The sequence below is a fragment of the Musca autumnalis genome, unplaced genomic scaffold, assembly GCF_047663935.1.
Source record: "Musca autumnalis isolate F117 unplaced genomic scaffold, ASM4766393v1 scaffold_3, whole genome shotgun sequence".
NCBI lineage: Eukaryota > Metazoa > Arthropoda > Insecta > Diptera > Muscidae > Musca > Musca autumnalis.
The window spans coordinates 9,462,913-9,530,884 of record NW_027411866.1 but is presented as its reverse complement, the minus strand read 5'-3'; the positions used below and the strand labels follow the sequence as shown (position 1 = coordinate 9,530,884).

The window sequence follows — 67,972 nt, the reverse complement described above, 5'->3', positions numbered from 1 at the left end:
TCCATGCAAATAGCCGCAAAATCCATACTTGGATACCAGAGACCTCCACAAAGGAATTCATGGTATGACCAGGAGTGTCGTGCTGTTACCGAAGAGAAAAATGCGGCATATAGAGCTACTTTACAATCAGTAGCAACAAGTAGCGCGCGAGAGAGATATCGGGAGAAAAGGTAAGAAGAGAAACGTCTTTTCCGCAAGAAATAGAGAGAAATGGAAAAGCGGGAGTGTGAAAAAATCGAGATGTACAGGAGCCAGAATGAAGTCCGAAAATTCTACCAAAGAGTGAAACATCAAACAGATGGCTTTGGTACAGGCACATCCTCCTGTAGAGACAAGCAAGGTAATCTGGTAACAGATACAGATAACGTGTTCAGGATATGGAAGGAACATTTCTCCAAACTGTTGGTATCCAATAGTAGCTAAGTCGACGATGATACCCCAGATCCAATCCCAGAAGATGGTATTGAATGTATACCGCCCGGCCAAGATGAGGTAAAAACAGCAATCAACCGGCTGAAGAATATTAAAGCAGTAGGAGCCGATGGCTTACCAGACGAGCTGTGTAAAACCGGAGGCGACACGCTGATAAGGTGTATTCAGCAGCTGGTTAGCACCATCTGGCAGGAAGAACGAGTACCCGACGATTGGAACCTGAGTATGCTATGCCCCGTCCAGAAGAAAGGAGATAAGACTTTATGCTCCAACTATAGGGACATAAGTCTTCTCCCTATCGCCTACAAGATAGTGTCAGGGATATTGTGCGAACGAATAAAGCCCATGGTCAACGAAATAATTGGACCATACCAATGCGGCTTTAGACCTGGCAAGTCCACCATTGATCTGATATTTACCCTGCGACAAATTCTGGAGAAGACCCAAGATATGCAGATCGGCACCTACCACCTTTTTGTCGATTATAAAGCAGCCTTCGACAGCCCGCTACGTTCAAAGGTATTCCAAGCAATGTCTGAATTTGGTATCCCCGCAAAGCTCATTCGGTTTTGTAAAATGACTCTAACTGACACAAGATCTTCAGTTAAAATAGGAAAGAACCTCTCCGAAGAGTTTTGTACCAAAAGAGGTTTCCGGCAAGGATACAGCCTTTCATGTGATCTTTTTAACATGCTGCTAGAAAAGGTTATACGAGAGGCAAACGTCAAAAGAAGTGGTACAATCTACACCAATAACCACATGCTACATGCTTATGCTGATGATATAGACATCATGGGACGATCAGCAAAAGAAGTAACCGATACCTTTATGAAGGTCGAAGGAGAATCTGCTAAAGTGGGTCTGACGGTAAACGGCGAGAAGACCAAGCTGATGGTTTCGACGCGCAATGCGTCCATTGAGATAGGACCAACTGTTAAAGTTGGTTCCTATAAATTTAGGGTAGTAAAAGACTTCGTATACCTCGGCAACGCCGTAAACACAACAAACGACATCAGTTGTGAAATAAAAAGAAGAATTGTGTTTGTCAACAGATGCTACTTTGGCATAAGTAAGCAGTTTAAAAGCAAGGCCACATCTCGTCAAACAAAAACAACGCTTTACAAAACACTGATACTACCTGTGTTAATGTATGGTTCCGAAGCCTGGGTACTTGCGCAAGCAGATAAGGCAGTGCTTGGCGTGTTTGAGAAAATTTCTTCGAAAGATCTACGGACCGATCTGCGTTGACGGTGAATATCGACGTCGTATGAACCACGAGCTGTATCTGCTATACAACGACATCAATATAGTTAAACGTATCGGGATGCAACGATTGCGTTGGCTAGGCCATATCTTGAGAACGAGCGATGATGAACCCGCTAAAAAGGCGTATGAATACATGCCACATGGCGGTGCACGCAGAATCGGCAGGCCTAAGCTTCGATGGAGCATACAAGTGGATGAAGAAATGAAAAGGCGCGGTAAGTAAGTAAGTAAGTAAGTAAGTAATATTTATCTAAAGCACCCCACAGTCTTCGTGTATTTTTACAAATATTTTTCAAGCATCTACAGCGGCTACAGATCTCTTGGATTTTTCCAAGCGCTTATAGGTCTCGTGTAATCTTACAAATATTGTTTTCGAGCATCTACAACTCTTGAGTATTTTTATAATATTTTCAAGAAAATTTTTTCAAGCCTACAAGTCTCATATAGTTTTAAGAATATTTTTTGTAAAGCACCTACAGGCCTCGTGGATTTTTGCAAATATTTTTTTTAAGCATATACAGAATTTTATATATTTTTTAAACCCTCTTTGAGTCCTGGTAAAGTTTTATCAATAGTTTTTCAGGCACTACAGGTCTCGTGGAGTTTAGGGAATATAATTCTAAAGCGGCTACAAGTCACATTGATTTTTCAAAGAATCTATAGGCCTCGTGGATTTTTAAAATTTTTGTTGAAGCATCTACAGACTTTGAGGAATTTTACTAATATTGTTTAAGCACTATAGATCTCATGGAATTTTCCATGCATCTGCAGGTCTCGTAGATTTTTACAAATATATCTTAAAGCTCTTTCAGGCTTTGTGAGTATTAAAAATAGTTTGTGAGTTTAAAAAATAGTTTTAAAATATTTTCCAAGGACCTGCAGAGGAATTTTAATGACATTTTTCTAGCTGTTTCAGGCCTCTTGAAGTTTTAAGAATATTTTTTCAGAACCCACAGGCCTCGTGAATTTTTCACACATTATTTCATACATCTACTGATCTTGAGAAATTTTAATGATATTTTTCAAGCTCTTTCAGGCGTCGAATATTTTTTCAGGCACTAAAGGCCTCGTGGATTTTTAAAACATAATTTAGAGTAATCTATTGCCCAAAAGAAAATTAAAACATTTTCTACTATGAACTACTCGTCTCGGGGCTTTTTATGAATATTTTTTCCTAGCACCAAAAGACCATGAAGAATTTTAATAATATTTGCAGGCACCTTCAGGCCTCGTGGAGTTTTAAATATATTTTTTAGCAATCAATTATTTTTTTTAGACAACTTCTGTTCTTGTGAAAGTTTAGGTATTTTTGGAATATTTTTTCTCTCGTTGATTTTTAAGAATATATTTTCAGTTCTCGAGCCCTCGAGACAGTTCTAAACAAATAAATATGATTCTAATTTGTAAACTTTTATTTATAAATTGATTTAGTTGGTAGCTCCTAAAAATATGCTCTAAAAGTGAAACACTGTGCATTCAATATGTGAATGATCAATAATAGGCCTGTTCGATAACCCAAAAATTGTACAAACTTTTACAAATGCTGTTCGATAATCAACTTGTTCAATAAATGAGAACTAAGTCCACATTTATATTAGGCAATTTTCCTTGCGGCAATTGTCAGTTTGAAAGTGAGAGAGGTGAGGCATATGGTAACCCTTTGCCTCTCGACACCCTCTCTCACCTACAAACTGACAATTGCCGCAAGGAAAATTGCCGAATGTAAATATGGACTAAGAGAACTTGCAAGAACTTTTTACTTTCGAAGTTATCGAACAGTCCTAACGACATCTCCAAAGTTCATGTTGTGAATTATAGAACATCTGATTATTTTAGTTAAAATGTGTGTGGTCCTTCGATATAAATCAATATTTTTGAGACGCCAGCGGCCCCGTATAAGAGCCCTCACAACCGAGTTGGTATCACCACAATTTACCATAAGCTATATCATAAAAAGCTTTGGGCCCACACTGAATGCTTAAGTAACTGTATGAACCCGCAATTGAGTATTAGACAAGTGTCCTCATGCTATCGTTTGCCACCCATATTGTAGTAGAAGCCTAGGAAGTTGCCAGTGTGGTCCCGCTACTGGAGCCAGGCAAGGATGTCAGCAGATGAGAATCGTATGCTGATCTCTCTCCTGTCGCTAATAGCGAATATTCTGGAGCAGGACCGATCTACTTTGCAAAGACAGCATATTGCCGTATCCCACTGTCTCCTTTTTGGCATCTGCTTCTCTCCCTCACGTACATTGTACGTGAACAAAACAAATGATAACATTATCTATTTGTTGTTATTCACCAACGCATACACACATGATTTAGAAATACTACTCCTCCCCCTGATGAGAAGCAGTTTTTCAGTTGCACATCATCAGCATGGATTCTGGAAAATACACAGTAACACTACAGCTATATACATACCTATCAGACGTATCAGGTCTGAACAAGAACAGGCCGCGCGACCTAACGGTCATGGTGGCTCATGACCTACGGAAGTCTTTCGATACCATCAACAATGTCAAGCTGTTCGAGGACATAGAGAGGACTTGCCTCCAACCGTGTTTGAAAGGTTGTTTAATCAACTGTGTGGACGTTTGTGGAATTCACAAATAAGAAGTCTAAGACGCGTAGAGTTAAACAGGGAGTTCCCCAAGATGTTTTGCTAGCTTAGGAAATGTTTAATCTCCAACATTCTGAAATTCCATAGGAATAGAGATCGTAATCATACGATCTTGGCATCGGATTCTATCTTCGATGACATAAGTGATAGGTTAAATGAAAATCCCCGCCGCTATATCCACTGCCACACCATTCACCACCTGCACGGCTGAAATGAGATTCCCCTTGAACATACTGGTCGATGTTGACCTAATTCCGACAACTAACTTCCCCTATATATACCTATATATAAGGTGTAAAGTCCGACAGCATGTTCAAGTCGTTTCCGCAAGCCACAGCTATTAGCGACAAGATTAGAAGCAGGCCGACAGCACTTTGGGTTTCTGAGAAAGAAATCTTTTTGACCTCTTACAAAGCAATAGGCGAGTGGTGGTAAGTCATACGGAAATGATATCGCTACTCAGTGGATGAATATTTAAAACTGCCACAATGCCGTCCTGAGGACTGCAACATCGTGCTTTCTCATGACACCATTACGCCATCTTCATGAGGAGACGAAGATTTGCCGGTGTATCAGCACAACCAGATGTTGTCGATGCTGTACCTGCTTGGATGTTACCGCAGCATCCCTGCCACAATCTTGTGAAAATGCTTTCCCCTCCCAGGCAAGTCAGGATAGTGTGGTATGCAAATATTAGCGCTATGCAGTGGGCGAATAGTTAAACCTGCCAGAATGACGCCCTGAGGACTGCAACAGGGTGTCTCCTCATGACACCAGTGTACCTTCGTCATGATGAGACAAAGACATTCGAGCACCTCTAGATCAACAAGCATATCAGGCAGGCTTGAATATCATTCACACCGATGCAGATGCTCTGGCAGTACAAAGGTACCGTGTAAATGCCGTACTCCAGAAGAACGCCAGCTGTCAAAAACGAGTGGTTTTAGATCAGTGAAAATCAGAATGATGCAGCGGCCTCAATTCATATTGGACCCGAAATGATGAGGGGTCATAGCCCATTTAAGCTCCGTCATCTCCGGTGAACTTTTGTATAGGAAAAGTCATCTCCGGTGAACTTTTGTATAGGAAAAGTCATCTCCGGTGAACTTTTGTATAGGAAAAGTCATCTCCCGCAAACTTTTGTATTGAAAAAGTCATCTCCGGCAAACTTTTGTATAGGAAAAGTCATCTGCAGTGATCTTTTGTATAGTTAAAGTCATCTGTGGTGATCTTTTGTATAGGAAAAGTCATCTCCAGTGAACTTTTGTATAGGAAAAGTCATCTCCGTTGAACTTTTGTATAGGAAACGTCATCTCCGGTGATCTTTTATATAGGAAAAGTCATCTTCGGTGAACTTTTGTATAGGAAAAGTCAACTCCGGTGAACTTTTGTATAGGAAAAGTCATCTCCGGTGAACTTTTGTATTGGAAAAGTCATCTGTGGTGATCTTTTGTATTGGAAAAGTCATCTCCGGTGAACTTTTGTATTGGAAAAGTCATCTCCGGTGATCTTTTGTATAGGAAAAGTCATCTCCGGTGAACTTTTGTATTGGAAAAGTCATCTGCGGTGATCCTTTGTATTGGAAAATTCATCTCCGGTGAACTTTTGTATTGGAAAAGTCATCTCCGGTGATCTTTTGTATAGGAAAAGTCATCTCCGGTGAACTTTTGTATAGAAAAAGCTATCGCCGGTGAACTTTTGTATAGGAAAAATCATCTCCGGTGAACTTTTGTATTGGAAAAGTCATCTCCGGTGAACTTTTGTATAGGAAAAGTCATCTCCGGTGAACTTTTGTATTGGACAATTCATCTCCGGTGAGCTTTTGTATTGGAAAAGTCATCTCCGGTAAATTAGTGTAGGAAAAGTCATCTCCGGTGAACTTTTGTATACGAAAAATCATCTCCGGTGAGCTTTTGTATTGGAAAAGTCATTTCCGGTGAACTTATGTATTGGAAAAGTCATCTCTGGTGAAATTTGTGTAGGAAAAGTCATCGCCGGTGATCTTTTGTATAGGAAAAGTCATTTCCGGTGAACTTTTGTATAGGAAAAGTCATCTCCGGTGAACTTTTGTATAGGAAAAGTCATCTCCGGTAAACTTTTGTATTGGAAAAGTCATCTCCGGTGAACGGTTTGTATAGAAAAAGTTATCGCCGGTGAACTTTTGTATAGGAAAAATCATCTCCGTTGAACTTTTGTATTGGAAAAGTCATCTCCGGTGAACTTTTGTATAGGAAAAGTCATCTCTGGGGAACTTTTGTATAGGAAAAGTCATCCCCGGTGAACTTTTGTATTGGAAAAGTCATCTGCGGTGGCCTTTTGTATAGGAAAAGTCATCTCCGTTGAACTTTGTGGAGGAAAAGTCATCTGCGGTGATCTTTTGTATAGGAAAAGTCATCTCCGGTGAACTTTTGTATAGGAAAAGTCATCTCCGGTGAAATTTGTGTAGGAGAACTTTTGTATACGAAAAATCATCTCCGGTGAGCTTTTGTATTGGAAAAGTCATCTCCGGTGAACTTTTGTATTGGAAAAGTCATCTCCGGTGAACTTTGTGGAGGAAAAGTCATCTGCGGTGATCTTTTGTATAGGAAAAGTCATCTCCGGTGAACTTTTGTATAGGAAAAGTCATCTCCGGTGAACTTTTGTATAGGAAAAGTCTTCTCCGGTGAACTTTTGTATAGGAAAAGTCATCTGCGGTAATCTTTTGTATAGGAAAAGTCATCTCCGGTGAACTTTTGTATAGGAAAAGTCATCTTCGGTGAACTTTTGTATAGGAAAAGTCATCTCCGGTGAACTTTTGTATAGGAAAAGTCATCTCCGGTAATCTTTTGTATAGGAAAAGTCATCTCCGGTGAACTTTTGTATAGGAAAAGTCATCTGCGGTGATCTTTTGTATAGTTAAAGTCATCTGTGGTGATCTTTTGTATAGGAAAAGTCATCTCCGGTGAACTTTTGTATAGGAAAAGTCATCTCTGGCGGTGTGGTCACTGTGAACTTTTGTATTGGAAAAGTCATCTCCGTTGAACTTTTGTATAGGAAAAGTCATCTCCGGTGAATTTTTGTATAGGAAAAGTCATCTGCGGTGACCATTTGTATAGTTAAAGTCATCTGTGGTGATCTTTTGTATAGGAAAAGTCATCTCCGGTGATCTTTTGTATAGGAAAAGTCATCTCTGGCGGTGTGGTCACTGTGAACTTTTGTATTGGAAAAGTCATCTCCGTTGAACTTTTGTATAGGAAAAGTCATCTCCGGTGAATTTTTGTATAGGAAAAGTCATCTGCGGTGACCATTTGTATAGTTAAAGTCATCTGTGGTGATCTTTTGTATAGGAAAAGTCATCTCCGGTGAACTTTTGTATAGGAAAAGTCATCTCCGGTGATCTTTTGTATAGGAAAAGTCATCTCCGGTGAACTTTTGTATAGGAAAAGTCATCTCCGGTGATCTTTTGTATAGGAAAAGTCATCTCTGGCGGTGTGGTCACTAAGACGAAAATATTAATCTACTAAATAAAGACTCCTTTTCGTCTAAAAGACTCCCTTCAGTTCGTCTAAAAAGACTCCTTTCGACTTTAAATACTCCCTGTAGCTCGTCTAAAAGGAATGCCTTCAGTCGCCTGTAAAGACTCCCTTCAGCTCGTCCATAAGGACCCACTGTAGCTCGTCCATAACGACTCCCTTCAGCTCATCTAAATAGAATTCCTTCGCTCGTCTTAAAAGACTCACTACAGCTCTTCTATAAAGATTCACTTTAGTAGTCTGACAGTATTCCTAATCCAAAAAATAGTAGTAAAATTTAATTTTATTTCTATTCTTCTTCATCCATTTTCATATCATATTTTTCACATTAAATACTTCCCCTTCCTATTCCCCCTTCGAAGGACCATTTAACTTTTAACCGTTGCTAACGGCAATAATCAGCTGTTCAATCTCAATTATAATTCACAATAACAAGATTGTGAATGCTATTGTTGATCATTCGCAAACACCATTTTGGTTGACTACACTTTCAAAGCCTACTTCCAGGCGTTAACAATCAAATTAAATTAAATTTAAAAGTCGTATTTATATTTAAAAAAATTAATAAATAAGAAATAGGACAATTACAAATGAAATACATATAAAATAATAACAAATAAAACTTAACAACAAATTCGTCAATGTTTTATATATTTAATAAAATCAAATAAAATATATAAATAATGTAAAAAAAGAAACAATAAATAATTTAAAATGAAAATCTTCCTACAAATTACAAATAAATTTCACTTCTTTTTGGCTAAAATTGGAATTGAATTTCCTCCTTCTGCTGCTGCTGCTTCAGAAGACGTCAGACTTTAAACTTTTGGTGGTGGACGCAGGGCAATATTGGCTTCAAACTCTTTCATGTTCGAGTTGCGGTGAGATTTTTTGTTTTGTCCAGGATGTGGGGCACCGCCACGTTTACCACGCTTGCCGGGGGCATGACTTCTTGTCAGATGGGTTTTATAGGTCTGCTGATAACCATAACTTTCTGGATTATTGTTGTATTTGGGATTGTAGCTATCAAAGTCCAGTCCCTTGTATTTATGATTGCGTGGCTGTTCATAACTTGAGGCTGCTTCCTCATATTTTCCGGAAGGTTCCTTTTTTAATATAAATTGTTGATAGGGTGCCATAATGCTGGGATAACCATCTTCGGACATTCCCGAACTGGGTATGTCACCATCACCCTCTGCCGTGGGAGGTTCCGCATAATAACCACTTGTGGCAGTACTGTAACCCTTGTAGTCGGGATGAGGTTCTTGCTGGCTGGCCGACTTTTTGCGATATTCAGGACGATATTCACCTTCCCCTCGTTGTTGTTTTTGTTGTTTGTAAGGCATGGAATTGATGTCATGATAGATTTCTGAATTAAAATATAATTTACTGGGTTTATTCGATGAGGCACTGGAAATGGATTGATGCTCTTCGGGATCAGGTGTGGTCACAACATGTGTTAAATCAAAATCTTCAAGATTCTTTAAGGCAGTGGAATGATCAAATTGCTCAAAGCTGGGTTTAAGGTTCAAACTATACGGCTTGGAGACAGTTTTCACTGTGGCCGTGTGCAGTGGAGCCTTGGTTTTGATTTTGTAAATAAATTCCACATTTGGCGTCAATACATCGGTGACCTCATGACCCTGATTTTGATAGGTACTTTCATTTTCCAGAACATAGGCGTTATTGTTTTCCGCTTTTTTGTTATATTTTCCTGGACCTGCTGAATGGGAAGAGGGGCCGGAAGATGAGCCACTTGATGATGGAGCATGGACAATCGAATGTTTATAGTTCTCACCATAGTTATTGGACGAAGATGAGTACTTCGACTTGGATCCTGAGGCAATACGTTTCTCTTCGCTGCCGGGTACAGTTACAACTTTGAAATAAGTTTTGGGTTCTTGATTTTTGGGAGAGGCTATAATTTTACCCTCTGCCTCCAGCTCTTTCATGTAACGTATAACGGATTTCTCGATTTGTTTCATTATCTCAGCTTTGGGAATTTCTGTGGAGGCTGAGACTCTTATCTTCTCCTCGTTTTCATTCATGGCCGTGTGATAGGAAGAGGATACCGGTTTATATAAATATTTGGTGCGATAGTTTCTTTCCACGTGGGAGGGGGCTCCTTCATAGGCTTCGGTGTGATCTTCGTAAATGTTATAAGACCTGGTAACGGGATCTTTATCATAAACAGCTGCAGCAGCATTACTTTCCGCTTCAGCATTTCCTTGCTCTGCTTGGGGTTGAGATTGTTGCTGCTGTTCCTGTTCCTGTTGTTCTGCTGCTGCTCCATATTGGGCTTGTTGTAATTGTTCTTGGTACTGAGCTTGTATTTGAGCTTCTAGCATAACTTTGGCTGCCTCATTTTCTGCTGCCTGGGCTTGACTTATATACTGATATTGTTCTGAGGGTCCTTGGGGTTCCGGTTCTTCGGCTGGACTGTGGGCCTGAGGTCTTTGGGCATCCTTGTGTGAAAAGGAGTAGTATTCATAGTGTTCGGGTTTTTCAACGTGTTCGTGTATGTTCTGTAAATTGTGATCTTGTTCTTGTTGATGTTGTTGTAATGATGCATGCGAATGTTGTTGTTGTTGTATATGTTCATGTTGTAATTGTTGCTGTTGTTGTTGTTGTTGCTGGTGTTGTATTTGTTCATGTTGCTGCTGTGAGGTGGCGGCATAATGTCTGGTGTGATGATGACTTTGTGTTTGTTGTAGTGCTGCCTGTGCCTGTAGTTCTGGTGCCGCTGGTGTCACCTCCGATTCACTGGGAATGCGTATGGGTTCCCTCAAACGAGAACCATACATACCCATGGCCTTTTGTACATACTCCTCTGCAGTTTCAGTATCCTCCAGGGAATCTGCCGGTATACTGATGCTACTCGTGTACTTAGCAGTGATTTTCGTATGCAAAGGTTTACTTTCGGGTCGTATTAAATTGATATCGGCATTATTGTAGGAGTAATCTACAAAAAAACTAGTTTTGGAATGAATGTCTTCGAAAGAGTTCTTTATCTTACCTCCTGCATCTGTCGAATAGGCACCACCTCTACGATATTCGCTGGCCTCTGTGTGGCTGCTGGCCGCCACCGCCTGATCGGCTTTCGATTTTTCCGTAACATCACTTACAGCAGTCTTGCTACTACTGGCGGCTGTGGCCGGTCCATAACGGCGTCGGGTTTTACCGTTTGCTATGGCCTCATTGAAATCAAGGATTGTTAACTGAAAATGAAGGGGAAAAGTCTCTGAATCGACACATTCTTCCTTTTTCTCTAAAAAAAGTTTACAGAATTGATTTTTCAATAGAAAAAGGTCGCCGCATTGAGTTTTTCTATAGAAAACACTTGCTGAATGCTGTTTTCTGCAGAAAATATTTGCAGAATTATCTCTTTCTGCAGAAAACATGTCAAAAAAGTTTGTTAAATTTAGTTTTCAAAGAAAAAAAGTTTGCTGAATTTCGTTTTTCTATAGAAGAACTCGCAGAATTGATTTTTCTGTAGGAAAAGTTAGCTGAATTGATTTTTTTTATAGAAAATGTTTGCTGAATTAATTTTTCCATATACAAATTTCGCTGAATTGACTTTTTCTATAGAAAAAAATGCTGAATTTCTATAGAAAGTTTGCTGAATTGACTTTTTCTATAGAAACGGATTGGTGAGTTGATTTTTCCCACAGAAACAGTTTGCTGAATTGACTTTTTAATATAAAAGGATTGCTGAATTGAGTTGTTCTTTGGAGAAAGCTTGCTGGATTGAGTTTTTCTACAGAAAAATTTTGCTGAATTTAAATTTCAATAGAAAAATGTTGCTGAATTAACTGTTTCTATAGAAAAAAGTTTGCTGAATTGACTTTTTCAAAGAAAAAGTTTGCTGAATTGAATTTTTATATAGAAAAGGTAGATTGAATGGACATTTTTACAGGAAAAGTTTACTGAATTGACTTCTTTTACACGAAAAGTTAGCTGAATTGACTTTTTCCGTGGAAAAAGTTAGCTGCATTGATATTTTTATGGAAAGAGTATGCTGAATTGACTTTTTCTATAAAAAAAGTTTGGTGAATTGAATTTTTAACATAAAAGGATTGCTGAATTGAGTTGTTCTTTGGAGAAAGCTTGCTGGATTGAGTTTTTCTACAGAAAAATCTTGTTGAATTTAATTTCTCAATAGAAAAGGGTTGTTGAATTAATATTTTCAATAGAAAAAGTTTGCTGAATTGATTTTCCCTAAAGAAAAATTTAGCTGAATTGACATTTTCTAAGAAAAATTTTGCTGAATTGATTTTTCTATAGAAAAATGTTTGCTGAATTGACTTTTTCTACAGGAAAAGTTTGCTGAATTGAATTTTTTATGAAAAAATATGCTGAATTGACTTTTTCTATAAAAAAAATTTGTTGAATTGGAGGATTGCTGAATTGTGTTGATCTTTGGAGAAAGCTTGCTGGATTGAGTTTTTCTATAGAATTTGCTGAATTTAATTTTTCAGTAGAAAAAGGTAGCTGAATTAACTTTTTCTATAGAAAAAGTTTGCTGAATTGATTTTCCCTAAAGAAAAATTAAGCTGAATTGACACTTTCAAAGAAAAATTTAGCTGAATTGACTTTTTCTGTAAACATTTCTACAGGAAAAGTTTGCTGAATTGATTTTTTTCTGTAGAAAAAGTTAGCTGCACTGATTTTTCTATGGGAAAATTATGCTGAATTGAATTTTCTAAAAAAAAATTGTTGAATTGAATTTTTAATATAAAAGGATTGCTGAATTGCGTTGTTCTTGGAAGAAGGCTTGCTGGATTGAGTTTTTCTACATACAAATTTTGTTGAATTTAATTTTTCAATAGAAAAAGTAGCTGAATTAACTTTTTCTATAGAAAAAAGTTTGCTGAATTGATTGTCCCTCAAGAAAAATTGAGCTGAATTGACTATTTCAAAGATAAAGTTTGCTAAATTGCCATTTTCTATAGAAAAAGTTTGCTGAATTGGCTTTTTTCTATAGAAAAGGTTTGTTAAAGTGACTCTTTATATAGAAAAGGTTTGCTAAATTGACTTTTTCTATAGAAGAAGGTAGCTGAATTGATTCTTTCTATAGAAAAATTTTGCTGAATTGGTTTTTTCTATAAAAATGGGTTTCTGAAGTGACTTTTTATATAAAAAATATTTGCGGAATTGACTTTTTCTATAAAAAAAAGTTAGCTGAATTTACTTTTACTATAACAAAAGGTAGTTGAATTTACTTTTTCTATAGAAAATGTTTGCTGAATTGGCTATTTCTGTAGAAAAATATTGCTGAATTTACTTTTTTTATGGCAAAAGGTAGCTGAATTGACTTTTTATATAGAAAATTAATGCTGCATTGATTTTTTATATAGAAAAAGGTTGCTCAATTGACCGTTTTTTCAGAAAAAGTTAGCTGAATTGAACTTTTCTATAGAAAAACTTAGCCGAGTTGACTTTTTTACAGAAAAAGTTAGCTGAATTTACTTTTTCTATAGAAAATGAGTGCTGAATTGACTATAATAGTTTGCTGAATTTACTATTTCCATAGAAAAAGCTAGATGAATTAACTATTTCAATGGAAAATGTTTGCTGAATTAACATTTTCTGTGAAAAACGTTATCTGAATTGGCGTTTTCTATAAAAAAAACTTTACTGAATTGGATATTTCTATAGAAAAAGGTTGCTGAATTGACTTTTTCGGTAGATAGAGTTGGCTTGATTGACTTTTTCTGCAGAAAAAGTTTGTTCTTCTATAGAAAAAGTCAGCTAAATTAAGTTTCTTTGAAGAAAAAGTTAGCTGAATAGAGTTTTTCTGAAGAAAAAGTTTGATGGTTTGAGTTTCTCTCAAGAAAAAGTTTGCTGAATTGCCATTTCCTATAGAAAAAGTTCGCTAAATGACTTTTTCTATAGAAAAAGGTAGCTGAATTGACTCTTTCTATAGAAAAAGTTTGCTGAATTGGCTTTTTTCTATAGAAAAGGTTTGTTAAAGTGGCTCTTTATATAGAAAAGGTTTGCTGAATTGACTTTTTCTATAGAAGAAGGTAGCTGAATTGATTCTTTCTATAGAAAAGGTTTGCTGAATTGGTTTTTTCTATAAAAATGGGTTTCTGAAGTGACTTTGTATATAAAAAATATTTGCGGAATTGACTTTTTCTATAAAAAAAAGTTAGCTGAATTTACTTTTACTATAACAAAAAGGTAGTTGAATTTACTTTTTCTATAGAAATGATTGCCGAATTGGCTATTTCTGTAGAAAAAGATTGCTGAATTTTCTTTTTCTATGACAAAAGGTAGCTGAATTGACTTTTTATATAGAAAATGAATGCTGCATTGATTTTTATATAGAAAAGTTTGCTGAATTGATCGTTTCTTCAGAAAAAGTTAGCTGAATTGAACTTTTCTATAGAAAAAAAAATAGCCGAGTTGACTTTTTTATAGAAAAAGTTAGCTGAATTGACTTTTTCTATTCAAAACGTTTGCTGAATTGACTTTTTCTATAGAAAATGAGTGCTGAATTTACTTTTTCCATAGAAAAAGCTAGCTGAATTAACTATTTCAATGGAAAAAGTTTGCTGAATTAACTATTCTATGGAAAAGGTTAGATGAATTAACTTTTTCTGTGAAAAACATTATCTGAATTGGTTTTTTCTATAGAAAAATTTGCTGAATTGGATATTTCTATAGAAAAAGGTTGCTGAATTGACTTTTTCGGCAGATAAAGTTGGCTTGATTGACTTTTTCTGCAGAAAAAGTTTGTTGCATTCATTTTTTCTATAGAAGAAGTTTGCCTAGTTGACTATTTTATGGAAAAGTATGCTGAATTTACTTCTTCTATAGAAAAAGTTTGCTGGATTGAATTTCTCTCAAGAAAAAGTTTGCTGAATTGAGATTTTCTGAAGAAAAAGTTTGCTGAATTAAGTTTCTCTCAAGAAAAAGTTTGCTGAATTGACTTGTTAAAAGAAGAGGTTTACTAGATTGAGTTCTTCATAGAAAAAGTTTGATGAATTGACTTTTTGCATAGAAAAGTTCGAAGAATTGACATTTTCTGTAGAAGGAGTTAACTGAATTGATTTATCTATAGGAAAATTATGCTGAATTGAATTTTACTATAGAAAAAAACCGCTGAATTGATTTTTTCTATAGAAAAATGTTGCTGAATTGACTTTTTCTATAAAAAAATCTTGCTGAATTAACTATTTCAATGGAAAAAGTTTGCTGAATTAACTATTCTATTGAAAATGTTAGCTGAATTGACTCCTTCGGTAAAAACGTGAGCTGAATTACATAAAAGTATTTCGGAATTATCTCTTTCTAAAGAAATAGTTTGCTGAATTAACTTTTTCTATGAAAATATTTTGCTGCTATAGAAAAAGGTCGCTGAATTTACTTTTTCTATAGAAAAATCTTGCTGAATTAACTATTTCAATGGAAAAAGTTTGCTGAATTACCTATTCTATTGAAAATGTTAGCTGAATTGACTCCTTCAGTAAAAACGTGAGCTGAATTACATAAAAGTATTTCTGAATTATCTCTTTCTAAAGAAAAAGTTTGCTGAATTTACTTTTTCTATAGAAAAATCTTGCTGAATTAACTATTTCAATGTAAAAAGTTTGCTGAATTACCTATTCTATTGAAAATGTTAGCTGAATTGACTCCTTCAGTAAAAACGTGAGCTGAATTACATAAAAGTATTTCTGAATTATCTCTTTCTAAAGAAAAAGTTTGCTGAATTTACTTTTTCTATAGAAAAATCTTGCTGAATTAACTATTCTATTGAAAATGTTAGCTGAATTGACTCCTTCGGTAAAAACGTGAGCTGAATTACATAAAAGTATTTCTGAATTATCTCTTTCTAAAGAAATAGTTTTCTGAATTAACTTTTTCTATGAAAATAGTTTGCTGCTATAGAAAAAGGTCGCTGAATTGACTTTTTCTATAGAAAAATCTTGCTGAATTAACTATTTCAATGGAAAAAGTTTGCTGAATTAACTATTCTATTGAAAATGTTAGCTGAATTGACCCCTTCGGTAAAAACGTGAACTGAATTACATAAAAGTATTTCTGAATTATCTCTTTCTAAAGAAATAGTTTGCTGAATTAACTTTTTCTATGAAAATAGTTTGCTGAATTGACTTTTTCTATAGAAAAAGCTTACCGAAGTAACTTTTTCAATGGAAAAAGTTTGCTAAATTAATTTTTTTATAAAGCTTGCTGAATTGACTTTTTGTACAGAAAAGGTTTGCTGAATTGGCTATTTCTATAGATGTTCTGAATTGACTTTTTATAGAAAAGGTTAGCTGATTCACTTTTTTTATAGAACAGTTAGATCTATAGAAAAATTTGGCTGTGTTGAATTTCTATAGAAAAAGCTATCTTAATTGACATTTTCTATAAATAAAATTTGCTGAATTGGCTATTTCTATAAAAAAAGATTGCTGAATTGATTTTTTTCAATAGAAAAAGTTTGCTGAATTGGCTTTTTCTATACCAAAAGTTTGCTGAATTTTCTTTATTTATAGAAAAAGTTGTCCACCGTAGAGATCTACTATAGAATAGAAGACATATTTAAGGGTCTTCTGTGGAATAGAAGGGCATCGTAAGCGTGTTCTATAGAATATAAGACTACTTTAAAGATCTTCTATAGAATAGAAGACATCCTCTGGTGTCTTTCATACAATAAAGACCTCCTTAGGGGTCTTTTATAGAATAGAAGACCACCGTAAGGATCTTCTATAGAATAGAAGACCTCCGCAGAGATACATTCTCGGTAATCACAGATCGTGCCTAACTTATCACGCTTTGGACAAATGGATTTGTATGGAATTAAAACTGGTAGCAGTGTCAACTACGAAGTCTGGCCAGAGAATTGTTTCTGGCGAAAAATAGATCTCATCTCCCCACCAAGTGGAAAGGGGATCTTCAAATTGGTGCCAGCGACCTAGACCTAGAATCTCGGTGCGGAGCAACCACTCTCTAGGAGCTCTCTAGGTAATTCCAAAGGTGCTCTTGCTCATGCCTGATATCGTTGCTACCGTGTAATGATGTACCAAAGTTTGCGCCTTTAAGGCGTGAAACATGTAAAAGTTCTTAATGACACGGTTCGAACATAGTGAAAATTTTATTTATCCTAAGGGTATTATACAAATAAATCCAGTGGCATCTAGGTCGTAGTGGGCGATTAGCTGGTTTGCGGCTGACTCCATATTTTTCGCCCCTATGAGCATTAAGATCGAGACCAATAAGATCTTAATTATGGCATACTGGAACACATCCCACAGTTTAAGTATTCTGTAACTTGAGTAAGTGAACCGAAAGCTGGAGCGAAAATGGTTTGTAGGCTAATATTACACCTCTCTCCCTCTTATTAAACCTTTGAAGTCTTCAAGAGCATTCTCAGTCGCCGGTCGTCACCAAGGTCGATGTGAAGGTCCAGGCGTATCTTGATCTATAAGGGATATCAACCCTCGGGAGTAGGGGTTTTATTTAGAATTGAAGGTCGCCCTATTGTTCTTCCATAGAATAGCAGGGCAGAGGAGTGTTATAGAATAGAAGGTCACCGAAGAGGTTGCCTAACATGTCTTGGAATGCTGTACAAAAGCAACCTTTGCTAAGTAAAATGACATGAAGTGTATTGTACTCCGAACTGGAATGAACAAAAATATATCTTAGTTTTTCGTTTTATTCCAAAATTCTTTCACACTAAGTACTTCAAAACTTAGAGATTTCATACATATGTTCCAAGGAAACATGTCTATGAATAATTAATACCAACGGATATCGTTATTTGTAAAATTTAGAAGGTTTCGAAAAAGGTCCCGAATTTATAACAAAGCGTGAAGTTAGAAGTATGGTGCCAAGGGAAGAAATGTTCTATATCAAATTTCACTATGGTCACCAATCATATAGAGGATAAAAATCAATAAAACACAGTTCCAATCTACTATAGATTAGCAACTCATAAGAGAAATAAAGTTTTTTTATTTTTGGTCCCTTTCGTCCTTTTTATCCTTTCCTTTTTAATTTCATGTTCTAAACACTTCCTTCATTTATTTCGTAAATGTTATTGACTTCTTGATTAAGGAAAAATAACAACTTTCGCTTTCTTTTGCTTAGGCATTCGGTTTTTTTTTCAAAATCATGATTTGATTTATATTTGGCACGCTTGGTTAATATTTAATGCCAGCTAAAACAAATTGTTCGCTGGCGGATTTGCAGCCGCCAGGCAAGCACCAACAACACCCAGACCACAATATTAGTTGGCGATTTAAACCGAGGAGTGTGAGTTCATTAACACATTGTATGGAGGGGCATAAACTGATGAATGAATAGTTTGTTGTTTTGTTGTAATTGATGGCAATTAATTGGTTATGATACACACAGCGGAGGCAGCTCCGCAGTCGATAATGCTAAAATGATTTGTTTTTTCTTTTGATTTGTTTTTCTTTCATAATTGTTTCTTTCTTTAATTATCCTGACATTGAATTTTAAGTTTTTTTCCAAAGAGATTGTCACTGGAAATTTATTGCACTTTTGTGATTGTTTTTTTTTTTGAGTTTTTTTTTCACTTTAAGTTGAATTTTCTTCAGTCCACTTTCAAACACAATAATCCAGCTGTGCGGGGTTTTGTTGTGGCAGTTCCTGTTATCATGCAGGATAACCATAATATTTTGTTGTTGGTTTTGATTTGATTTCTTGTTTTTTTTTTTTTTTTTGTTATTTTTTGTTTCTTTCAAGACCATCGTTGGCCATCATCCATCCACCTATTTTTTTTACTTACAATCAGCAAAGCTGTATAAACGTATTTTAAGTTGAGCGCGTACATTTCACGACGGTATCTAAACATCAATTGTTTTCGCAACATGTCCAGTCCATAGCTTTTATAAGGTGAATTTTTCATTTGGATGAATTTTTTTGAAAAAAAAAAAAATAATGAAAAACTGCGTTTGTTTGCAAAACCCAGAGAGTGTGAGTGTGTGTTTGGTACGTCATTTCCCCCTCTGCCGAGGTGGTGGAAACAAAAAATTGCATGCAAACATGCAGTCAGCCAGCTAGCCAACAACATTTCCCATTCATATGGAACAAGCAGCCAGCGAAGCTAGGCTGACTGTTGGTGTTAAGGAAAAATTAGTGCATTTTGTTGAAACACCAACAAAAAAAAACTTGGCTAAAGAAATTGTTTTATTTTTTGTTTTCAGGAGGATTCAATTGGCCAAGGTTTTTTGTTTACTTAATACATAACATCAATTATATTTTAAGTTTGAAAACAAAAACCGATTTTAAACTGTTTCATCATTTCCACAATGATAGCTGCCGTTACCATTGCCTTGTTAGAGGTTGAGGTTATGTTCGAAACATAATTGACTACTTGGCCATAATAAAGAGGTTTTGTCAATTCCATTGTTTTGCGACAACAAATAACAACATTAGTGTCAACGCCTGATTCCAAAAGTTGTTGCCACAACAACTTTTTAAACTTCGAAATTGTCCACTCTTCTATTGTTGAAAATTCAAGTTTTGCAACTTTTTATTCCTGATATTTTAAGTCCTTTTATGAGCTCTTAGTTGGTTTCACTTAATACGGTAATGTTGTGGATGTAATTGATTGGAAATTAGTTACATAAGCCTTTTTGGAAGTAGTTCGTCGTAGGCATAAAAGGAAGGAACTATTAATAGAAAATATTCATTTTTAATAAACTAAAAATTAGGGCAGTAGAGAGAAGATTTATCACGAAGAAAGAGAAACACTTTAAAAATAACATTTCGCTCGTCTCTAGGACAAACTGATGACAGTTTTTATAGAATATCTAAAGACCGATTTTATAGACGAGCTAAAGGACGACTTTATAGACGAGCTGAAAGACGACTTTATAGATGACCTAAAGGCCAACTTTAGGGAGCTGAAGGGAGTCTTTACAGACGAGCTGAAGGGAGTCTTTATAGACGAGCTGAAGCGAGTCTTTATAGACGAGCTATATATGAGCTGAAGGGCGGCTTATAGATGGGCAGAAGGTAGTATTTATAAACGGGTTGAAGAGAGTCTCTACAGACGAGCAGAAGGGAGTCTTTATGGACGAGCTGAAGGGAGCCTTTATAGACGAGCTGAAGGGAGTCTTTATAGACGGGCTAAAGGGCGATTTTATAGATGAGCTAAAGGGAGTCTCTATAGAGGAGCAGAAGGGAGTCTTTATAGACAAACAGAAGGGTGTCCTTATAGATGAGGTGAAGGGCACCTTATAGATGGGCAGAATGTAGTCTTTATAAACGGGTTGAAGGTAGTCTCTATAGACGAGCAAAAGGGAGTCTTTATGAACGAGGTTAAGGGAGTCGTTATAGACAAACTGAAGGGCGACTTTATAGACGAGCTGAAGGAAGTCTTTATAGTCGATTTGGGGGAGTCTTCATAGACGAACTGAAGGAGATCTCTATAGATGGGCTGAAGGGCAGGAGGGAGTACTCTTAGACGGGGTATAGGGAGTCTTTATAGATGAGTTTTATAGACGAGCTGAAGGTTGTCTTTGTAGATGAGGCGAAAGGAGTCTCAATAGCCGATTTGGGGGAGTCTTTATAGACGAGCTAAAGGTCGACTTTATAGACAAGCTGAAGGGCGACTTTATAGATCAGCTGAAGGAAGTCTTTATAGACGAGGTAAAGGACGACTTTTTAGACGAGTTGAAGGACTACTTTATCGACGAGCTCAAGGAAGTCTCTAAAAACTGCTGGATGCAGTATTTATAGACAAGCTGAAGAGAGTCTTTTTAGCTGAGCTGAATGAAGAGTGTTTTTTTTTTTTTTTTTTTTTTTGACAAGGTGATGGGCGACTTTATAACACAGCCGACCAAGCAATGTCGTGCTTTGATATTGTTAAAGTTACGAAGTTTATCGACAATTCACACACACACGACCCGAACGCAACGAAAGAGCACACAAATGTTTTGATTTGTTTTTGTTTTGCAGAATGCGTGCATACAACGTTACTAACACACTGTCAAAAGTTGCAAATATTGAGAATTTTGTGTGCCCTCTTCTTGGTCGGCTGTGCTTTATAGACGAGCAAAAAGGGCGGCATTATAGGCGAAATGGAGAGAGTGTTTATAGAGTCAGATGTGGAGAAATTTTAGGCGAGCTTAAGATAACGAAATTGACTTTGATAAATTGACTTTTTCTCTAGAAAAGTTTTTTGAATTAAATTTTTTTCTATGGAAAAATTTTATGAATTGACTTTTTCCATTGAAAATGTCAAAAAATTTGCTTTTTCTAGGGAAAACCTTGGTTGAATACATCTTTTTTATAGAGAGCTAAATTTAATTTTTCTATAAAAAAAAAGTTTGCTATATTGACTTTTTCTACAGAAAAAGTTTGCTGAATTGATTATTTCGATAGAAAAAGCTGGCTGAATTGCCTTTCTCTATAGAAAAAAAATTGCTGAATTGGCTTATTCTATAGAAAAAGTTTGCTGAATTGACTTTTTCAATAGAAAAATAAGGCTATATTGACTTTTTATAAAAAAAATCTTAGCTGAATTCGCCTTTTCTAATGAAGAAGTTGGCTGAATTGACTTGTTCTAGAGAACATGTTTGAACATGGACTTTTTCATTAAAAAAACTATGCTGAATTGAATTTTTCTATAAAAAAGCTTGCTGAATTTACTTTTTCTACAGAAAAAAGTTTCCTGATTTGATTATATCGATAGAAAAAGTTGGCTGAATTGACTCTATCTAAGGACAAATTTGTCTGAATTGCTTTTCTATAGAAAATCTTGGCTTTTTCTATAGAAAAAGTTCGCTGAATTTATTTTTTCTATGGAAAAAGTTGGCTGAATTGACATTTTTTATAGGAAATGTTGGCTGATTTGAATTTTTCTGTCGAAAAAGTTGGAAGATTTAACTTTTTCTATAGAAAAAGTTGGCTCAATTGACTTTTTCTATAGAAAAAGTTGGCTTGATTGACTTTTTCTATAGAGAAACTTGGCTGAATTGAATTTTTCTATAGAAAAAGTTGGCTGAATTGACTTTTTCTATAGAAAAAGGTGGCTGAATTGACTTTTTTCTATAGACAAATTTGGCTGAATTGAATTTTTCTATAGAAAAAGTTGGCTGAGTTGATTTTTCTCTAGAAAAAATTGGCTAAATTGAATTTTTTTATAGAAAAAAATTGGCTGAACTGACCTTTTCTATAGAAAAAGTTAACTGAATCACTTTTTCTATAGATGAATTTAGCTAAGATATTTTTGTCTAGAAATATAGGAAAAGTTGAAATTACTTTTTCTATAGAAAAGTTGGCTGAATTGACTTTTTTACAGTAAAAGTTGGCTGAATTGACTTTTTCTATAGAAAAAGTTGGCTTCTTCTATAAAAAAAGTGGGCTGAATTGACTTCTTCTATAGAAAAGGTTGGGTGAATTGACTTTTTCTATAGAAATAGTTGGCTGAATTGACTTTTTCTATAGAAAAAGTTGGCTGAATTGACTTTTTCTATAGAAAAAGTTGGCTGAATTGATTTCGTCTATAGAAAAAGTTGGCTGAATTGACTTTTTCTATAGAAAAAGTTGGCTGAATTGACTTTTTCTATAGAAAAAGTTGGCTGAATTGACTTTTTCTATAGAAAAAGTTGGCTGAATTGACTTTTTCCAAAGAAAAAGTTGGCTGAATTGTCTTTTTCAATAGAAAAAGTTGGCTGAATTGACTTTTTCTATAGAAAAAGTTGGCTGAATTGACTTTTTCTATAGAAAAAGTTGGCTGAATTGACTTTTTCCAAAGAAAAAGTTGGCTGAATTGTCTTCTTCAATAGAAAAAGTTGGCTGAATTGACTTTTTCTATAGAAAAAGTTGGCTGAATTGACTTTTTCTATAGGAAAAATTGGCTGAATTGACTTTTTCTATAACAAAATGTCGTAAAATTCTCTATTGAAAAACGTGGCTGAAGTGACTTCATTATAGCAAAAGTTCGCTGAATTGACTTTTTCTACAAAAAAAATTAAACTGACTATTTCTATAGAAAAACTTGGCTGAAGTGTTTTTTTCCATCGAATAAGTTGGCTGAATTGAATTTTCTGTAAAAAAAGCTGCCTGAATTGACTTTTTCTACAGAAAAAAGTTTGCTGAATTGACTTTTTCAATAAAAAAAGTTTGCTGAATTGACTTTTTCTGTAGAAAAAGTTCGCTGAATTGACTTTTTCTATAGAAAATTTTCGGTGAATTGACTTTTTCAATAGAAAAAGTTGGCTGAATTGACTTTTTCTATAACAAAAGTTGGCTGAATTGACTTTTTCTATAGAAAAAAGTTTGCTGAATTAATTTTTCTATAGAAAAAGTTTGCTGAATTGACTTTTTCTATTGAAAAACTTGGCTGAAGTGACTTCTTTATAGCAAAAGTTCGCTGAATTGACTTTTTCTATAAAAAGAATTGAACTGACTATTTCTATAGAAAAACTTGGCTGAAGTGTTTTATTCTATCGAAAAAGTTGGCTGAATTGAATTTTCTGTAAAAAAGTTGCCTGAATTGACTTTTTCTATAGAAAAAAGTTTGCTGAATTAACTTTTTCTATGGAAAAAGTTTGCTGAATTGACTTTTTCTATAGAACATTTTCGCTGAATTGACTTTTTCTATAGAAAAGTTCGCTGAATTGACTTTTTCTATATAAAAAATTGGCTGAATTGACATTTTCTATAGAAAAAGTTGGCGAAATTGACTTTTTCTATAGAAAAAGTTGGCTGAATGGACATTTTCTATAGAAAAAGTTGGCTGAATTGACTTATTCTATAAAAAAAGTTGGCTGAATTGACTTTTTCTATAGAAAAAGTTGGAATAATTTACTTTTGTTTTTGTTTTATTCTATCGAAAAAGTTGGCTGAATTGAATTTTCTGTAGAAAAAGTTGCCTGAATTGACTTTTTCTATAGAAAAAAGTTTGCTGAATTAACTTTTTCTATAGAAAAAGTTTGCTGAATTGACTTTTTCTATAGAACATTTTCGCTGAATTGACTTTTTCTATAGAAAAGTTGGCTGAATTGACTTTTTCTATATAAAAATTGGCTGAATTGACATTTTCTATAGAAAAAGTTGGCGAAATTGACTTTTTCTATAGAAAAAGTTTTGAATTGACTTTTTCTATAGAAAAAGTTGGCTTCTTCTATAAAAAAAGTGGGCTGAATTGACTTCTTCTATAGAAAAGGTTGGGTGAATTGACTTTTTCTATAGAAATAGTTGGCTGAATTGACTTTTTCTATAGAAAAAGTTGGCTGAATTGACTTTTTCTATAGAAAAAGTTGGCTGAATTGACTTTTTCTATAGAAAAAGTTGGCTGAATTGACTTTTTCTATAGAAAAAGTTGGCTGAATTGACTTTTTCTATAGAAAAAGTTGGCTGAATTGACTTTTTCCAAAGAAAAAGTTGGCTGAATTGTCTTTTTCAATAGAAAAAGTTGGCTGAATTGACTTTTTCTATAGAAAAAGTTGGCTGAATTGACTTTTTCTATAGAAAAAGTTGGCTGAATTGACTTTTTCTATAGGAAAAATTGGCTGAATTGACTTTTTCTATAACAAAATGTCGTAAAATTCTCTATTGAAAAACGTGGCTGAAGTGACTTCATTATAGCAAAAGTTCGCTGAATTGACTTTTTCTACAAAAAAAATTAAACTGACTATTTCTATAGAAAAACTTGGCTGAAGTGTTTTTTTCCATCGAATAAGTTGGCTGAATTGAATTTTCTGTAAAAAAAGCTGCCTGAATTGACTTTTTCTACAGAAAAAAGTTTGCTGAATTGACTTTTTCAATAAAAAAAGTTTGCTGAATTGACTTTTTCTGTAGAAAAAGTTCGCTGAATTGACTTTTTCTATAGAAAATTTTCGGTGAATTGACTTTTTCAATAGAAAAAGTTGGCTGAATTGACTTTTTCTATAACAAAAGTTGGCTGAATTGACTTTTTCTATAGAAAAAAGTTTGCTGAATTAATTTTTTCTATAGAAAAAGTTTGCTGAATTGACTTTTTCTATTGAAAAACTTGGCTGAAGTGACTTCTTTATAGCAAAAGTTCGCTGAATTGACTTTTTCTATAAAAAGAATTGAACTGACTATTTCTATAGAAAAACTTGGCTGAAGTGTTTTATTCTATCGAAAAAGTTGGCTGAATTGAATTTTCTGTAGAAAAAGTTGCCTGAATTGACTTTTTCTATAGAAAAAAGTTTGCTGAATTAACTTTTTCTATGGAAAAAGTTTGCTGAATTGACTTTTTCTATAGAACATTTTCGCTGAATTGACTTTTTCTATAGAAAAGTTCGCTGAATTGACTTTTTCTATATAAAAAATTGGCTGAATTGACATTTTCTATAGAAAAAGTTGGCGAAATTGACTTTTTCTATAGAAAAAGTTGGCTGAATGGACATTTTCTATAGAAAAAGTTGGCTGAATTGACTTATTCTATAAAAAAGTTGGCTGAATTGACTTTTTCTATAGAAAAAGTTGGAATAATTTACTTTTGTTTTTGTTTTATTCTATCGAAAAAGTTGGCTGAATTGAATTTTCTGTAGAAAAAGTTGCCTGAATTGACTTTTTCTATAGAAAAAAGTTTGCTGAATTAACTTTTTCTATAGAAAAAGTTTGCTGAATTGACTTTTTCTATAGAACATTTTCGCTGAATTTACTTTTTCTATAGAAAAAAATGGCTGACATTAATTTTTCTATTGAAAAATTTGGTAAATTTTCTATTGAAAAACTTGGCTGAATTGACTTTTTCTAAGATGTTTTTCTACAGAAAATTTTTGCTGAATTGACTTTTTCTATAGAAAAAGTTGTCTGAATTGACTTTTTCTACAGAAAAAGTTGGCTGAATTTACTTTTTCTACAGAAAAAGTTGGCTGAATTTACTTTTTCTATAGAAAAAAATGGCTGACATTAATTTTTCTATTGAAAAATTTGGTAAATTTTCTATTGAAAAACTTGGCTGAATTGACTTTTTCTAAGATGTTTTTCTACAGAAAATTTTTGCTGAATTGACTTTTTCTATAGAAAAAGTTGTCTGAATTGACTTTTTCTACCGAAAAAGTTGGCTGAATTTACTTTTTCTATAAAAAAAATGGCTGACATTAATTTTTCTATTGAAAAATTTGGTAAATTTTCTATTGAAAAACTTGGCTGAATTAACTTTTTCTAAGATGTTTTTCTACAGAAAATTTTTGCTGAATTGACTTTTTCTATAGAAAAAGTTGTCTGAATTGACTTTTTCTACAGAAAAAGTTGGCTGAATTGACTTTTTCTACAGAAAAAGTTGGCTGAATTTACTTTTTCTATAGAAAAAAATGGCTGACATTAATTTTTCTATTGACAAATTTGGTAAATTTTCTATTGAAAAACTTGGCTGAATTGACTATTTCTATAGACGAATTTAGCTAAGATGTTTTTCTACAGAAAATTTTTGCTGAATTGAATTTTTCTACAGAAAATTTTTGCTGAATTGAATTTTTCTATAGAAAAAATTGGTTGAATTGACTTTTTCTATAGAAAAGTTGGCTGAATTGACTTTTTCTGTAGAAAAAGTTGGCTGAATTGACGTTTTCTATAGAAAAAGTTGGCTGAATTTACTTTTTCTATAGAAAAAAATGCTGACATTAATTTTTCTATTGAAAATTTTGGTAAATTTTCTATTGAAAAACTTGACTGAATTGACTATTTCTATAGACGAATTTAGCTAAGATGTTTTTCTACAGAAAATTTTTGCTGAATTGACTTTTTCTATAGAAAAAGTTGTCTGAATTGACTTTTTCTATAGAAAAAGTTGTCTGAATTGACTTTTTCTATAGAAAAAGTTGTCTGAATTGACTTTTTCTATAGAAAAAGTTGTCTGAATTGACTTTTTCTATAGAAAAAGTTGTCTGAATTGACTTTTTCTATAGAAAAAGTTGTATGAATTGACTTTTTCTACAGAAAAAGTTGGCTGAATTTACTTTTTCTATAGAAAAAAATTGCTGACATTAATTTTTCTATTGAAAAATTTGGTAAATTTTCTATTGAAAAACTTGGCTGAATTGACTATTTCTATAGACGAATTTAGCTAAGATGTTTTTCTACAGAAAATTTTTGCTGAATTGAATTTTTCTATAGAAAAAATTGGTTGAATTGACTTTTTCTATAGAAAAGTTGGCTGAATTGACTTTTTCTGTAGGAAAAGTTGGCTGAATTGACGTTTTCTATAGAAAAAGTTGGCTGAATTGACTTTTTCTATAGAAAAAGTTGACTGAATTGACTTTTTCTATAGAAAAAGTTGGCTGAATTGACTTTTTCTATAGAAAAGGGGGCTGAATTGACATTTTCTTCAGAAAAATTTGCTGAATAAACTTTTTTATAAAAAAAAGTGAGCATTTTTTAAAGAAAAGCCGATACAGCGTACTTTTTCTTTTAAGATTACTATTGCGAACTTCTTATAGAAAATGTAATTCAGCAAAGTTTTCACATAAAAGTCAGCAAACTTTTTCTATAGAAACTTAGGATCAAGTTAACTTCCTTGGCTTTCTTCATAAGGGAAGTCTCATCTCCTACTATGTATTTGTGTTACAGATTAAAAAAATATAATTCGCATAACTTCCTCTAGCCACAAATGACCTTGGATAATAACACATATCCACCACAAACAGTTCCCTCATAAACATACCACGACCGACAATGATCTCCACAAAAACTTTGTTGCCAGTCATTACAAAAATATCTGAAATTTTCTCAAGTTGTTGCAGTAATGACATGGCCAACCTACAAAAAAGGAAACCTAATCTGATACAACAATGCAAAATTAACTGCCAAGTGAAAATGACGGAATATCTGTTACAACTGCTTCGAGGAAAACATATTTTCTTTTACAATTTTAATGAGACAATAATAAAAACAAAAAAATTAAATAAATGCAGGGTATTGTTCCGCAGCTTCCTGACATGATTTATTGGCCCAAAGACGTTCGAATTAAATGTTATGCAAATTATGACGGAATTGAAACCACGATAACACATCAAATACCAAAACTGACAAAACGTTTTGGGGGGTCTGATGATGTAAAGTGTGATAGTGGTGTGTGATGACAATTGGAGGACTAAGAAAGATGTTGGTAAGGAAAAAAAAACTCAATATTATTTAAGAGGAAGTTCCCAGGAAATGATGAACCTCATCATCTTCACCATACACATCTTCGGTAGAAGAAAGCCAATGAATTATTGTTTATGGGAATTTCGGTTTTGCTTATTAATAGAAGCAACAACAACCTCCATAGTAAATAAACAATACAAAATATAGTCAATTATTTAGCAGTGGAGCCATGAAATAAAAAAATGAAGTGTGAAAACCAAGTTTTTGCCTCAAACTATTTCACTTCAGTGCAAAACGCCTGTCTATCTTCATGGTAGGGTGGTTTTAAGCTCTACAATTGTAGGCTGCGGGGCATTTCACTGTCTCTGTGTTGTTGCAAGTCAAGATTAATTGCAGATTTTTGTTATATTAACGTGTTTTGTTTCTGGATTTCGTTTAGGTTTTGCCAAATGTATACTATTTTATTTAAATTTTCAATGAAAATTTAAAGGAAAAATGTTAATGAAAAATATCTTTCCACTTCTGTTACGGATAGTGTAAATCAAAAGAAGATTAATTGGATGTTAAGTGGAATGTGATATGGCATGGTAGAGGTTAATTATGCTTTCTAATTAACCACCATTCAATTCAGCCAAATTTTCCTATTAAAAAGTAATTCAGCAAACTGTTATTATCGAAAAAGTCAACTCAGCCCGCCTAATTACAGAAAAAGTCAACTAGTCGCCGGAGCACTTTTTAAATGAATCGCGACCAAATTTCACAGCTTTTAGGGTCTTTTAGGTTTTCACTATTATGCTTGGAAACCGCAAGTTCTATCGAAATGGTATTAGAGAAAATATTATAGCTGTGAAAATTCTCTACAAGATTGACCTTTATGACATTTTCGTAGGTTTTACCATTTTTGAGACATAGAAGTTCAAATTAGGACAATGTACTGACTTTATCGCCTACTTATCGTGAAAACGTGAAACGCAATTTATTTAAAAACACATTGGCGACTTTTTTTGTTTTTTTCTCATTTTTCTCATCTATGAACATTGTAGCTTCAGAATCCGAAAAAACTTCCCAGGTGTAAGCTGCTTTTATTATAAGTTGGTTCAAGAGCACCGTGCCAATTTAGTCAACTGTTTTCACAGACAAATACCATTCAGCCACTTTTTTCTATAGAAAAAGTCAATTCAGCCAAGTTGTTCTATAGGCAAAACCAATTTTTCTAAAGGAAAAGTCACTTCAGCTAAATTTTATTTTTATAGAAAAATCAATTCAGGCACATTTTTCTATAGAAAAAGTCAATTCAGCTAACTTTTTCTAAAGAGACAGTCCATTCAGCCCCCTTTCTCTATAGCAGAAGTCAATTCAGCCACCTTTTTCTATAGAAATAGTCAATTCTTCTAACGTCTTCTATAGATAAAGAAAATCAAGCTAGCTTTTCCAATAGTAAAAGTCTGTTCAGCTAACCTTTTCTTTGAAAATGTCTATTCAGCCAAATTTTTTCTATGGTGAAAGTCAATACAGCAAAATTTTTCTGTAGATAAAATCAATTCACCCAAATTTATATATAAAAAAGGTCAATGAAGCAGCTAACTTTTTTTTTATAAAAAAGTTCAATTCAGCAAATTATTTCTATAGAAAGAGTCAATTTAGCGAACATTTTCTATAGAATAAGTCAATTCAGCGAACATTTTCTATAGAAAAAGTCAACTCAGCAAACTTTTGCTAAAGAAAAAGTAAATTCAGCAAATTTTTCTGTAGGAAATTCAAATCAGTAAACGCTTTCTATAGAACAAATCAATTCAACAAACTTTTTCTATAGAAAAGAGCATTCAGCAAACTTTTTCTATAGAAAAATGCATTCAGCAAACTTTTTTTTATAGAAAAATGCATTCAGCAAACTATTATTTATAGAAAAAGTCCATTCAGCAAACTTTTTCTATATAAAAAAGTCAATTCAGCCAAGTTTTTCCGTAGAAAAAACAATTTAACCAAATTTTTCTAGAGAAAAAGTCAATTCAGCCAACTTTTTCTATAGAAAAACTCAGTTCTGACAATTTTTTGTATAGAAAAACTCAATTCACCAAAATTGTTCAATATGAAAAAGAACTCAGCCAAATTATTGTATAAAGAAAAAGTACATTTTTTATAGAAAAAGTCAATTCAGCCAACTTTTTTTATAGAAAAAAGTCAATTCAGCCAACTTTTTCTATAGAAAAAGTCAATTCAGCTAATTTAATTTTACCAAATTTGTCTATAGAAAACGTCAATTCAGCAAACTTTTTCTATAGAAAACGTCAATTCAGCGAAATTTTTCTATAGAAAACGTCAAATCGGCGAACTTTTTCTATAGAAAAAGCCTATTCAGCGAACTTTTTGTATATAAAAAAGTCAACTCAGCAAACTTTTTGTATAGGAAAAGTAAATTCAACAAACTGTTCCTATAGAAAAATTTAAATCAGTATACGCTTTCTATAGAACAAGTCAATTCAACAAACTTTTTATATAGAAAAGCGTATTCAGCAAACTTATAGAAAAAGTGTATTCAGCTAACTTTTTTGCAGAAAAAATCCATTCAGCAAACTTTGTTTATAGAGAAAGCCAATTCAGCCGATTTTACTATAGAAAAAGCCAATTCAGGAAACTTTTTCTACAGAAAAGGCCAATTCAGGAAACTTTCTCTTATAGAAAAAGTCAATTCAGCGAATTTTTTCTATAGAAATAGTCAATTCAGCGAACTTTTTCGATAGCAGAAGTCAATTAACCGAACTTTTTCTATAGAATAAGTCAATTCAGCGAACTTTTTGTATATAAAAAAGTCAACTCAACAAGCTTTTTGTATAGAAAAAGTAAATTCAGCAAACTGTTCCTATAGAAAAATTCAAATCAGTTCTATAGAACAAGTCAATTCAACAAACTTTTTATATAGAAATGTGTATTCAGCAAACTTTTTCTATAGAAAAAGTGCATTCAGCTAATATTTTTGTAAAAAAAAACCCCTCAGCAAACTTTGTTTATAGAGAAAGCCAATTCAGCCGACTTTTCTATATAAAAAGCCAATTCAGCGAACATTTTCTATAGCAAAAGTCAATTCAGCGAACTTTTTCTATAGAAAAAGTCAATTTAGCGAAATTTTTCTATAGAAAATGTTCAATTAAGCGAACTTTTTCTATTGAAAAAGTCAATTCAGCGAGCATTTTCTATAGAAAAAGTCAACTCAGCGAACATTTTCTATAGCAAAAGTCAATTCAGCGAACTTTTTCTATAGAAAACGTCAATTTAGCGAAATTTTTCTATAGAAAATGTTCAATTAAGAGAACTTTTTCTATAGAAAAAGTCAATTAAGCGAACCTTTTCTGTAGAAAAAATCAATTCAGCGAACTTTTTCTACAGATAAAGTCAATTCAGCGAACTTTTTTTATAGAAAAAGTCGATTCAGCGAACTTTTTCTATAGAAAAATTTAATTCAGCGATTTTTTGTATAGAAAAAGTCAATTCAGCGAACTTTTTCTATAGAAAAAGTCAATTCAGCGAACATTTTCTATAGAAAAGGTCAATTCAACGAACATTTTCTATAGAAAAAGTCAATTCAACGAACTTTTTCTATAGAAAAATCAAATCAGCAAACTATTTCTGTAGAAAAAGTAAATTCAGCGAACTTTTTTTTATAGAAAAAGTCAATTCAGCCATTTTTCCTATAGAAAAAGTCAATTCAGCGAACTTTTTTTTATAGAAAAAGTCAATTCAGACATTTTTTCTATAGAAAAAGTCAATTTAGCGAAATTTTTTTATAGAAAAATCAATCTTGGGCACTATAGAAAAAGTCAATTCAGCGAACTTTTTCTATAGAAAAAAAATTCAATTCAGCGAACTGTTTCTATAGAAAATGTCAATTCAGCCAACTTTTTCTATAAAAAAAGTAAATTAGGCCAACTTTTTCTATAGAAAAATTCAATTCAACGAACTTTTTCTATAGAAAAAGTCAATTCAACGAACTTTTTCTATAGAAAAGTGAATTCAGCGAACTTTTTCTATAGAAAAAGTCAATTCAGCGAACTTTTTCTATAGAAAAAGTCAATTCAGTGAACTTTTTGTATAGAAAAAGTCAATTCAGCGGACCTTTTGTATATAAAAAGTCAACTCAGCAAACTTTTTGTATAGAAAAAGTAAATTCAGCAAACTGTTCCTATAAAATTCAAATCAGTAAACGCTTTCTATAGAACAAGTCAATTCAACAAACTTTTTATATAGAAAAGTGTATTCAGCAAACTTTTTCTATAGAAAAAGTGCATTCAGCTAATTTTTTTTATAGAAAAAGCCAATTCTGCCGTTTTTTATAGAAAAAGACAATTCAGCGAACATTTTCTATAGAAAAAGTCAATTCAGCGAACATTTTCTATAGAAAAAGTCAACTCAGCGAACTTTTTCTATAAAAAAAAGTCAATTCAGCGAACTTTTTCTATAAAAAGTCAACTTAGCGAACTTTTTCTATAAAAAAAGTCAATTTAGCGAAGTTTTTCTACAGAAAAAGTCAATTCAGCGAACTTTTTCTATAGAAAATATCAATTCAGTGAACTTTTTGTATAGAAAAAGTCAATTCAGCGAAATTTTTCTATAGAAAATGTCAATTTAGCGAACTTTTTCCATAGAAAATGTCAATTCAGCAAACGTTTTCTATTAAAAATCAATTCAGCAAATTTTTCTATAGAAAAAGTCAAATCATAAAATTAAAATAATAAAGGTCAATTCAGCTGACCTTTCTATAGCTAGAATTCAATTCAGCCAAGTGCTTCTATAGACAAAGTTAATTCAGCTAAGGCTTTCTAAAGAAAAAGCCAATTCAGGCAATTTTTTCTATAGAAAATTTTAATTCAGCTGAGTTTTCTATAGAAAAATTTAATTCAGCCAAGATTTTCTAAAGAAAAAAACAATTCAGCCAAATTTTTCTAGAGAAAAATTAAATTCAGCCAACTTTTTCTATAAAAAAATCAATTCAACTGACTGACTATTTTCAGCTAATCTGTAGTGAGTCCACGAAGCTCATCTTAAGTTTCCTCTTCAGGTGGTCGATGAAGACTGCCTTTACCTCGTTCAAAAAGCTTCCTCCAGCTCGTCTACAAACACTCTCATTAGCTCGTCCGTACTATCTTCAGCTCGCCTATAAAGAAGCTTCTTCAAATCGTCTAAAAGAAACTATTCCAGATCGTCCATAAAAACTTCCCCCAGTTCGTCTATAAACACTCCCTTCAACTCTTCAATAAATACTACCTCCAGTTTGTCTATAAAGACTAGCCTAAAAAAAACTACCTTAAGTACGCCTCTAAAGAATCTCGCCATCATGTCTTTAAAGATTTCCTCCAGCTTGTCTATAAAGACTCCCTCCAGCTCGTCTATAAAGACTCCCTCCAGCTCGTCTATAAAGACTCCCTCCAGCTCGTCTATAAAGACTCCCTCCAGCTCGTCTATAAAGACTCCCTCCAGCTCGTCTATAAAGACTCCCTCCAGCTCGTCTATAAAGACTCCCTCCAGCTCGTCTATAAAGAGTCCCTCCAGCTCGTCTATAAAGACTCCCTCCAGCTCGTCTATAAAGAGTCCCTCCAGCTCGTCTATAAAGACTCCCTCCAGCTCGTCTATAAAGACTCCCTCCAGCTCGTCTATAAAGACTCCCTCCAGCTCGTCTATAAAGACTCCCTCCAGCTCGTCTATAAAGACTCCCTCCAGCTCGTCTATAAAGACTCCCTCCAGCTCGTCTATAAAGACTCCCTCCAGCTCGTCTATAAAGACTCCCTCCAGCTTGTCTATAAAGAGTCCCTCCAGCTCGTCTATAAAGACTCCCTCCAGCTTGTCTATAAAGACTCCCTCCAGCTCGTCTATAAAGACTCCCTCCAGCTCGTCTATAAAGACTCCCTCCAGCTCGTCTATAAAGACTCCCTCCAGCTCGTCTATAAAGACTCCCTCCAGCTCGTCTATAAAGACTCCCTCCAGCTCGTCTATAAAGACTCCCTCCAGCTCGTCTATAAAGACTCCCTCCAGCTCGTCTATAAAGACTCCCTCCAGCTCGTCTATAAAGACTCCCTCCAGCTCGTCTATAAAGACTCCCTCCAGCTCGTCTATAAAGACTCCCTCCAGCTCGTCTATAAAGACTCCCTCCAGCTCGTCTATAAAAACTCCCTCCAGCTCGTCTATAAAGACTCCCTCCAGCTCGTATATAAAGACTCCCTCCAGCTCGTCTATAAAGACTCCCTCCAGCTCGTCTATAAAGACTCCCTCCAGCTCGTCTATAAAGACTCCCTCCAGCTCGTCTATAAAGACTCCCTCCAGATCGTCTATAAAGACTCCCTCCAGCTCGTCTTAAATACTCCCTCCCGCTCGTATATCAAGACCCGCTTGAGCTCGTTTAAAAAGACTCCCTTCATCTCATCTAAAAAAAACTCCTTCCAGCTCTTTTATAAATACATCCATCAGCTCGGCTATAAAAAATCCCTTCAACTGATATATAATGACTCCATTCATCTTTTCTATTAAGACTCCCTTTAGCTGGTTCAAAAACAATAATTTCTACCCTACTGTGGTTTTAAAATTGGGATCGTCATTTGTAGTCAAATCCAAATACTTTGTATTTTTATGTTGATGTGGAAGTTGGTATTGATTGAGTGATTATCCATCCATCCATCCGTCTGTCTAATCCAAATGAATAAAGTGGTCAACATTTGCATTAGATGCCAAATTATGTAATTATTTTGCTATATTTTAAATGTTTTGTTTAGGAAACGCCTTAATTGTTATTGCCTTCCTTGCACCTCCCACACCTGGAGCGTAGCGTTTGGTATTGTCCGCAAACAAGTATTCAATAATTGTGAATTATACCCGTATAATCAATTTTGTTGCCAATAATTTACAAAGTTTGGCAACCGTTGTGGAGACTTATCCACAAGGTAGTTGGCTATATGAGTTGAAACCAATGTGGGGTAGATAAAGAGGCAAGATTTTTTTTGCCCACAATTTGTCTTAGTATTTGCCCATGGTTTCTTCTAATATTCAGCCGGACGACTATCGTATTTAGTTTGTTTAATAGTTCGCACCTAGCCTTTGCATTCAGCCGTTAAAACTCCACTCCTTGCCTTAATGTTTAGTCTTCAAATATCCCATGACATGTCTTTTTATTCAATATTTATAGAGCTCATGTGTAGTCTTCACATTCAACCTTAAATACCCTATGACTTTAATTTAGCCTTAAAATAGTTCACTTTTTAAGGTTTTAGATTATTCAGCCTTAAGCACCGTATACATTACAGCTTTTTACCGGGTTTACCTTCTTTGTGAGTATTTATTTGACATATAACCAATGGAATTGACATTTGAAACCCAGTGGGTTTCTTAAATCCCGTTATATATAGACGTATTATTAAAATAGTCCACGTTTAGCCTTAGTAATCAGCCTTAAAATAGCCTACATTTAACCTTAGTTATAAGCTTCAAAATAACCCACTTTATCCCACGTTCAGACTTACAATAGTCCCTTAAATTTCAGCCTTAAAATATGCCATGTCTAGCCTTAAAATAGCCCTAGTACTCAGTCTTAAAAATGCCCACTTTTAGCCTTAGTATTCAGCTTTACAATAGCCCATGTTTAGCTTTAGCATTAAGCCTTAATTTCAGCCTTAAAATAACCCATGTTTAGTCCATTTTTGGCCTTAGTGTTCAGTCTTACAATAGCTCATGTTTAGCCTTAGCATTCAGTTTTAAAATAGCGACTTTGTGTTCAGCCTTAAAATAGCCCATTTTTAACCTTGGTGTTCAGCCTTACAATAGCCCATGTTTAGCCTTAAAATAATCGACGTTTAGCCTTAGTATTTTGCATTAAAATAGCACTTGTTAAGCATTAGTTTTCAGCCTCAAAACACCCCACATTCAGCCTTAAAATAGCGGACGCTTAGCCTTAGAATTAAGTTTTAAAATAGCCCACGTTTAGCCTTAGTATTCAGATTTGAAATAGCCCACGTTTAGACTTAGTACTCAGCTTCAAAATAGTTAGTTAGTATTCAGCTTATAAATAGTTCTCTTTTGCCTTAGTATCCTACCTAAAAATAGCCCATATTTAGCCTTCGTTGCCAGCCTCAAAATAGCCCATGTTTACCATAAGTATTCAGCCATCAAATAGCTCACCTTTAGCCCTTAGTATACAGTCGTAAAATAGTCCACGTTTAGTTTAAGTATTCATCCTTAAAATACCCCACATTTAGCGTTAGTATTCAGTCTCAAAATAGACCACGTTCAGCCATTGTGTTCAGCCTTAAAATAGTCCACGTTTAGCCTTAGTATTCCACATCAAAATAGCCCAGTTTTAGTCTTAGTATTCAGCTTTCAAATAGTCCATCTTTAGCCTTAGTAACCAGCCTTAAAACAGCCCATATTTAGCCTTCGTTGAAAACTTAAGATAGCCCACGTTTAGTATAAGTATTCAGCCTTCAAATAGCTCACCTTTAACCCTTACTATCCAGTCTTAAAATAGCCCACGTTTACCCTTAATATCCAGCCCTACAATATCCTAAAATTGACAGCCTCAAAATAGCCCACGTTTAACTTGAGTATTCAGCCTTCAAATAGCTCACCTTAGCCCTTAGTATGCAGTCGTAAAATATTCCACGTTTAGCCTAAGTATTCAGCCTTCAAATAGCTCACATTTAGCCTTAGTATTCAGGCTTGAAATAGCCCATATTCTGCCATAAGATTCAGCCTTAAAATAGTCCACGTTTAGCCTTAGTATTCAGCCTTAAAATAGCTCGCAATTAGCCTTAGTATTCAGCCTCAAAATAGCCAGACATAAAATAGCCAACCTTTAGCCCTTAGTATCCAGCCTTAAAATAGCCCATATTTAACCTTAGTATTCAGCCTTAAAATAGCCCACAATTAGCCATAGTATTCAGCCTCAAATTAGCTCATGTTAAGCCTTAGTATTCAGACATAAAATAGCCCACGTTATGCCTTAGTAATCCACCTCAAAATTGCTAGTTTTAGTCTTAGTATTCAGCTTTCAAATAGTCCACCTTTAGCCTTAGTATCCAGCCTTAAAACAGCCCATATTTAGCCAGACTTAAAATAGCCTACGTTTAGTATAAGTATTCAGCCTTCAAATAGCTCACCTTTAACCCATAGTATCCAGTCTTGAAATAGCCCACGCTTACCCTTAATATCCAGCCCTAAAATAGCCTAAAATTGCCAGCCTTAAAATAGCCCACGTTTAACATGAGTATTAAGCCTTCAAATAGCCACACACATTTAGCCTTAGTATTCAGTCTTGAAATAGCCCATGTTCAGCCACAGGATTCAGCTTTAAAATAGTCCAAGTATAGCCTTAGTATTCTGCCTTAAAATAGCTCGCGATTAGCCTTAGTATTCAGCCTCAAAATAGCCCATGTTAAGCCTTAAAATAGCCAGACATAAAATAGCCTAACTTTAGCCCTTAGTATCCAGCCTTAAAATAGTCCACGTTTAGCCTTAGTATTCAGCCTTAAAACAGCTTACGTTTAGCCTCAGTGTTTCGCCTTAAACGACTTCTCCTTAGCATCCTCAACTTATAGACTCCTCCTAGCCTCCATACATTTCACTTCGACCACACTTGTTGCCAATGTTGTTTGTTTACGATCGCTCAATGACCATTACACATTACTATGCTTGAACACGTATCCATGAGCTTGAGATTGTTATGGATGTCAGTAGTCGTTAAAACTTATGTCATATCTATAGTGGCGTTGTGCCGAACTGGTTGTCTATAAGCTGACCATAATTAAATGTCAATAAGTGACGCTGAGGATGATCATGATGTGGCTTTGTTTGTAAATTTGATATGATTTTCGAAAAAGGGTGCATAAAAATGGTAAATAGGATTCGCTACCAAGGAATTGGCAACAATTTGGCCAATAAATAATATCACGTAGCCAAAGTGACAAAATCACCTCCACAACAATATAAAGGCCACATCAAAATGGAAAGTTTTTTATTTATGTCGGATCTTTGATTTATCAATGCCAATATTTGATCGACAATTAATGGCGATTTGGGGGATATGGAAATTGGAAACAAGCAAAACAACAGATGTTAACAATTGTCCACAAAATATATTACAAAGCATATTAAGGTGCTTAGCTAACGTTGGGGATTACAAATTGCAAATTTTATTTAATATCCCCATTTCTTTTTTAGTTTTTTTCGGTTTTGTTTCTTCACCAAAAGAAAAGCCTAATTTCCTTTTCTTGCTAATTATTCCATAGTTAATTTCCATTTGAATTCGTTATCATGACGGCAATTGATGTTGTATTTCTTTTCTAGGAAAACGAAACACACCGAAATACTATGCCATGTTAATCGCATTGTTGAATATTTCCTGACTGACAGCTTAACATCAATACTGGAAACAAAAAAACCCAAACCCGGTTTCTAGCCTGACTATTGTCTGTATTAACCATTCAACCTACAAATTTTCCAAGAGGAGGACTCACACATACACACACATGTGCGATAGTATTGCATATCATGTCAGCTTTTTAATTGGCATAATGAGAATTTGTCCAAAAACAATGAAGTGCAGCAATTCATGTCCATATCCATTCCAGTATTGATGTGTGTATCTGCTTGGAAGTATATATTTTTTAAATATTCCCATTCAATGCCGCACAAGTATGCGGAATTTTATTTTTAAAATATTTTGTTATATTGTTTATGTATAAATGTTTTGCAAGGCAAAGGCGTAGAAGTAGGGGAACGGAAAAGGGGGTTTCGAAATAAGATCAAGATTTCCATTTTAACATCAGACTTAAAAGAGTCCATGATCTTTTTTTATTTCAGACTATAAAATAGACCTTGATTTATCTTAGTATTCTGCTAAAAGGTAGTCCATGACTTGCCTTAGAACTCAGCCTCAAAGTAGTCCACGACTTGCCTTAGAATTCGATCTCAAAGTAGTCCACGACTTGCCTTAGAATTCGATCTCAAAGTAGTCCACGACATGCTTTAGAATTCAGCCTTAAAGTAGTCCACGACGTGCCTTAATAATCTGCCTTAAAGTAGTTTACGACTCTCCTTAAAATTCAGCCTTAAAGTAGCCCACGACTTGCCTTAGAATTAGCCATAAAATAGTCCATGACTTGCTTTAGAATTCAGCATTAAAGTAGTCCACGAGTTGCCTTAGTTTTCTGCCGTAAAGTGGTCGACGACTTGCCTTAGAATTCGGGCTTCAAGTTGTCCACGACATGCCTTAGAACTCAGTCTTAAAGTAGTCCACGACTTGTCTTAGAATTCAGTCTTAAAGTAGTCCACGACTTCCCTTAGTATTCTGCCTTAAAGAAGTCCACAACTTACCTGAGTTTTTTACCTTAAAGTAGTCCACGACTTGCCTTATTGTTCATCCTTAAAGTAGTCCATGACTTGCCTTAGTATTCTGCCTTAAAGTAGTCCACGACTTGCCTGAGTTTTCTGCCTTAAAGTAGTCCACGACTTGTCTTAGAATTCAGTCTTAAAGTAGTCCACGACTTGTCTTAGAATTCAGTCTTAAAGTAGTCCACGACTTGCCTTGGTATTCTGTCTTAAAGTAGTCCACGACTTGCCTGAGTTTTCTGCCTTAAAGTAGACCACGACTTGTCTTAGAATTCAGTCTTAAAGTAGTGCATGACTTGCCTTAGTATTCTGCCTTAAAGTAGTCCACGCCTTGCCTTATTCTTCAGCCTTAAAGTAGTCCATGACTTTCCTTAGCAATCAGCGTCAAAGTAGTCCACGACTTGCCTTAGAATTCATCCTTAAAGTAGTCCCTGACTTTCCTTAGCAATCAGCGTCAAAGTAGTCCACGACTTGCCTTAGAATTGAGCCTAAAAATAGTCCACGACTTGGCTTAGAATTCAGCCTTAAAATAGTCGATGCCTTGCCTTAGTTTCAGCCTTAAAGTAGTCCACGACTTGCCTTAGAATTTCTCCTTAAAGTAGTCCACGACTTGCCTTAGTATTCAGACTTAAAGCAGTCAACGACTTGCCTTAGAATTCAGCCTTAAAGTAGTCCATGAATTGCATTAGAATCCAGCCTTAAAGTAGTCCACGACTTGTATTAGAATTCAGCCTTAAAGTAGTCGATGCCTTGCCTTAGTTTCAGCCTTAAAGTAGTCCACGACTTGCCTTAGGATTCAGCCTTAAAGTAGTCAACGACTTGCCTTAGAATTCAGACTTAAAGTAGTTCACGACTGGCCTTAGTATTCTGCCTTAAAGTAGTCCCCGGCTTGCCTTAGCATTCAGCCTTAAAGTAGTCCACGACTTGCCTTAGAATTCATCCTTAAAGTAGTCCCTGACTTTCCTTAGCAATCAGCGTCAAAGTAGTCCACGACTTGCCTTAGAATTGAGCCTAAAAATAGTCCACGACTTGGCTTAGAATTCAGCCTTAAAATAGTCGATGCCTTGCCTTAGTTTCAGCCTTAAAGTAGTCCACGACTTGCCTTAGAATTTCTCCTTAAAGTAGTCCACGACTTGCCTTAGTATTCAGACTTAAAGCAGTCAACGACTTGCCTTAGAATTCAGCCTTAAAGTAGTCCATGAATTGCATTAGAATCCAGCCTTAAAGTAGTCCACGACTTGTATTAGAATTCAGTCTTAAAGTAGTCGATGCCTTGCCTTAGTTTCAGCCTTAAAGTAGTCCACGACTTGCCTTAGGATTCAGCCTTAAAGTAGTCAACGACTTGCCTTAGAATTCAGACTTAAAGTAGTTCACGACTGGCCTTAGTATTCTGCCTTAAAGTAGTCCCCGGCTTGCCTTAGCATTCAGCCTTAAAGTAGTCCACGACTTGCCTTAGAATTCAGCCTTAAAGTAGTCCACGACATGTTTTAGAATCCAGCCTTAAAGTAGTCCACGACATGTTTTAGAATCCAGCCTTAAAGTAGTCCACGACTTGCCTTAGAATTCAGCCTTAAAGTAGTCCACGATATGCCTTAGAATTCAGCCTTAAAGTAGTCCACGACTTGCCTTAGAATTCAGCCTTAAAGTAGACCACTACTTCTCTTAGAATTCAACCTTAAAGTAGTCCACGATTTGCTTAGAATTCAGCCTTGAAGTAGTCCACGACTTGCCTTAGAATTCAGCATTAAAGTATTCCACGACTTGCCTTAGAATTCGACCTCAACGTAGTCCACGACTTGCCTTAGAATTCAGCCTTAAAGTATTCCACGACTTGCCTTAGAATTCAGCCTTAAAGTAGTCGACGACTTGCCTTAGAATTCAGCCTTAAAGTATTTCACGACTTGCCTTAGAATTCTGCCTTAAAGTAGTCCACGACTTGCTCCTGTCTCTAGGTTGCCAATATTCTAAGAATATGAGCTCACATTTAAAAATCTCCCTCCCCCTCTACACCTCTGCTCTCATTCATTACATTATTTAATAAATTATCAACACTTCTTTTTCTGTTTCTGTTTTTTTTTTCTTCGAATAAGTTTTCAAATGCCTACTTACTGTAATTTTTCTGCTGCCATAAAATATGGATGCATTTCACTGTAGGTTCCTTGACCATAAACACTCATTATCAAGGGGTGGTGGTAAAATATGCTATGATGTAATTGTTGTTGTTGGTGCTGTGCTGCCGCTAGTTTTCGTTGCGTGCCAACTGTTGATATTTGAAATTAATTCAACTTTTGTTGATCGTCTTGTTTTACACAATGGCGATAGGAAGAAGAAGGAAAAAGCTTCGCAAAAATTATTTAAAATTGAAAGCTTGAAGAAATAGAAAATTTATAGTTTTGTGTTAATTTGGAACAAAATAAGAGTGTAGCATAACTTAAGGCTGGTGAGAAAAAACGCAATGCGTTGCTACTTCAAACACGAGTATCGGAATGACTAAAGGCTATTGAAAGAGTTGTACGATTGGTAGGCGTTTTCTGTAGCATAGAAGTCCTGTTATGAAATAAAAGGCCTACGCAGGGTTTTCTATAGAATAAAAAGCGTCCACATTGGGTCTTCTGTAGAATAGAAAGCGTACGCAGTCGTATTAATATAATGGGAGTTTTACACGGGGGTCTTCAATAGAATATAAAATAAATCCTTTACATGAGTGTGCTTTAGAATAGAAAGCTTTCACAAGGGCATTTTTAGGGTAGTTTGTAGAATGAAATGCCTTCTTATGGATATTCTATAGAACCTTCTTGAAGCCTCCTTGCGGTATTTTATAGAGTAGGCCTCCACAAGGACTTGGAATTGAAAACCTCCCTGGGGTTTAAAAAAGAATAATAGGACTCCTTAGTGGACCCTTGTAAAACCATATGCCTCCGTAGGGATCTTCAATAGAATATACGGCATCAGTAAGGCTTTTCCATAGATATGTAGAGGGCCTAAAAAGAAGATAAGACCGCCGAAGGATTTTTCTACCTAATAGTGGCTACGTTGGGGTCTTCTAGAAGAGCTTCGCAAGTACTTTTTTTATATAATAAAAGACCTCTGTAAGTATGTTCTATGAAACCAGCCAAGATCACCCAAATACGTTAACGTGACTGCAACAACAACATATGTTCTCTTTATTCTCAACTGTCGTGGTTTAGCAAAGCAAAGACTCGCTCAGAGAGACTAATGCACGAAATATTTTGAGCACCACCGTATGAAACTGAAAATCACAATAGGGGACTTCGAAAGAGCACAAGACTTTCAGCAGGGTCATTCGTAAGGGTCTTCTATAGAATAAAATACCTCAGTAGGGATCTTCTACAAATTAATGGAACTCTATAGAGGTGTTCTTTAGAATGGAAGAGCTCCAGAGAGATCTTGCATAGAACTGGAGGCCTATTTATTGCTTTTTAGCGAACAGGAGGTCTCAGTAAGGTGTTTATTTAGGATAGAAGGCAGACGCAGGGTCTCCTATAGAATAGAAGCCTCCGTAGGAGTCTTCTATATATTAAAAGACTTCCGTAGGAGCCTTCTATAGCGAAGAAGACCTCCGTAGGAGCCTTCTATGGCAAAGAAGACCTCCGTAGGAGTCTTCTATAGAGTAGAAGACCTCCGTAGAAGTCTTCTATAGAGCAGAAGACCTTCGTAGGCGTCTTCTATAGAGTAAAAGACTTCCGAAGGGCTCTTCTGTAAAGTAGAAGACCTCCGTAGCACACTTCCGTAGGAGTCTTCTATAGCGAAGAAGATCTCCGTAGGAGTCTTCTATAAAGTAAAAGACCTCCGAAGGGCTCTTCTGTAGAGTAGAAGACCTCCGTAGGACACTTCCGTAGGAGTCTTGTATAGCGAAGAAGACCTCCGTAGAAGTTTTCTATAGAGTAGAAGACCTCCATAGGAGTCTTCTATAGAGTAGAAAACCTTCGTAGGAGTTTTCTACAGATTAGAAGACCTCCGTAGGAGTCTTCTATAGAGAGGAAGACCTCCGTAGGAGTCTTATATAGAGAAGAAACTTCCGTAGTAGTCTTCTTTAGAGTAGAAGACCTCCGTAGGAGTCTTCCATAGAGTAGAAGACCTCCGCAGGGGTCTTCTATAGAATGGAAGTTCTCCGTAGGGGTCTGTAGAATAAAAGGCCTCCGTTGGGGTCTTCTATAGAGTAGAAACCTCCGTAGGTGTCTTCTATAGAGTAGAAGACCTCCTTAGGAGACTTATATAGAGCAGTCTTCTGTAGAGTAGAAGACCTACGTTAAAGGCCTCCGCAGGGTCTTCGAGACTAAAAGACGTCTTCTGTAGAGTAGAAGACCCCCGTAGGGACTTCTATAGAGTAGAATACCTCCGTTGGCGTCTTCTATAGAGTACAAGACCTCCGTTGGGGTCTTCTATAGAGTAGAAGACCTCCGTAGGGGTCTTCTATAGAATGGAAGTTCTCCGTAGGGGTCTGTAGAATAAAAGGCCTCCGTTGGGTCTTCTATAGAGTAGAAACCTCCGTTGGTGTCTTCTATAGAGTAGAAGGCCTCCTTAGGAGACTTATATAGAGTAAAAGACCTCCGTAGGAATCTTCTATAGGGTAGAAGACCTCCGCAGACCTTTTCTGTAGAGTAGAAGACCTTCGTAGGGGTCTTCTATAGAGTAAAATGCCTCCGTATAAATCTTCTGTGGAGTAGAAGATCTCCGTAGGGACTTCTATAGAGTAGAATACCTACGTAGGAGTCTTCTATAGAGTAGAAGACCTCCGTAGCAGTCTTCTATAGAGTAGAAGACCTCTGTAGAGTAGAAGACCTCCGTAGGGGTCTTCTATAGAGTAAAAGGCCTCCGTATGGGTCTTCTGTAGAGTAGAAGATCTACGTAGGGGTCTTATATAGAGTAGGAGAGCTCCGTAGGTGTCTTCTTTAGAGTAGAAGACCTTTGTAGGTGTCTCCTTTAGAGTTGAAGACCTCCGTAGGGTCTTCTATAGAGTAAAAATGCATCCGTATAAATCTTCTGTAGGGTAGAAGACCTCTGTAGGAGTCTTCTATACAGTAGAAGACCTCCGTAGGAGTCGTCTATAGAGTAGAAGACCTCCGTAGGAGTCTTCTATAGAGTAGAAGACCTCCGTAGGAGTCTTCTATAGAGTAGAAGACCTCCGTAGGAGTCTTCTATAGAGTAGAAGACCTCCGTAGGAGTCTTCTATAGAGTAGAAGACCTCCGTAGGAGTCTTCTATAGAGTAGAAGACCACCGTAGGAGTCTTCTATAGAGTAGAAGACCTGCGTAGGAGTCTTCTATAGAGTAGAAGACTTCCGTTGGATTCTTCTACAGAGTAGAAGACCTCCGTAGGAGTTTTCTATCGAGTAGAGGACCTCCGTAGGAGTCTTCTATAGAGTAGGAGTCTTCTATGGAGTAGAAGACCTCCGTAGGAGTCTTCTATGGAGTAGAAGACCTCCGTAGGAGTCTTCTATAGAGTAGAAGACTTCCGTTGGATTCTTCTACAGAGTAGAAGACCTCCGTAGGAGTTTTCTATCGAGTAGAGGACCTCCGTAGGAGTCTTCTATAGAGTAGGAGTCTTCTATGGAGTAGAAGACCTCCGTAGGAGTCTTCTATGGAGTAGAAGACCTCCGTAGGAGTCTTCTATGGAGTAGAAGACCTCCGTAGGAGTCTTCTATGGAGTGGAAGACCTTCGTAGGAGTCTTCTATAGAGTAGAAGACCTCCGTAGGAGTCTTCTATAGAGTAGAAGACCTCCGTAGGAGTCTTCTATAGAGTAGAAGACCTCCGTAGGAGTCTTCTGTAGAGTAAAAGACCTCCGTAGGAGTCTTCTGTAGAGTAAAAGACCTCCGTAGGAGTCTTCTGTAGAATAGCAAATATCCGTAGGAGTCTTCTATAGAGTAGAATACCTCCGCAGGAATCTTCTGTAGAGTATAAAATATCCGTAGGAGTCTTCTGTAGCGTAGAAGACCTTTGTAGAAGTCTTATATAGAGTAGAAGACCTCCGTAGGTGTCTTCAAAGGGAGTAGAAGAACTCCGTAAGAGTCTTCTATGGAGTAGAAGACCTCCGTAGGAGTCTCCTATGGAGTAGAAGACCTCCGTAGGAGTCTTATATAGCGTAGGAGTCTTATATAGGGTAGGAGTCTTCTATAGAGTAGAAGACCTCCGTAGGAGTATTCTATAGTGTAGAAGATCTCCGTAGGAGTCTTATATAGAGTAGGAGTCTTCTATAAAATAGAAGACCTCCGTAGGAGTCTTCTATAGAGTATAAGACCTCCGTAGGAGTCTTCTATAGAGTAGAGGACCTCCGTAGGGGTCTTCTATAGAGTATAAGACCTCCGTAGGAGTCTTCTATAGAGTAGAAGACCTCCGTAGGAGTCTTCTATAGAGTAGAAGACCTCCGTAGGAGTCTTCTATAGAGTAGAAGACCTCCGTTGGTGAGTACGAGACCTCTGTAAGAGTTTTCTGTGGAGTAGAAGACCTTCGTAGGAGTCTTCTATAGACCTCCATAGGAGTCTTCTATGGAATAGAAGACTTCCGTTGGATTCTTCTATATAGAAGAAGACCTCCATAGGAGTCTTCTATACAGTAGAAGACCTGCATAGGAGTCTTCTATGGAATAGAAGACTTCCGTTGGATTCTTCTATATAGAAGAAGACCTCCGTAGGAGTCTTCTATAGAGTATAAGACCTCCGTAGGAGTCTTCTATAGAGTAGAGGACCTCCGTAGGGGTCTTCTATAGAGTAGAAGACCTCCATAGGAGTCTTATATAGAGTAGAAGACCTCCATAGGAGTCTCCTATACAGTAGAAGACCTCCATAGGAGTCTTCTATACAGTAGAAGACCTCCATAGGAGTCTTCTATACAGTAGAAGACCTGCATAGGAGTGTTCTATATATCTCTGTAAGTCTATAGAGTAAAACATCTCTGTAGGAGTCTTCTATGGAGTAGAATACCACCGTATGAGTCTTCTATGGAGAAGAAGACCTCCGTAGGGGGTTCTATGGTGTAGGAGTCTCTATGGAGTTGAAGACTTCCGTAGGGGTGTTCTATGTATATATTATGAGACCTCCGTAGGGGTCTTCTGCTGAGTAGACGTCCCCCGTAGTAGTCTCCTATAGCGTAAAAGACCTCCGTAGGAGGAATCGAGCGTTCTATCAGCAAATTTGTTATTATTTTAGTTAATTTTTTTTATTTTTTAAAATATAAAAACAAAATCGGAAAAAACATACAAAAAACAATAAAACTTATTAACTAAATATTGCACATTTTTTTAATACATTTTATTAAACAAAAATCTCTTATTTAAAGTGGGCGCTATTTTAAAACTATGAAATGAATAGAGTTAAGGCAGAAGAGGGAAAGAAGAAAATGAATTCAAACTAAAAAACGATGAAAAGGAAATTTGAAAAAGAAAAAAGAAAATAATTAATAAAAATGAGTAAAAATATATCAGTACCATCTGTTTCTCTCATACTGCTGGGACCTGGAAAGAGAGCTTCGTCGCTCTCATTTCTTGGTATTTATCACTTGAGTTGTTTTAAACTCCACCGTTGAACCAGTTTCAGCACCAAATTTTTCCCTCACAAATTCGTTGATTTTTTGCAAATCTTTATCTGACTTGGAACCAGCCGTGGCCGAGGCAGAAGCTCTTCGCTTGTGATTTGCTCTGCCACGGGCCCTGGGCTTGGTACCATGGGCATGATAATTGAAGGGTCTTTGAGTTATGGCCACCACTTGCTGTTGTGGCTCCTGTGGAGCTGCAGCTTGATGTTGCTGCTGATAATGGTGTATGGATTCATGAGATTCTTGTTGATAGGTCTGGGGATGTAGCTGTTGTTTGTAATCTTGATGATAATCTGGCACTGAATGGGGAGCATGTCGTTCATTGGGTTTAATGGAAGGTAGGGGATACATATTCGAATAATCTTTAACGGCAACTTCGGGGTTGTGGGTAAATATAACTTTGGTGTGGGATGGGCGGGGATTATTTTCTGATACAGGTAATGAAGGAGCATGTTCACCCAAATCTGCCACAGGTTGTTCGGGAACGTATATGGGTTGAGGTTCCTGTTGCTGTTGCTTTTGTTGATGGTGATGGTGTCCAGGTTCATAAACGTTGACATCTTCAGGAGCCGCCATTGAAATAAGGAAAACATGTTGATATGTGGCTGGTGGTCCTTCTGGCTGGGCATATTCTTGTTGGTGGGCGTAATAGTATTGCGGCTGCTCGGGTTGGGGTGCATAGTGCTGTTGTTGTTGCTGGTGCTGGACTTCTTGCTGTGGTACATAGTGTACTTGTTGTTCTGGTTCGGGTGCTTGTTGTGCAGGTGCTTGATAATACGATTGAACATGATTCTCAGGTTGTTGGGCCTGTTCGGGATGAGAAGGATGCCTGTGTCTATAGGTTTGATAGACATCATCAATGGGTGGGTATTGAGGCTGAGGTTCATATTGGACATGTTGTTGGGGTTCATAGTGCTGCAAGTCTTGTTGTTGATATTCCTGTTGTTGCTGATGGTGATGCTGCAACTCTTGTTGTTGTTGATATTCCTGCTGTTGCTGATGATGATGTTGCAACTCTTGTTGTTGATATTCATCCTGCTGCTGGTGATGATGCTGATGTTCCACAGGCAAAGGTGCCGGAGCTGGGGCTTGAGGCAATGGTGCTTCTTCCACATGACCGCCATGTTGTGCATAATCAATTTCCTGCAATTGTTGTTGTTGTTCATGTTCATGGTGGTGCTGAAGTTGTTGGTGTTGCTTCTGCAGTTCCGCTTCCTCTAAAATACGCAGATATTGGGCAGCCCGAATCTCCAAATATTGTTGCAGCAAAGTTTGCAAATGTGAGGCATATTTGGCTGGTCCGGGTATACGCAAAACAATAACGGGTTCTTCATATTGCTGCTGGTGCTGCAGTTGTTGTTGTTGTTGATGGTGTTCGGGAAGAAGTTCTTGCTGAGGTTGTTGTTGATGTGGAACATCTACATGAGCCGCCCCACCACCATTATGCGTAACATAGGTTTGTGGTTTCAGTTCATATGAATAGGAAGGTTCTACCGAAACTTCAGTTTTACCATTCGGGATATAGTACTTTGGTGCATCACTGGGTATGTCCTTTTGTGAATAGGGGTAGAATTCAAACTTGGGTGGACTGTAGTCATAACCATTGTGGGAGTAGCCATAGCTGGAAGGAAAAAGGGAGAACGTGGCTTAGATACTAGGAATAAAAATAAGAAAAGATTTGTTAAAGAAGAGAAAACGTTCTATAGGATAGAAAATCTCCATAGAGATCTTATGTAAGATAGAAGACCTCTTTAGGGGTCTTATATCGAATAGGAGACCTCCAAAGGGGTCTTAGGGGACCTCCGTAGTTTTGTTCTATCGAAAGAAGACGTCCGCACGGGTCTTCTACGGAAAAGGAGGCCTCTATGGAATTGGGGTCTCGGTAGGAGTCTGCTATGGAATAGGAGACCTACGCAGGAGTCTTCTATTGAATATGAGACTTTGAGACTTTGGTAGGAGTGTTCTATGGAAAAGGCGACCTTCGTGAAGGTCTTCTATAAAATAGAAGAATGGAAGACCTCTGTAGGTGTTTTTTTAGAAGAGATTACCTCCATAGAAGAGAAACCCTAACTTAAGGGTTTTCTATGTAACAGAAGACATCCATAGAGCAGAAGACATGACCTTTCTATAAAATGTAAGAGCTCTCTATCGAAAAGAATACCTTTGTAGGGCTCTTCTATAGAACAGAAGGCCTCTATAAAAAAGAAGTCCTCTGTAGGGGTTTTCTATTGAATACAATAGAAGACCTCTGTAGGGGTCTTCTATAGGACAGAAGAAATCTGTAGAATGGAAGACCTCTGTAGGGGTCTTTTGTAGAATGGAAGTCCTCTGTAGGGGTCTTCTAGAGAATAAAAGACCTCTTTAAAGGTCTTCTATAGAATGGAAGGCCCCTGTAGGGGTCTGCTATGGATTTTCTATAGAATATGGGATTTCTATAGAAAAGAAGGCCAATGTAGGGGTCTTCTATAGAATAGAAAACTTCTGTATGGGTCTTCTATAGAATTGAAGACCTCTGTAGGGGTCTTCTATAGAATAGAAAACCTCTGTAGGGGTCTTCTACAGAACAGAATACCTCAGTAGGGGACTTCTATAGAATAGAATACCTCTGTAGGAGTCCTTTATAGAATAGAAGACTTCTGTAGGGGTCTTCTATAGAATGGAAGACCTCTGTAGGGGTCTTCTATAGAATGGAAGACGCCTGTAGGGGTCTTCTATAGAATGAAAGACGCCTGTAGGGGTCTTCTATAGAATGGAAGACGCCTGTAGGGGTCTTCTATAGAATGGAATACGCCTGTAGGGGTCTTCTATAGAATGAAAGACCTCCGTAGGGGTCTTCTATAGAATATCTCTGTAAGGGTTTTCTATAGAATAGAAGACCTCCGTATGGGTCTTCTAGAGAATGGAAGGCCTCCGTAGGGGTCTTCTATAGAATAGAAAACCTCTGTAGGGGTCTTCTATAGAATGGAAGACGTCTGTAGGGTTTCTATAGAATGGAAGACCTCTGTAGGGGTCTTCTATAGAATATCTCTGTAAGGGTTTTCTATAGAATAGAAGACCTCCGTATTGGTCTTCTAGAGAGTGGAAGACCTCTGTAGGGGTCTTCTATAGAATAGAAAACCTCTTTAGGGGTCTTCTATAGAACAGAAGACCCCAGTAGGGGTCTTCTATAGAATAGAATACCTCTGTAGGAGTCCTCCATAGAATAGAAGACCTCGGTAGGGATCTTCTATAGAATAGAAGACCTCGGCAAGGGTCTTCTATAGAATAGAAGACCTCGGTAGGGGTCTTCTATAGAATAGAAGACCTCGGTAGGGGTCTTCTATAGAATAGAAGACCTCGGCAGTGGTCTTCTATAGAATAGAAGACCTCGGTAGGGGTCTTCTATAGAATAGAAGACCTCGGCAGTGGTCTTCTATAGAATAGAAGACCTGGGTAGGGGTCTTCTATAGTATAGAAGACTTCTGTAGGGGTCTTCTTTAAAATAGTAGACCTCTGTAGGGGTCTTCTATAGAAAAGAAGACCTGTATAGGGGTCTTCTATAGAATAGTAGACCTCTGTAGGGGTCTTCTATAGAATAGAAGACCCCCTATAGGGGTCTTCTGTGAAATAGAAGACCTCTGTAGGGGTCTTCTATAGAAAATAAGACCTCAGTAGGGGTCTTCTATGGAATAGAAGACCTCTGTAGGGGTCTTCTATAGAAAAGAAGACCTCAGGAGGGGTCTTCTATAGAATAGAAGACCTCAGTAGGGGTCTTCTATAGAATAGAAGACCTCGGTAGGGGTCTTCTAAAGAATAGAGGACCTCAGTAGGGGTCTTCTATAGAATAGAAGACCTCAGTAGGGGTCTTCTATAGAATAGAAGACTCCAGTATGGGTCTTCTATGGAATAGAAGACCTCAGTAGGGGTCTTCTATATAATAGAAGACCTCGGTAGGGGTCTTCTATAGAATAGAAGACCTCGGCAGTGGTCTTCTATAGAATAGAAGACCTCGGTAGGGGTCTTCTATAGAATAGAAGACCTCGGCAGTGGTCTTCTATAGAATAGAAGACCTGGGTAGGGGTCTTCTATAGTATAGAAGACTTCTGTAGGGGTCTTCTTTAAAATAGTAGACCTCTGTAGGGGTCTTCTATAGAAAAGAAGACCTGTATAGGGGTCTTCTATAGAATAGTAGACCTCTGTAGGGGTCTTCTATAGAAAATAAGACCTCAGTAGGGGTCTTCTATGGAATAGAAGACCTCTGTAGGGGTCTTCTATAGAAAAGAAGACCTCAGGAGGGGTCTTCTATAGAATAGAAGACCTCAGTAGGGGTCTTCTATAGAATAGAAGACCTCGGTAGGGGTCTTCTAAAGAATAGAAGACCTCAGTAGGGGTCTTCTATAGAATAGAAGACCTCAGTAGGGGTCTTCTATAGAATAGAAGACTCCAGTATGGGTCTTCTATGGAATAGAAGACCTCAGTAGGGGTCTTCTATAGAATAGAAGACCTCGGTAGGGGTCTTCTATAGAATAGAAGACCTCGGTAGGGGTCTTCTATAGAATAGAAGACCTCGGTAGGGGTCTTCTATAGAATAGAAGACCTCGGTAGGGGTCTTCTATAGAATAGAAGACCTCGGTAGGGGTCTTCTATAGAATAGAAGACCTCGGTAGGGGTCTTCTATAGAATAGAAGACCTCGGTAGGGGTTTTCTATAGAATAGAAGACCTCGGTAGGGGTTTTCTATAGAATAGAAGACCTCAATAGGGTCTTCTATAGAATAGAAGACCTCGGTAGGGGTCTTCTATAGAATAGAAGACCTCGGTAGGGGTCTTCTATAGAATAGAAGACCTCGGTAGGGGTCTTCTATAGAATTGAAGACCTCGGTAGGAGCGTTCTATAGAAAAGAAGACCTCTGTAGGGATCTTTTATAGAACAGAAGACCTCTTTAGGGGTCTTCTATAGAATAGAAGACCTCTATAGGGGTCTTCTATAGAACAGAAGAACTCTGTAGGGTTCTTCTATATAACAGAGGACCTCTGTAGGGAGTCTTCTACAGAATAGAAGACCTCCTTAGGGGTCTGCCATAGAATAGAAGATCTCTTAGGAGTCTTCTATAGAATAGAATACCTTTTTATGGGTCTCTGTAGTGGTCTTCTATAGAATAGAAGACCTCTGCACGGGTCTTCTATAGAATAGAAGACCTCTGTAGGGATCTTCTATAGAATAAGAGACCTCTGCATTTGTTTTCTATAGAACAGAAGGCCTATGTAGGGGTCTTCTATAAAATAGAATACCTCTGTAGGGGTCTCCTATAGAACAGAAGACCTCTGAAGGGGTCTTCTATACAATAGAAGACCTCGGTAGGGCTCTTCTATAGAATAGAAGACCTCTGTAGGGGTCTTCTATAGAATAGAATACCTCTGTAGGGGTCTTCTATAGAATGGAAGACGCCTGTAGGGGTCTTCTATAGAATGGAAGACTCCTGTAGGGGTCTTCTATAGAATGGAAGACGCCTGTAGGGGTCTTCTATAGAATGAAAGACCTCTGTAGGGGTCTTCTATAGAATATCTCTGTAAGGGTTTTCTATAGAATAGAAGACCTCAGTATGGGTCTTCTAGAGAATGGAAGACCTCCGTAGGGGTCTTCTTTAGAATAGAAAACCTCTGTAGGGTTCTTCTATAGAATGGAAGACGTCTGTAGGGTTTCTATAGAATGGAAGACCTCTGTAGGGGTCTTCTATAGAATATCTCTGTAAGGGTTTTCTATAGAATAGAAGACCTCCGTATTGGTCTTCTAGAGAGTGGAAGACCTCTGTAGGGGTCTTCTATAGAATAGAAAACCTCTTTAGGGGTCTTCTATAGAATGGAAGACGTCTGTAGGGATCTTCTATAGAATAAGAGACCTCTGCATTTGTTTTCTATAGAACAGAAGGCCTATGTAGGGGTCTTCTATAAAATAGAATACCTCTGTAGGGGTCTCCTATAGAACAGAAGACCTCTGAAGGGGTCTTCTATACAATAGAAGACCTCGGTAGGGCTCTTCTATAGAATAGAAGACCTCTGTAGGGGTCTTCTATAGAATAGAATACTTCTGTAGGAGTCCTCCATAGAATAGAAGACCTCGGTAGGGGTCTTCTATAGAATAGAAGACCTCGGTAAGGGTCTTCTATAGAATAGAAGACCTCGGTAGGGGTCTTCTATAGAATAGAAGACCTCGGCAGTGGTCTTCTATAGAATAGAAGACCTCGGTAGGGGTCTTCTATAGAATAGAAGACCTCGGCAGTGGTCTTCTATAGAATAGAAGTCCTGGGTAGGGGTCTTCTATAGTATAGAAGACTTCTGTAGGGGTCTTCTTTAAAATAGTAGACCTCTGTAGGGGTCTTCTATAGAAAAGAAGACCTCTATAGGGGTCTTCTATAGAATAGTAGACCTCTGTAGGTGCCTTCTATAGAATAGAAGACCTCTGTAGGGGCTGCTATAGAATAGAAGACCTCTTTAGGTGTCTTCTATAGAATAGAAGACCTCTGTCGGGGTCTTATATAGAGTAGAAGACCTCCGTATTTGACGTTTCGTAGGAAGTAGGACCTCCGTATGAGTTTTTTTATTGAAATTTCGATATATATTTTTTTTAATTTCACTCACCCCAATTCACCATCGATAGTCCGCTTACTGTTCTTGCCATTGCCACTTGTTGCTGTTGTTGTGTTATCATTTTCTACCTTGATTTTTACCTTGCCCCCATGCTGTTTGAATTGTTTGTCCAGTTCTTTGATAAAGGCCAAATCATCTGCTGGCAAATCTTTGAATTTATCCGTTATATCAGCCACCTTCTTTAGCGATGATTTGGTTGGACGTTTCTTTAAAGTGTTGACCTTTTTGGGATATGTTAACTTATCATTGGCTTTAGCTGATGCTGGTGCTACCGTTGTGGTTGTTGTTGTGGATGTCGTTGTCGTCGTCGATTTTGTTTTGGTGTCTTTGGTATTTGAAGATTTATTGGCTGCATGACCATATTCCGTTAAAAGCAAAACTAATAAACAGCACTGTAAACGAATAAAAAAGAAACAACAAACAAATAAATAATTATTACGTATACGTAAGAGATGAAAAAAACAACAACAATAATAAAAAAATAATATCAACAACAATTGATTTAACCATCCACATTGCATTGACCATTGGTTGCAACAAGTCAATCATGTCCATTAACAATATTGGAGCCATGTGCTTGCTTGCTACGGCTGGTTGGTTGGTTAGCTGGCTCATTGGTTAGCTGGCGCGGGATGGCCAGTGCTGCAAAGTGAATGTTTTGCATTGAACGTCAACTTTCGGTTTTCAATGTTTTGCTCTTTTGTTTTTCTGCTTCTTCTTTGAAGATAAACAGCCTCGGTTTGCAATACATTTCGTCTGCCAGCAGAGTGGCCAGATGTTTGCCTGGGACCCCCAAAAAAGATACATAAAACGAAAACTAGATCACTAAACCGAGTAACTCCTTGACATGATAATTCGACCAAAGGGGGCCAATGTTTGTTTTTTTTTCACTTGCCTTTACAAACATTGCCTAACCTTTATGGCCCCGTTAGCATAATTCCAGTCGTTTGATTCAGCTGAGATAAAACAGGAAACATAGGTGGTCTTGTGTTATGTTTGCATAAGTTCGCAAATGTACATGTGTGTGTGTGAGTGTTTGCTTACACAATGTTTAGACCACAACGTAATAATTTGGATAACCACCACTTATAACCCCCGAAAAAAGCAAGGAGGTATTTATTTTTGGCCAGGAAGCATTGGCTTGAAAATCAACAAAACTGGAAAGAAAGAATGAGGAAGTGAAAGAAAAAAAAAACAATTGGGAAAAGGTTTGTGGGACAAATGACTTATGAAACAAACCTCACAGATCTATCCATAGTCATCGAATGATATTTAAATAGGATTATAGAGAAACTTTTTCCTCTAAAACTATAGAATTGAAGACCTCGGTAGGGGCTTTCTATAGAAGAAAAGACATCGGTAGGAATTTTATATCGAATAAATTACCTTCGTAGGGGTCTTCTAAAGAAGAGGAGAACTCAGTAGGGGACTTCTATAGAAGAAAAGACCTCTGTAAGGGACTTTTATAGAAGAAAAGTCCTCTCTAGGGGTCTTCTATAGAATAGAAGATATCCGTAGGGGGTCTTCTACAGAGGAGAAGACCTCAGTAGGGGTCTTCTATAGAAGAAAAGACCTGCTTAGTATTTTCTATAGATTAGAAGACCTTCGTATAGAACAGAAGAAACTTGTTCCACTATAACGATAGAATTGAAGACCTCGGAAGGGGTTTTCTATAGAAGAAAAGACATCCATAGGAATTTTTTATCGAATAAATTACCTTCGTAGGGGTCTTCTAAAGAAGAGGAGAACTCAGTAGGGGACTTCTATAGAACAGAAGACATCCGCAGGGGACTTCTATAGAAGAAAAGACCTCTGTAAGGGACTTTTATAGAAGAAAAGACCTCTCTAGGGATCTTCTATAGAATAGAAGATATCCGTAGGGGGTCTTCTACAGAGGAGAAGACTTCAGTAGGGGTCTTCTATAGAAGAAAAGACCTGCTTAGTATTTTCTATAGATTAGAAGACCTTCGTATAGAACAGAAGACCTCCGCAGGGGACTTCTATATAACAGAAGACCTCTGTATGGGACTTCTATATAACTTCTATAGAATAGAAGACCTCCGTAGGGGTCTTCAATAGAATAGACGACCTCCGTAGGGGTCTTCAATAGAATAGAAGACCTCCGTAGGGGTCTTCTATAGAATAGAAGGCATCCGTAGGGGTCTTCTATAGAATAGAAGACCTCCGTAGGGGTCTTCTATAGAATAGAATACCTCCGTAGGGGTCTTCTATAGAATAGAATACCTCCGTAGGGGTCTTCTATAGAATAGAATACCTCCGTAGGGGTCTTCTATAGAAGAGAAGACCTCCGTAGGGGTCTTCTACAGAACAGAAGACCTCCGTAGGGGTCTTCTACAGAACAGAAGACCTCCGTAGGGGTCTCCTTTTTCTATAGAAAAATTTCATCAATGACTCTTTTTCCATAGAAAAATGTCAACAGTGACTCTTATTCTAAAAAAGTCAATGTAAAAAAGAAAAATCTTGGAAAATACAACCATTGGCAATGTTTTTAATCAGAGACAACAGTTTTATAAAAAAATTATCACCCATGTTATTTTTGCTATAGAGCATCGAATCCAAGGAAATGACATATCTTTTTTGTTTTTATACCCTCAGCCTTTAGGCTAAGGAGGGTATATACACTTTGATACGATGAAAATGTGCCTCATCGAAATAATGGTTTTTGACCCCAAGTATGTTTGGACGAAATGTGTTTCAGACAATTTGGAGTCGATCTAGCCATGTCCGTCCGTCTGTCTGTCCGTCTGTCTGTCTGTCCTGCTGGCTGGAGCGCACGATAACTCTCGAACGGATGAACTGATTCGGTTCAAATTTTGGCTTTCGTAATATTTTGCCCAAACTTAGTTTAAGTTCGAAGATGAGCTACATCGGTCCACTCCTTCCGATACCTCCCCCACAAAAGTTCGAAAATGTTCGGAAAGTTTGTGCGCACGATAACTCTTGAAGGGAGTGACCGATTTGGTCCATACTTTGTATAGCGTAAACTTTCTACCAGAGTAATATGAGGTTCCAATATGGTATCAATAGGTCCACTCCTTCGGGTACCTCCCACACAAAATTTCGGAAAAGTTCAGTTTAGGGCCATCTCTCGAATCGCTTTGATTTTTGTTTTAGCAACTTGTATTCACTGCCCTACATACGACGGTACAAGTTTCATCAGGGGCAAGTCCATACTTCCTGAGAAAATAGCATGAAAGTTGCAGAAAAACCCCTATGACACCGTGTGAGGTGGTTGGAGCGCAAGATAACTCTCGAACGGATCTGCCGATTCGGTCCAAAATATGGCCTTAGTAATATTTTGTCCAAACATAGTTTAAGTTTGAAGATAAGCCATATCGGTCCACTCCTTCAGGTACCTACCCCACAAAAGTTCAAAAATATTGGGAAAAATTGTGCACACGATAACTCTTGATGGGAGAGACCGATTTGGTCCATACTTTACACATTTTCATAATATCTACCAGATATAGATAAGGTTCGAATATGGACTATATTTGTCCACTCCATCCGGTACCTCCCACACAAAATTTTGGATAAGTTCACTTTAAGACCTGCTCTCGAATCACTTTGATTTTTGTTGAAGCAACTTACATTCGCTCCCTCAATTACGATGGTAAAAGTTTTTTTCAGGGCCAAGTCCATACTTCTTGAACAAACAGCCCGAAGGGTGTAAAACCCCCGTAGGCACCATATGTAGTGGCTGGAGATCCACTTCCATAATGGTCAAGGTAGATCCATTCCTTTTAGTATCTCCTCTTCAAAACTTTTGATCTTTAATGCTAATCAACATTTTTGTCGGTTCAAACGCCCAAATTTTTTAAACGCCCTAAATACATACATACGTATTTTGGGGAAAAAATTGTTTCAATATACACAGGCTTTACTTGTTTTTTTTTGCAATTTCAACTAATTAATAACTTGCATGCCATTCAAAATGTGGCCACAACTTCAACAGCTGTTGCTTGTTTTCTTTCTTTCTCTCACTCTACCAGATGACGCAACTTTCATGCTGTCATTAAATGAAAAGCCACCACAACAAATCTAACCAAAAATACAGCCTACAATTTGTGGCTAAATATGAAAATGTGTAAAACTAAAGAGCAAAAAAAAGAAAAATTACAATAACAAACTTACACAACAAATGCATGCATGCAAGTTTACAACAACTTCTCTGTTGCATCTGTGGTCTTCAAATAAAACGTAAATAAAAAAACAGACAGACAGCAAAAGTCAATAAAAACCAGTTGCCATTGCAAATCCTAGCTTGTAGTGGATAAACTATTTCATGATGTATTGCTTTGCTACACATTGTATGGTCATTTGTTAGACAATGAAGAAGAAGATTAATATCATGAAGATGTTGTCATAAGAGAACGGAGAAGCCACAACAGTTATGTGGGAACATGTTTATTAATCATATCATTTATATATCGGCAGTCATGTTATTGGGTATAGACCTCTCGCTCTGTCATAGATTCTGTTCTATAGAAAATCCTTACTGAGATCTTTTTTTCTATAGAAGACCCCTAAGCAGTCTCATTTAATTATAAGTTGCCTATAGGGGTCCTCTATTCTGTATAAGAATACTACTAATTGTACTAGGGTGATGATATTTTTCTATAGAAAAATTGTCACTGAAGAAATTTTTCTATAAAAGACTTGTCACTTATGGCATTTTTCTATAGAAAACTTGTCACTGATGACATTTTTCTATAGAAAACTTGTCACTGATGACATTTTTCTATAGAAAACTTGCCACTGATGACATTTTTCTATAGAAAAATTGTCACTGATGACATTTTTCTATAGAAAAATTGTCACTGATGACATTTTCCTATAGAAAAATTGTCACTGATGATATTTTTCTATAGAAAAAGAATCTCTGATGAGATTTTTCTATAGAAAAAGGGTCACTGATGAGATTTTTCTATAGAAAAATTGTCACTGATGAGATTTTTCTATAGAAAAATGGTCACTGATGAGATTTTTCTATAGAAAAATGGTCACTGATGAGATTTTTCTATAGAAAAATGGTCACTGATGACATTTTTCTATAGAAAAATTGTCACTGATGACATTTTTCTATAGAAAAAGGGTCGCTGATGACATTTTTCTATAGAAAAGGGTTCACTTATGACATTCGTATAGAACAGAAGACCTGATGACGTTTTCTATAGAAAAAGGCTAATCGATGAAATTTTTCTGTAGAAAAAGGGCCACAGGTGACATTTTTTCTATAGAAAAATTGTAACTGATGACATTTTTCTATAGAAAAATTGTCACTGATGACATTTTTCAATAGAAATAGGTTCACTAATGAGATTTTTCTATAGAAAAAGGTTCACCGATGAAATTTTTCTATAGAAAAAGGTTCACTGATGACATTTTTCTTTAGAAAAATGGTCACTGTTAACATTTTTCTATAGAAAAAGGGTCACTGATGACATTTTTCTATAGAAAAAGGGTCACTGATGACATTTTTCAGTAGAAAAAGGGCCACTGATGACATTTTTCTATAGAAAAATTGTCACTGATGACATTTTTCTGTAGAAAAATGGTCACTGATGATGAAAATGGTCACAGAAAAATGGTCACTGATGACATTTTTCTATAGAAAAATGGTCACTGATGACATTTTTCTATAGAAAAATGGTCACTGATGACATTTTTCTATAGAAAAAGGGTCACTGATGACATTTTTCTATAGAAAAATGGTCACTGTTAACATTTTTCTATAGAAAAGGGTCACTGATGACATTTTTCTATAGAAAAAGGGTCACTGATGACATTTTTCAGTAGAAAAAGGGCCACTGATGACATTTTTCTATAGAAAAATTGTCACTGATGACATTTTTCTGTAGAAAAATGGTCACTGATGATGAAAATGGTCACAGAAAAATGGTCACTGATGACATTTTTCTATAGAAAAATGGTCACTGATGACATTTTTCTATAGAAAAATGGTCACTGATGACATTTTTCTATAGAAAAAGGTTCACTGATGGTATTTTTCCTTTTGGTATTTTTCCTTTTCTATAGAAAAATGTCATCAGCGACCCTTTTTCTATAGAAAAATTGTCACAGATGACATTTTAGTGACATTAGTGAACGTTTTTCTATAGAAAAATTGTCACAGATGACATTTTTCTATAGAAAAAGGGTCACTGATGACATTTTTCTATAGAAAAGGGTCACTGATGACATTTTTCTATAGAAAAACGTTCACTAATGACATTTTTCTATAGAAAAAGGGTCACTGATGACATTTTTCTATAGAAAAATGGTCACTGATAACATTTTTCTATAGAAAAACTGTCACTAATGACATTTTTTATAGAAAAATTGTCACTGATGACATTTTTCTATAGAAAAACTGTCACTAATGACATCTTTCTATAGAAAAAGGGTCGCTGATGACATTTTTCTATAGAAAAAGGGTCACTGATGACATTTTTCTATAGAAAAAGGGTCACTGATGACATTTTTCTATAGAAAAAGAGCCACTGATGACATTTTTCTATAGAAAAAGAGCCAATGATGACATTTTTCTATAGAAAAAGAGTCACTGATGACATTTTTCTATAGAAAAAGGGTCGCTGATGAGATTTTTCTATGGAAAAAGGGTCACTGATGACATTTTTCTATAGTAAAATAGTCACTGATGACATTTTTCTATAGAAAAAGGGTCGCTGATGAGATTTTTCTATGGAAAAAGGGTCACTGATGACATTTTTCTATAGTAAAATAGTCACTGATGACATTTTTCTATAGAAAAAGGGTCACTGATAACATTTTTCTGTAGAAAAATGGTCACTGATGATGAAAATGGTCACAGAAAAATGGTCACTGATGACATTTTTCTATAGAAAAATGGTCACTGATGACATTTTTCTATAGAAAAAGGTTCACTGATGGTATTTTTCCTTTTGGTATTTTTCCTTTTCTATAGAAAAATGTCATCAGCGACCCTTTTTCTATAGAAAAATTGTCACAGATGACATTTTTCTATAGAAAAAGGGTCACTGATGACATTTTTCTATAGAAAAAAGGCCACTGATGACATTTTTCTATAGAAAAATTGTCACAGATGACATTTTTCTATAGAAAAAGGGCCACTGATGACATTTTTCTATAGAAAAATTGTCACTGATGACATTTTTCTGTAGAAAAATGGTCACTGATGATGAAAATGGTCACAGAAAAATGGTCACTGATGACATTTTTCTATAGAAAAATGGTCACTGATGACATTTTTCTATAGAAAAAGGTTCACTGATGGTATTTTTCCTTTTGGTATTTTTCCTTTTCTATAGAAAAATGTCATCAGCGACCCTTTTTCTATAGAAAAATTGTCACAGATGACATTTTTTTATAGAAAAAGGGTCACTGATGACATTTTAGTGGCATTAGTGAACGTTTTTCTATAGAAAAATTGTCACAGATGACATTTTTCTATAGAAAAAGGGTCACTGATGACATTTTTCTATAGAAAAAGGGTCACTGATGACATTTTTCTATAGAAAAAGGGTCACTGATGACATTTTTCTATAGAAAAAGAGTCACTGATGACATTTTTCTATAGAAAAATGGTCACTGTTAACATTTTTCTATAGAAAAAGGGTCACTGATGACATTTTTCTATAGAAAAAAGGGTCACTGATGACATTTTTCTATAGAAAAAGGGTCACTGATGACATTTTTCTATAGAAAAAGGGTCACTGATGACATTTTTCTATAGAAAAATTGTCACTGATGACATTTTTCTATAGAAAAATTGTCACTGATGACATTTTTCTATAGAAAAATTGTCACTGATGACATTTTTCTATAGAAAAATTGTCACTGATGACATTTTTCTATAGAAAAATTGTCACTGATGACATTTTTCTATAGAAAAATTGTCACTGATGACATTTTTCTATAGAAAAATTGTCACTGATGACATTTTTCTATAGAAAAATTGTCTCTGATGACATTTTTCTATGGAAAAATTGTCACTGATGACATTTTTGTATAGAAAAAGAATCAATGATGACATTTTTCTATAGAAAAATTATCAATTGTAATATTTTTTTTACAGAAAAATGATCAATGACGATTTTTTTGAAATAGAAAATTATAACTAATGATATTTTTCCATAGAAAAATGATTACTGATGATATTTTTCTATAGAAAAATAATCACTGGAGACATTTTTCTAAAGAAACATAGTCCCTGATGACGTCTTTCTTTAGAAAAATATATACTGAAAAATAATCACTGATAACATTTTTCTATAGAAAGATATTCATTCGTGACATGTTTCTATAGAGAAATAGTCACTATTGACATGGTTCTATAGAAAAGTTGTCACTTATGCAATTTTTCTATAGAGAAACAATCACTGATTTTGGATTGATTTTTTAATTTTTTTTACAGAAAAATAGTCACTCATGACGTTTCTCTGTAGACAAATAGTCTCTATAGAAAAATAGTCACCGATGATTAATTGCTGATACCATTTTTCTATAGAAAACTTGGTACTAATGACATGTTTCTAAAGAAAATTAATCACTTTTGCCATTTTTCTAGAGAGAAACAATCCCTGATGACATATTTCTATAGAGAAATAATGAAATTTTTCTTTAGAAAAATGACTGATGATATTTTTCTATATATAGGAATATTGACTGTTAACATTTTTCTATAGAAAAATAATCACTGATGAAATTTTTCTAAAGAAACGTAAACACAGATGTCATCTTTCTATAGAAATTTAATTACTGATGACATTTTTTTAGAAAAACGATCAATATTGATATTTTTCTACGGAAGAACTACATTATTCTATAGCAAAATAGTCAATAATAATAATATGTTTTTGTTTTTTTTTTATTGCTAATTTTTTGTCAAGAGTTTGTCTCTTAAGTCTTTTGATTTCTTTCAGATAATTGTTTAGTGAACGAAGTCCATTGTATCGGTGCGTATTAGTCATTATCTGTGACTGCTAGCGACTGTTAGATTGTGCATAATTACGCGCTCTAAAAGAAAATATCGAAATATGAGGCAATATTAAATCGTTTTGACACGACAAGATTGGCGTCCAATAATACATAATTTATTGTCCGCAGCTAATTTGTACTTTGTAGTGCAATTGAAACATCTATTGCGTAGAAGAATTAAAACTGTGACCAAAGGTGTTTTTTTGATTTATTTCAATTTTATTTAAAGTAGTTCATCTCGGCCAATTAAACAGCCATCGGCGGCTTAATTGTTAATGAGAGGAAGCAGGCATATTGTAAATTGCTATGGACATGCCAAAACTATTAACACATTTTTTTCGCTTAAAATTTTTAATAGGCACTTACCAGCAGTCTAGGCTTGCTTGCATTTGAAAAATGTGGTTTACACAAATACGACTAATAGTTGCAGGTCTACATTAGTTGTTCATATGTTTGTTGGCAACGTCTATTTTTTTTTTTAATCTTCATTTGAACCATTTCAAACAATGGCCAGCCACTACACTCTTAACTGATAGCAATGAACTTGTCTAACCATTGCTTTTTCTCAAGCTAATTAAATGGGAATTTACGTTACGGAAATTATATCCTAATGCCAAAACACATGTGTTTAATGGGTGGTTGACTGGCCACCAACTTCATTCAGTTCATTGAGTTGCAACAGTTGTGGATATTCTTTAAGCAGCAAGAAATGCTGTGCCATGATATAGAAAAATAATTCAGGAGATGTTTTGTATAGTCCTTGAAGTCTATTTGGAAAAACTAAGTTCATCTTTGCTTATTAAATTCATGCATATGCTTGCCACACATCAACTATAAATGTTAAGTGTTCATTTCCAAACAAATCAAAAGACTTAAGCAACAAACATGAATCTAGACATCTGCCAAATCATCATGTATGTTTGTGTTTGCAAATCAGTTAGGTCAATGTCCATTACATTTGGAATCTACAGCTATTTTAGGGGCCATCACTATGTGTAATAAACAATAAAAATTTTAGCTTTTTGCCGCAATTAACCTGTGTCGTTATAAATAAAAATTTCAAAAATAAGAAAAGAGTTTAAGGTCATAAACTGCGAAGGTAATTAACGCATTTAGTGTAATTTAATTAAACAATAAAACAACTACAAAATTTAACTCTTTGGCCACAAAAGTGGCCATGTTATGCTTTGTTGTTTTTGTTTTTTTTTCTATTTCTATCAACTCTAGTTATGAACGACCGCCACACCACTCCCAGGCCAATTTTAATTATGGCCGGCTTAACTTTATTTGGTACTTCAATACTAAAACACACTAAAACGCCGCCTGCTGTTGAAAAAAATAGCAACAACACAAGTGCAGTGCAACCAACAACGATGTTGGGTTCTTTATCTTACCACGCTGTCACATGGACTATGATTTCTTATTTGTGTTGTTTTTTTCTATCTGGTTTAATTTCTTGTTTCTTGGTTTTTTCGTTGCTACTTTGTCACAAAGCGCTAATTCCCTGAGAACTAAATTTGCATAAAATGTTGAGATATTTGTTATTTGTTCACCGGCTTTTTTATTTGATTTACATGTTAGGTTAAGACAACGTCATTATATTTTTTTCTCTTCTTTTTATAGTCGCACCTAATTACTACAATATTGTTCAGTACAAAAAAAAATAAAGTATTTCATAGGAAAAATTTGTCATTACGAAATTTAAATATGAAAAACAAGATTTAAATTGGGTCACAACTCACGCAAAGAGAACGGAATGACAAAATTTTTAGAAAAACTATATTTTTTTGATTGAGAAACTGGCTATGAATTCCATTTACAAGAAAATAACTATTACAAAAGTGAAATGTGTATTATATGCAAAGCAGACTACCATTTGATAGTTTCTATAACAAAAATGTGAAAAGTGCTAAATTTTCTGTAGAAAATGTAGATCAGTTATTCTTCTTCTTTATTTGCCTATTCGTCATACGAATGTTGGATACCATTACAATTACAAATTCGTACAAATAAATTCGTAGATTTTTCACAATATCGGCAAATATGTCTCTGCTTCTGGCAGCACTAAGTAGGTGTCCCACGTCTCGTATTCCAGTCCATTCTTGAATATTCGCAATACAACACAAATTCTTTCGGACTTTAGGAGTTTTTCCTACTATTCTTAATTTTATGATATCCTGCAAGAGCTTGTATATTGAATTCCTCATGATATGTCCAAGGTAGGCATTTTTTCGTCTGTTGATGTTTATCATTATCTCTCTATTTCGATTCATTTTTCGAAGCACTTCATTGTTTGAAACTAAGGCAGTCCATGGTATTTTTAAAATTCGGCGGTAGATCCACATTTCGAAGGATTGTCCATGCCTCCATACCGTATAGTAAGGTTGACCATATATATGCATTTATAAATCTACATTTAGTTTCAAGATTTATATCATGGCTGGACAGAACTCTCTTGTATTTGAAAAACGAGTCTCTAGCAATTTCAATACGCCTTCTTATTTCCTTGCTGCAATCCCATTCGTCATTTAAAGTTATTCCGAGATATTTAATGTTTTGGACTCTTTCGATTGAGAAATTTTGTATTTTAAGGGAAATATTGCTGTGGCTATTCTACCTGCTCACAACCATATATTTTGTTATACTCCTTCTATTGAACATTAAACAATATCATATTACTTGTAATGTGTGTAAACAAAAATTTCAATTTGAAAAACATATGAAAAAAAGTGTTATCAGAACCAAAAATCATAATTTCCAAAGGCTGATTGAGTGGACAAATATCCATCAGTGTAAAAACAAATTACATTTGAAGGAAAAAACAATCGATGACATAGAAGCCACTCCACACCCGATATGTCTGATGAGCCGCTACCCACTGCGAAACCGGTCACATGGTGGTTGTGTGGGTTTGAATCTTCGGCTTTCCTTTTGCAAAAATCATCGGTCATTAAGCTCGATTCCAACGAGAAATTTATTAAAATTAATACTAAAATGATCATTGCCTTAATAGGCAAAATTTAAAAAAAATCGTAATTGACCCATTTCCATTTAGAGGAGTAGTGATTCATTCACTATATGCTCATCAGATTATATTTTTAGAATCACCTATTTCTATGGAAAATGTCCTCAGTGGTAACTCTTCTATATAACACTTAAATCAGTAATAATGTTTCTACAGAAAAAGTTTTTCTATAGAAAAATATCATCAGTGATAATTTTTCTACAAAAAAAAAAAATATCATCAGTGATAATTTTTCCATAGAAAAAAATCATCAGTAATAATTTTTCTACAGAAAAATAACATCAGTCATAATTTTTCTATAGAAAAATATCATCAGTGATAATTTTTCTATAGAAAAATATCATAGTGATAATTTTTCTATAGAAAAATATCATAGTGGTAATTTTTCTATAGAAAAATATAATAAATTATAATTTCTATAGAAAAAACATAAGTTACGATTGTCTACAGGAAAAGATCATCATTTTATTTTTCTTTAGAAAAATATCATCAGCGATAATTTTTCTACAAAAAATATCATCAGTGATAATTTTTTCACAGAAAAAAAAATTTCACAGAAAAAAATTATCAGTAATAATTTTCTATAAAAAATATCATCAGTGATAATTTTTCTATAGAAAAATATCTTCAGTGATAATTTTCCCACAGAAAAAAATCATCAGTATTAATTTTCTATAGAAAAATATCATCAGTGATAATTCTTCTATAAAAAATATCATCAGTAAAAATCTATAGAAAAATATCAACGTGATAATTTTTCTATAGAATAATATAATTATTGATAATTTTCTATAGAAAAAACATAAGTGATGATTGTCTACAGGAAAATATCATCAATGATATTTTTCTAAAGAAAAATATCATCAATGATATTTTTCTAAAGAAAAATATCATCAGTGATAATTTTTCTACAAAAAAATATCATCAGTGATAATGATATCTCCATTTATAAATTTTCCACAGAAAAGTCATTAATAATTTTCTATAGAAAAATATCATCAGTGATAATTTTTCTATAAAAAATATAATCAGTAATAATTTTTCTATAAAAAAATATCATAAGTTTTCCATATAAAAATATTCTATTTTTTCTATAGAAAAATATTATAATTTTTCTATAGAAAAATATCTTCAGTGATAATATTTCTACAAAAACATATCACCAGTGATAATTTTATCAGTGATAACTTTTCTATAGAAAAATATATTCAGTGACAATTTTTCTATAAAAAATCATCAGTGATATTTTTTTATAGAAAAATATCATCAGTGATAATTTTTTATAGAAAAATATCATCAGTGATAATTTTTCTATAGAAAAATATAATTAGTAATAATGTTTCTATAGAAAAAATATCAGTAATAATGTTCTACTATAATCAGTGATATGTTTTCTATAGAAAATCATCAGTGGTTATCATCAGTGATAATTTTTTTTACAAAAAATGACATCAGTGATATTTTTCCACAAAAAAAAAAAAAAAAAATTATCAGTAATAATTTTCTATAAAAAATATCATCAGTGATAATTTGTCTGAAAAAATATATCATCGGTTATAAATTTTCTATAGAAAAATATCATCAGTGATAATTTTTCTATAGAAAAATATTGTGGTGATAACATTTCTATAGAAAAATACATTTATCGATAATTTTTCTATAGAAAAAACATAAGTGATGATTGTCTACAAGAAAATATCATCACTATTTTTTATAGAAAAATATCATCAGTGATAAGTTTTCTATAGAAAAATATCATAGTGATAATTTTTCTATAGAAAAATATCACCAGTGATAATTTTTTATGGAAAAATATCATCAGTTATAATTTTTCTATAAAAATCATCAGTCATTATTATCAGTGATATCTTTTTATAGAAAAATATCATCAGTGATAATTCTTTACAGAAAAATATCATCAGTGATAATTTTTCTATAGAAAAATATAATTAGTGAAAATTTTTCTATAAAAAAATCAATTGTAATTTTTTAATATTATCAGTGATTATTTTTCTATAGAAAATCATCAGTCATTATCATCAGTGATAATTTTTCTTTAGAAAAATATCACCAGCGGTAATTTTTCTTTAGGAAAATATCATCAGAGATAATTTTTCTACAGAAAAAATCATCAGTAATAATTTTCTTAGAAAACAATCATCAGTGATAATTTTTCTATAAAAAATATCATCAGTAATAATTTTTCTATAAAAATATCATCAGTAATCATTTTTCTACAAAAATATCATATAATCATATAAAAAATCATCAGTGATATCTTTTTATATGGAAAAATATAAGTAGTGATAATTTTTCTATAGAAAAAAATATCAGTAGTAATTTTCTACTATAATCAGTGACAATTTTTCTATAGAAAATCGCCATTCATTATCATCAGTGATAATTTTTCTTTAGAAAAAAATCACCAGTTATAATTTTTCTATAGAAAAATATCATCACTCATAATTTTTCTATAGAAAAATATCCTCAGTGATAATTTGTCTATAGAAATATATCATAATGATAA

The 67,972-nt window shown here is 35.2% G+C and overlaps 2 protein-coding genes across 2 annotated transcripts in view; both read right to left on the bottom strand.

The window, feature by feature from the left end:
* Positions 1-8,359: 8,359 nt before the first annotated feature.
* LOC141396834 (uncharacterized) lies at positions 8,360-18,670 on the bottom strand. Its single transcript, XM_073972510.1, has 3 exons — positions 18,595-18,670; positions 10,849-11,050; positions 8,360-10,794 (listed from the first exon to the last, which is right to left on the bottom strand). The coding sequence occupies exons 1-3, from the start codon at positions 18,658-18,660 to the stop codon at positions 8,651-8,653; spliced, it is 2,412 nt and encodes an 803-aa protein (XP_073828611.1). The 5' UTR covers positions 18,661-18,670; the 3' UTR covers positions 8,360-8,650.
* Positions 18,671-46,391: 27,721 nt separating this feature from the next.
* Positions 46,392-67,972, bottom strand: part of LOC141400101 (uncharacterized) — a 25,778-nt gene continuing 4,197 nt past the window's right edge. The window contains exons 2-3 of the mRNA XM_073979531.1: positions 53,409-53,809; positions 46,392-48,413 (exon numbers count right to left, since the gene is read on the bottom strand). Coding sequence (XP_073835632.1) covers positions 46,736-48,413; positions 53,409-53,809 — 2,079 coding nt within the window. The 3' untranslated portion in view covers positions 46,392-46,735. The remainder of the gene's footprint in view (positions 48,414-53,408; positions 53,810-67,972) is intronic.

Coding starts and splice junctions, on each gene's coding strand:
- LOC141396834 (XM_073972510.1), bottom strand. CDS start 18,660: ATGTTTAGATACCGTCGTGAAATGTACGCGCTCAACTTAAAATACGTT. Junction 11,051..18,594: donor TTTATACAGCTTTGCTGATT/GTAAGTAAAAAA, acceptor CTTCATTTTCAG/TTAACAATCCTTGATTTCAA. Junction 10,795..10,848: donor CTATTCGACAGATGCAGGAG/GTAAGATAAAGA, acceptor GTTTTTTTGTAG/ATTACTCCTACAATAATGCC.